Here is a 72089-nt window from a genome sequence, read left to right as displayed (position 1 = left end):
GTTCATTTTATTAGAACTTGATCGGCACTAAAGAGTCCTTCGGGGATGCAGTAAATTCTTGGTCACGCTAGGTACTATCGCAAATTCATCAAGGAATTTTTGAGGATTTCGCATCTTTAATCTCTTTAGCACAGCAACGTGCGGTGTATTCGTGGGAGACAAATCAGGAGGACGTCTATTTCAGCCTTTTTAAATCCTAACTCTACAATGCACCGAGCATCGTTTTTATCCGAGGGTACGGGTGACCTAGTGGTATACCATGATGGTTCGAATCAGAGTTCCAGTTACACACCGATGCAACACGAGAAAGCGATGGTTTACGTAGTGGATTTACAGGAAGAATTGCACGAGTCATAACCTGCGGTGGGAGCCATGGTCCTTGGAATTAAGATGGAGGCATTACTTGGACGGTACCAATTGCACCATTTAGACCGATCACAAGGGCCTCCCGTGTACCTTTGTTTTGAGAGAGCTAATTATGTGATGGCATCGCTGGATGAAACTCCCGAGCGAATAAGACTATGGAACCTAAACGCGTATGAGCTTATAACTCACCATCGACTCTAGCCTACACGATCAGATTTGCCATGTCCAAATCGAAGCACTAAAGGAAGAGAATTCCCAAGTTGGGTTCATGCGGGGCATGGAGGGGCAACTTTTGGCAAGGCGGGCGATATTCGCTACTTCATGAAACGAATGTGGATCCCACTATACGGCAACTGTATGGAAGTTATACTGAGCAAAGCACACCAGCCTCGTTATTCTAGTCGTCTGGATTTTGATAGGAGATGTTAGGATCTATAAATCTGGTACTGGCAACCGGGCATGAAGGTCCATATAGCGGAGTATGTGAACGATGTTTGACTTGTGCGAAAGTCAAAGTGGAATTTCAGAAACCTTCTGGTTTGTGTCAGCAATCAGAAACACCCTCTTGGAAATGAGAACAGGCTGCCACGGGTTTTGTCACTGGTCTACCTAAAACTCAGAACGGAAACAATATCACCTAGGTGATCGTTGATTGTCTCATGTAACCAGTACACTCTCTTGCAATCAAGGAAACTGACGATTCTTCACAAGCTTGTGAATATTCCTCTGAGAGAGGCGGCTTTTTAGGCACGAGGTGCCAACTCCTGTTATCTCTGATTTTGATCTATACCTGATTTATGACAGGCATTACACAACACCCTTGGCCCACGTCTAGACACGAGCATTACATATCATCGTAGGACAAACGGTCAAAGTAAACGAACCATCCTGACACTCGAATACATGCTGCGAGCATGTGTGTGATGGACTTAGTAAAAATTGGAAGGACACCTGCCTTTGGTAGAGTTTTACTGCAACGGTTACCATTCTAGTATTCAGGCAGCTCCGTTCGAGGCATGTATGGACGACAATGCCGACCTCTTTGCTGGGCTGAGGTGGGTGACAACCTAATCACAGGTCCAGGACTTGTACTCGAAGCTCCATAGAATATTGTTTCGATCAGAACTCGTATGGCGGCAACGCGTGACCGCCAGAGAAGCTGTTAAGCGTAGGAGACCCTTAGAACTTGCAATAAGCAATCGTGTTGTGTGGAAAGTTTCACCCTGGGAGGGTGTGGTGCGCTTGGGAAGTACGATAAACTTAATCCAAGATATGTTGGATCATTCGGGACTCTAGAAAGGATCGGCCAAGTAGCCTACAAACTCGAGTTATCTGACAAGCTGGGCAATGTTCATGTTGTTGTTCGCGTCTCAGATCCGAAGAAGTGCCTATCCGACAAAACACTTGCGGTCTCCTTGCAAGAACAATAGATCGATGATAAGTTACATCTAGTTGAGGAACCAAAGCTTAGTCGAATCCTAATTATGAGAGTTCGTTGGAACTCAAGACGTAAATTGGAGTTCACATGAGAACCCCAGGACCAGATGAAGCTCAAGTACCCTAACCAATTTGAAATGAACCTAATCCTGAAGCAACTGGTGAATTTCGGGACGAAATTCCCTTTCAAGTTGGGGATGATGTGGCACTCGAGGAAAATCCACTGTCATCCTGATCCATCACTTTACTTGTCTTATGAGACTGCTTATCAAATTACGAGACAAAATTTCTTTCAAGTTGGGGATGATGTGACAACCCGAACTTTCAAATACGTTTCAATGTATATTCTTGCTAACAAATAAGTTGTTTGAATAATTGGACGAACTCAAATGTTGGTAATTTCTCAAGCAAGCTTTGGTTTGGCTCTTTTATTATCTATTAATTAGTATATTAATTAAAAATAAAATAAATAATAAAATCTTTTACATTCGCAAGCTCGTTAAGTGAAGCTCGGGCGCGGGCTTGTCTACTAAACAAGTTTATTTTTAGGAACCCTTCTCTTAATTGGGCTGTCCATCGGCCCAAGTTCACACAAGTTTGAATTAAAGCCAAGTTGGGCTTGGCCCCACTCGCTCCTAGTGTTTTCATGCACACGGGGTTAACATGGCTTTCATATCTTTGCAAACACAAGAGCAACAAACCCTAGCGTCTTTTCTTTCCTTTGGAGATCGACAGCAGCCTTCCTCATCTTCGAAGCCCTTTCTCTTTCGGGCTAGCACATCCTCTACATCCTTTCGGTTAGTGAGAACATTCTCGTTTAGTTTACTTTTCCACAATATGTGTTACGTGAGATTAATGTTAGTGTGTACAAAGAAGAACATGATCTAGCATAGCGTTATAGATTGTTCATCAGAATGAGTTGAATGATTGCTACGAAAGATTTAGTTATGTTTCGAATGAAATCGGAAGTTGTCATGATTAACTGTTTGGCCGAAGTTACGTATTCAGAAGATGATTAGGGATCCGTGGATATGTTAAGCATAATGATAATAATTGTTAATGAATTAGTGATGATTTTTAGAGATCTTAAGGATGAAAACTATTGAGAATGTTGTTTGAATTGATTTGAATGTAGGGTTAGTATAATGATAGTTACTTGGTAATAAGTAGGAGTCATGAACTTCAAATCTTGTAACTGTTCGATCAATTTTAGATGGGTGCTTGTTGATAATTGTTGTTAACTGTTATTAATAAGAAATAAAATAAATAAACTAATAATTAAGAGTTATGGGGAATTATGTAAATGGCTGGTAAATGGCATAAAATCATGGATGATCAGTTTTGGATCCTTGATTCACGGAAAAGGGGTAACCGACCCCGAAGGCTCCCAATCGCACACTCTTACCATGTCGCACACTTTGATCACAGTCGCACACCATCACGGGGTCGCACACTGCTTGTGGGCCTTGCATTTGTGTTGGGTCGGCAATCCTAGAAACCGCTCACTGATTTCTGGCCCGCGGATAGGATATGGGTCGCACAAAGGAACCGAGTCGCACACTTTAGTTAGGCCGAAATCAGCTGGGCCGCGCATTGATATGAAAACCATATTGGACAATTAAGTGATATTGGTGATGTACATTGTGTGTGTGATCCCAAACAGTTAACGTAATCATAATTGGAGTTCCTATAAATCTTGATCAAACTACACATCATTTACATTAACCACAACAGTATGTTGCATGTTCAATTGTTTATATAACATCAGAGTTTTTGTAAATTGTTTCTGAGTTGCGAGATAATCAATGGGGTCCGAGTTTTCGCTTGATAAGTCGGGATTTGTAAAACATCACTGTTCCAAGTTTAACACATGACTACCTAGGTCCGAGTTTGGGAATACTTGTTTTGTTTCACAGTTTTCCAAATAAATAAACAAAGTCCGAGTTTGATATAAGTTTAAAATAAGTTTCAGGCTTTACATATATATATTCTCGCTGGTCCGAGTATATAAGTTTCAAGCCTTATTAATATTCTTGTGAACTTGACTATTATGCAATGCATGGGCCGAGAAACTTAGATAGATGGGCCGATATGTTACTATTAAATGGGTTGGTCAAACTAAGGAATATGGTTAGGTTATTTATCTGTATATAGATTGAATTGTTTGTGCACTATAAGCTATTAATTTACATGTATAGTCCAATATGGGAAGTGGGTATTGTCAGAACATGTGTTAACACGGGCATCCGAATTTAGTAGGTAATATACTAGTCATACATCTCTGATTACAAGTGGACAGCATGATCCCATCATGGGTAAATAAAAAGTCAGTGGATTGTAAATTGGTGGTTCAAATTTTGTATAGGAATTATAAGTCCCTGTCGATTATATATGTTAATTGTTATGACTTAGAACTATATGGGTGTTACTTATACATTAAATTGTGTGGTATGTGATTAAGGAATACGTGAATTAATCGTACGTGAAATATGTAGTATATGTGCACATGAAACTAATTGTTATCGGTAACCATGTTAGGACGTGCGTGATCAACTGTTAAACAAAGAAACCTAATTAACCGAGCAAATCTAAGGTGAGTTCATTCCTCTTGAGCATACGTCCCGGTGGTTGGGACAGTCATTGGGTATCCCTGAGAGGGATAGGTTTTTGGGTAAATCAATTGGGTATTCCTTAGAGGGATGCGTCTCGTGGGTAAAATCTGGTATGTTGGATAATACACTCGTCCTATCACCTTTAAGTCCCATCTTTTTGTTACCGGAGAGGTAACGTGGTATTAGTTGCTAGCGCTACTTAGGTTTGGCACCCTCACCTCGTACCGAAGAGGACGGGTGTGAACTAATGACCCAGTCATGCCCAGTGCTTTGATAGGAGCACTGGGGAATGGGCAAAACATACATCAGGAGCCGTCTTGTATCCGAGGTATTATCAACGTTATTATCAATGAACTGATCTAAACACTTGGTAACTAACGTTTTCGTAAAACTATGAACTCACCCGCGTTGTCTGATACACGTGTGTGCATGCTTGCAGGTTATTGATACGTGTGGATGTGCAACTTGCTGTCTGGGATGCTGGAGTGGTCATGGGTCGAGGAACATGGAAACTTCAAACGAGACTCACTGATTTCATACACTTGGGTTTTAGTTAAACTTGTATTATGCTTCCGCTAAACACAACGAGTTATAAATATGTTTTATGACACTTTATCTTAATGAATGAAAGTTTTTATTAGAAATCTTGTTATGAGTTCAATGTGATTAGTGGCTAGATCCTGGTACGTCACACGTCCCACGGTATTCCCGCATGTGGAATTTTGAGGGTGTGACACCCTATCTTCGAACCTGAAGAATAGTGACCGTAAAAAATGAAGAATCTTTTTTTACCTGAAACCTAGAAGTTGAATGCTTGATGAATGAGTGGTTGTAGCTTCGTTTCCCAATCAACAAAAGTATGACTCATAACCCTACGACAACAACCAATAAAGTATAACAAATTACTTGAATAAATTCAGAACTTAACATATCTCCATGCTTTCAAATAAGCCAAACACTACCATTTCTACATTATTTTAGCATAAAATTTGAATACTTAGTAACTATGACCACTACATACATTAGATGTATAAAATATCATATGAAAACCTTGAATTCATGAAAGTGTATCTCTAATTTTGGCATTAGATGCGTTAAAAATATTTGTACCAGATATATCTAGAAACCTTCCGATGATGCAAGAGCGACTTCGATGAAGTGTGGCTGTTCAAGCTATCGATTTTTACAGAGACAACAAACAACCGACACCTTTCAGCTCGCTCTTCTGCCACCGCTCCGGCTCCACCTCCTGCACCGGCTCTGGCTGCAATTAAACCTAATCGGATGAGAAAAATAGATGAAAATTTGTTATTCCTGATCGATACATCTAATCACGATGATGAACCCATTAAATCCGGAATCGTGATTTCAAAACATTTAATCGCGATTTTTGAAAAAAACCATAATCGATGAAGAAAGGAATCATAGAATTTGAAACACAAATCACTAAAGATCTTACGTTGATTAGATTTAAGATGGAAGAAAGTTGTGCCGGAGAATCTTGCGCGGCCGTGATTGGCGAATCGGCGAGGAACTTAATTGGAGAAACCAGATTCATCCACAGATTCATCGCAATAAGATTTAGGGTAGGAGAGAGTTGGAAATTTAGGGCAGCACATATCAAAGAAGCAGTAGGCGGAATGATAGAAATTAGGGTTATGAAGTTTATATATGATCCGAAATCATGGGTCGGTTATATCATCAATCAAGATCCGCGTCCCATATCTTGGCCCGAGAAGTTTCCCGCCAAAACCAATTCTGAGAAGCTCTAAAAACACGCCACATCAGTCCAAATCATTTCATTTATTATATATAATAATAGAAGATTAATAAGATGTTTATTTATCAATAAATAAATATCCAATAGTTTAGACGATACTTTTCGATGGGAGAAATGAAACCACCAAAATTACTACATACATCACCGTTGTTACTGTAGAAATAATAAAAAGTTTTTTGGAAACGCTATACCTCTATGTACTAATGTCATTTATAATTTTAATATCAAATAAAAAGTTCATTACTTTATGTTTTTACTGGTCTCTTAACAATTCATTCCTCTTATTACTTAATGCAATTAACGAGATTATTACCCTGCTTGCCCAAGTGAGGAAACTTATTTATTTTAAGTTTTACATATAAAATATTAATCTTAAAAAATCTTATCCATTTACAATTTTAAATGAGTCTTAACATATTAAACGTAAGAGGTGAAGTAAGATTTAAAAAAAAATTATTTATCCCATATTAAACGTAAGCATGATTTTTAGTTTTAAAATATAAAAAAAAATAAATAACTTTTTTTTCGTATAATTTGCCTAATAGAGTAATTATATGCAAGTACTCTAAAGTGATTATATTATTACTCTACTAGTGTAATTATATATATTTTTTTATACATCTCTATAGATTTTAGGTCTAAAATGCATACTTGATTAGTTAGGAAAAAAAATAAAAAAATTTCATCACTTCTCACGTTTAGTAACTCATTTTGTACAATAACCTTACCATATATATATATATAGGTAAAGGGTACCGTACAAATTCCCTTATCGTACATTACGTACGCTACAATCTCAGCCGTCAGATCATCTTTCCCCAATGAAAATCGCATGTTGTTTTTTTTTGTAATAATTTCGCATGTGATAAATTTGATGAAATAGCAGGTGTTTTTTTTGTAACAATTTCGCATGTGCTAATTCAATTTCGCATGTGATAATTTTGATGAAATAGAAGGTTGTTTTTTTGTAACAATTTCGCATGTGGTAATTCAATTTCGCATGTGATAATTTTGATGAAATAGCAGGTTGTTTTTTTTTTGTAACAATTTCGTATGTGGTAATTCAATTTCGCATGTGATAATTTTGATGAAATAGCATGTTGGTTTTTGTAACAATTTCGCATGTGGTAATTTTGAAGAAATCGCATGTTAAAAAACCAACATGCGAAATTGTTCCAAAAAAACAACATGCGATTTTCAATGCGGGAAGATGATCTGACGGCTGGGATTGTAGCGTACGTAATGTACGATAAGCGCATTTGTACATTAACCAACCCCTATATATATATATATATATATATATATATATACACACACACATATATAAACTATTAAAATCCCCCCTCCCCCAAATGGATCTTAGGCAGTCACCCACTTCACTCCTTCCTAGGGTCGACCCTAAAGTAGCTTTTCAATAATTCTAATAATAATTTTAAGATTGAAAATAATTATTATATTATACAATTTCGTAACTTCTATGCATACTAGTTTTCCTTTAATTATTAGTAACTTTTTTATTCTATATACTCTTAAAACAAAAGGTTGGTGACATAGCCATCCAAAGAAAGAAGATATTGCCCCCACAAACTGATTCATGATTCAGGGTTATTCTTTTCTTGGTTTTCATTTATCTCTGTCTAGCCTCGTCTACATGTTCTGCGTCTCTCACTCTCAAACATTAAGCCCATAAAGTTTCTTTGCTTCTTCAAAGTCTCCCTTGACGGCAAAGGTACGATCTCTTAATCCTTTATCTTAGATCCTTTATCTAAATTAGGGTTCTATTCCACTAGAGCAAAAAAAGGTAATGAAAGGGAATTGAATAGGGGATTCCGAGCAACATGTCTTCAAGAACCCTAATCTGACAAGTTAGACTCTGAACGCTTTAATATTATTGAGTTTTGATTGATAATTTGGGGTTTTAAAGAGAAAAATGTCCGGATAGTCCCTGTGGTTTGCTTAGATTTTACCAATAGTCTCTAATTGCTCTCTCGATTCTCGTATAGTCCATAGCGTAGATTGGGTTAATTTCTTAGTTAAGTGCTTGTAAATACACGAAATTGCCCTTACTATCAATAATAATAATTAAAACAATAAACCAATTATAATATTTAACAAAAGTGGGCCCCACATTTTTCCTACCTCACCCCCTCTCTCTTCCTCTTACTCTTTCTTTGTCTACAATAACTTCACACCACCATAATCAAACCACCACCAAAACCATAACACTTCATCAAGTTCAAACATAAATTTGACTGCACCAACTCTGTAACACCCCAAATTCTAATAAAGATTAATTGAATGTTTATATGTTTTAAATGATTAGTTAGTTATAAATAAATAATGAAAGTTAAAGGTTAGGAAATATGTAAGAATGATAACTTAAATAACCTTGAGGGGTTAAACTTGTAAATATGATTAGTAACATTATAAAAATTTAAAAACCCAGTTAGTGGGTATGTATGGGTCGCGACGAAGAAGCAGGAAGGAGAAGAAACCCTTCTCCTTCATAATACCTCAAGAAATTCAGGGATTTAAGGTGTTGTTGATCCAGAAAACGAATGCATGAAGTTAATTCCTTGCTAATCTAAGCATATCTAACATAAGGTAAGTTGAATGTTGTGTTTTGATGCATAGTCATGAAACTAGGGTTTAATCAACTCGTGAAATTGAAGAATTGATGTATGGATTAGAATAATCATTAGATGATATTTTATGCCTAAATTCGTTTGTATTAAAGGGTTGAAGTAAAACCCACTTAATCTAGTAGTTTGGTGATCTTGTGGTTCCATAAATTTAATATTGTGATGGATGAATGTATGATTACTAGTAAAACTGATGAACTACTATGATTTTAGAATGAGTGAGTTATGTGATTTTGATTGATAAAGAGTTGTGAAGACTACTAGAGAAATTATGCATAAAACACTTGTACTTAGTGCTAAGATTGTTATACGCACACCAAGTGTTCGATTAAATTCTTGAATAAGTTGATTCATGTAACTTTGAGTGAATTAGGATGCGTTACTCTATGTGTGAAAATAGGGATATGATAATTGTGAAAAAGTATATGTGGAATGCGAATTTCATATGAATGTGAAAGCTAAGTAAATAAATGAGATGATCTAAGTAAAGAATGGAATTATGTGTAGGAATCAAGGAAGAAGGAGGAAGCTCCGGTTCGCAACAACAATCACAAGAACGAGGTAAGTTTGCTACTTACAAGTTTATTCAACAAGACTAGTAGTTTGTTCCTTTAAATATTAGTTTCTTAATGGTAGTCATTGTATTAAAATGAGAACGCGAAAGTAGAGATCCGTAACGGTCCGTGATGAACGGGTCGGTTCAGGTTAGAATGAAAATGAATAAGTGAAGTTTTCTTAATGTTCCGTGTAAACGGGTTATGATAGAATGAGTTGGAGAGAAAGATGTAACGAAGTTGGTTACATAAACAAGAAAGTCGAATATAAGAATGACTTAGTCATGTATGGTTCAAAATTTGAATGGTGATTATTGTTTCACCAAGTTCATTAATGCGTTAGTTGAAATATGAGTATTACGCTAATGTTGTTTGTTGTAATGGTTGTAGGTAAATCTCAAGTTTAAATGCTATTACATCGCTCGGAACCGAACACACCTTGAACGCAATCATTGATGTATCATCAATGGGTCAATATTTTGGTTTAATTAGGCTATGTTGGTAGTTATAAACTCTAAACTTGAAGTTGTAAATCTTTTGTCAAACACTAGTTGTAATGGTCATTTTGAAAGTTTCTAAAGTGTTATGAAATTTACTACGTGTTTTTTAAAATGCGTTGTAGGTCAATTGTTGAATGTTATTAAACAGGGAATTGCTTATTTTATGAACGGGTCATGCCCGAATTTTATTAGACAATAGTATGAATTATTGTATTTTCGGATTTAGAATTTTGGGCGTTTCAAGTTGGTATCAGAGCCTAGGTTTGAGGGATTCAAGTACCAAGTGCTTGAACTCAAACCGAAAGCTCGTGCAAGTGTGTGTTCGTTCCGAAGCGCAATGCAAGTAAGTAAATTGTAAACTTTGATTATACTTATAGTTATGATGTTTTAAAGTTTGTATTTAAGAAAAAAGTTAGAGCTGGAATGTTCATTATGTTAATAGAATGTTCATTATGTTACTAAATGTTCATCATTTTACTGGAATGTTCATTATGTTACTAGAATGTTCATCATGTTACAGGAATGTTCATTATGTTAATAGAATGTTCATTATGTTACTGAATGTTCATTATGTTACTAAATGTTCATCATTTTACTAGAATTTTCATTATGTTACTAGAATGTTCATCATGTTACAGGAATGTTCAATATGTTAATAGAATGTTCATTATGTTACTGAATGTTCATTATGAAACTAAATGTTCATCATTTTACTGGAATGTCATTTTGTTACTAAAATGTTCATTATTTTACTGAAATGTTCATCATGATCTAAATGATACAACATGATCGTCGGTGACGATAATGCACGAAGTATGAATTGTAAATGGAATGTAGTATGATAATACAAGTTTATATGTGATGAAGAGGTGTATGAAAGGAAACTCTAATGAATAGAATGAATGTTTTCTGTAGATGACGGACACAGGGAATGTAGATGATGCTGAAGTAGCACGACAAGAAGCATTCGATAATAACATTATGGAAGCGGCAGAAAAGGTTATACATACTAACCTTCCCCAGTTAGCTCAAGAAGTCGAAAGCCGTGCTTTAGGGGTAATAGATGCTATGATGACTAGTAAGATTGAGGAGTTAAAGGAAATGTTTGAAGGGTCAAGAAGCAAAAGTAAGGAACGAAGGTATACATACAAGGATTTTATGGCGTGCAATCCCTCCTCATTCAATGGGGATGTTGATCCGATAAAATGTCAAAGGTGGATAGCAAATATTGAAGCTGTGTTCATACGTAGCCGATGCGAGAAGGAATATCAAGTAATTTTTGCTACGGGTCAGCTTCAACAACAAGCTAAGGATTGGTGGGATACACAATGTAAGGAGTTAGAGGAAGAGAAACTTCAAACGTTAACTTGGAAAGAATTCAAGGAGTCGTTCCTGAAGTATCATTTCCCGCAGTCGGCAATTGATAGAATACAAGAGGAATTCTTGCGTCTTCGCCAACAAGATGAATCTATTGATGAAATCACCAACACCTTCTTTGATAAGCTAAAGTTTTGTGACGACTTTGTCAAGTCTAAAAGAATGAATATAAATCGGTATCACGACATGTTGAAGGCTGAATATAGGGAATTCATCACTCCCTCGAAGTGTGAAACTTTGAATGAACTTATCAACTGGGCTCAGGATAGAGAGATAGAGCTGAAGCGACAAGTAGAAAGGGGGGAGAAAAGAGCGGCTGAAAAGCCCACAACTATGAGTCCGTCCAAGAAACATAAGCAGCATGACAATAGAAACAAAGGAGGATCTAAAAGCAGTATTCCTCTGTCACGGCCCCCGTTCCGGTTTGACCCGGTCCAGGAGTCGCGGGACAGAAACCCGTGGTATTTAAGTTTACAGCGGAAGTTTAGCAGGATCGTTTAAACTTGAAAATGCCCGATTATTTTATTTCACAATTTGGGATGAACCCCGTTATTTACAATAGAGGAATTTCACAAGGAAATTCCCTGATTTACAAAACATGTTTATTTATTTAATTGAGCCACCACTTCAAGCTTGATTAGTGCTCCGTAGCACTTTTCCTTGATTCACAGGAGGTCACCTGAAACATGTTTTAAAAATATTTTTTTTCTGCGGGGAAATACTAGTGGGTCACTCAATTTTGATAAAACGACACATATCTATCAATTACGGCATAAGAGCAATTACAATGTCTTTTATCTTATTTTTATCTGGAGTCGTGTCACCTCCTGGTGACGATGGTCATACCACTATTGGGTCCTTTCACCCAAGTAGTGATGATTATCACTGTTAGGATTTATTAGTCTAACCGTGAGAAATTAGTAATGTGCACAATACCCCACTTGCCAGTGATTCAAGAAAACCACGACTTAATCCCTGTAATTATAACTTTGAAAATAATTGGAGTATTGTAAAACACTATCAATAAAAAGAGAATGATTCACATTGCAGATTTAAACGGGCAGCGTTTAGCCTACTGATTATAGCCTGATTAACCTAATTCAAATAACAATGCACACGAAAACTAGGTCAGTAACTAATACAGCATTTACGATAACTCACGAGATTAAAACCCTCACTAAGAATGACAAAGTGCAATACTTAAACATCCATCGAATTTACGACGAATGAAAAAGTATAGCCCTAATGTGGGCAGCACTTAAACATCCATTGGATTGGTTTCAATCGATCGGACACTGAATCATAGCAGCGATCGAGTTATTACCCTGTTGTCGTGGCAGCGTTTCGTGCTGTGTGTGTGTTTTGTAGTAAACAGAGGATATCTCGTTGCACGAATTGAATTTTAACTTCGAACCAAGGCCAAACTTCAAGTGCCACACCCCTATACTTATACTGGAAAAACAACTCCCTCGCATGGCGCTAGGGGCTGTCGCGTGGCGCGAGGGGTACCCCCCTAGCATAGGGTAGCCCCGTGTCTGCTTAGCTTGGGTGAGTCGACGGTTTCTTAAAATTCGATTCCTATCAAAAACTGTTTAGATAATATTAACTAGGAAACACCCCCCCCCCCCTGAGTTTTAGGGGCCCTGATCCTAGTTCCGATTGTTCTGAAAATTTTTGGGGTCATGCAGGATTACTTGGGGATCTTAATTAGGGTTTCCTATTGGACAAAATAAGATAAGAATTAAAACTTTTGGTGAGAGTTGTTACATCCTCCATGCAAAACTTATGGGAAGCTTCATACTGGAGAATGTCTATTGGGGAAGAAGGGATGCTACAATTGTGGTCAGGAAGGGCATCCTTACTATAAGTGCCCTAGTCCTGTGAGGACGTGTTTCAATTGCTTTATTCCTGGTCACGTCAAAGCCGAATGTCTGAAGCTTAAACAAAAGGGGCAAAAAGATGGAAAGAAGGATGAAAATCAGAAGGCTCGGGGAAGGATGTTTCAGATTACCACGGAGGAAGCTAAGGTTCTACCAAATGTTGTATCAGGTATTTTCTTAGTCAATCTAATACCCGTGAATGTGTTATTTGATTATGGTGCTAGTAGATCTTTTGTGTCGAGTGAACTTATGTGCCATCCCTCTTTTAGAAAGGAACGAATGTCTATACCCTTAGAAGTAGAATTAGAGGATAACAAAAGTTATTTGCTAAGTGAAGTTTGCAGAAATTGTAAGATTACCATAGAAAATGAAGACTTTGAAATAGATCTTATTCCTATGGTTTTGGGGGAATTTAAAGTAGTAGTAGGAATGGATTGGTTATCCCGTTATCATGCGGAAATACGATGCGAGGCGAAAGTCATTCATGTATTGTCGCCTAATGGGGCTCGAGTAAGTATTCGTGGGGAAAGAAAAGTAGAGACAAAATTGTGCACAATTGTTGAGGCAGTTAAGCATGCAAGAAATGAGGGTAAGGCGTTTGTGGCTTACGTAGTAGACACAAGACAAAAGACGCCTGAAATTGGAAAAGTAGAAGTTGTGAACGAGTATCCGGACGTGTTTCCGGATGAATTATCGGGATTACCACCCGAGCAAGAGGTGGAATTCCGAATTGAATTAAACCCGAGTGCCAAGCCAGTGTCCAAAGCTCCCTATAGATTTGCTCCCGCTGAAATGCGAGAGCTAATGACACAGATACAAGAATTGCTCGATAAGGGCTTCATACGCCCGAGTGTGTCACCTTGGGGAGCCCCGATACTTTTTGTGAAAAAGAAAGATGGTTCGATGCGCATGTGCATCGACTATCGAGAGTTGAACAAGTTGACAGTGAAAAATAGATATCCTCTACCTCGAATAGATGATCTTTTTGATCGATTGCAAGGAGCGAGCTGGTTTTCGAAAATTGATTTGCCCTCGGGATATCATCAACTACGGGTACGAGAGGAAGATGTTGCGAAAACCGTGTTTAGAACCCGATATGGACATTACGAGTTTTTAGTAATGTCATTTGGGCTAACTAATGCGCCGGCCGCTTTCATGGATCTTATGAATAGGGTATGCCGGCCCATGTTGGATAAGTCTGTAATAGTATTGATAGACGATATGCTGGTTTACTCTCGTAATAGAGCCGAACATGCAAATCATTTGCGTGAAGTATTAGAAACTCTTCGAAAGGAAAAGCTTTACGCAAAGTTTCAAAGTGTGCCTTCTGGCTTAGAGAAGTGCAATTTCTCGGTCATGTCATTAATAATGATGGTGTCTTGGTGGACCCAACTAAAGTGGAGGCCGTTATGAACTGGGTTCCTCCAAAGAACCCGAGTGAAGTAAGAAGTTTTCTGGTTTGGCTGGGTATTATCGAAGGTTTATACAGGATTTTTCCAGAATAGCATTACCCTTGACCAAACTGACTAAGAAAAATGAGAATTTTGTATGGGGGCCTGAGCAAGAGAAAGCATTCCAAACTTTAAAGAGTAGACTGTCTAACGCACCATTTTTAACCTTACCTGAGGGATCAGAAGACTTGGTGGTTTATACCGATGCTTCACTTCAGGGGTTCGGAGCTGTTTTAATGCAACAGGGTAAGGTGATAGCCTATGCCTCAAGGCAGCTTAAACCACACGAAAGCAACTACCCAACCCACGATCTAGAATTGGCTGCAATAGTATTCGCGTTGAAACTGTGGCGGCATTATCTATGCGGAACGAAATGCACAATATATTCAGACCACAAAAGTCTCAAGTATTTCTTCGAACAAAAAGACTTGAATATGAGACAACAAAGGTGGTTGGAATTAATTAAGGATTATGATTGCGAAATCCTTTATCACCCGGGGAAGGCTAATATTGTAGCAGATGCATTAAGCCGGAAGGAATACCCACCACCCATACAAGTTAAATCAATAAGAATGACAGTCACTCCTAAACTTTTGGAGTTGATCATAGAGGCCCAAACAAAGTCCCTAAATGCTAATGATCTAATGAAGGAAAGAACGAAAGGCTTAGTTGATGAATTAAAAATGAATGCTGACGGCATCATGATCAGGTATGGTCGAATCTGGGTACCTTGGTTGTGTGAAGTCAAATCGCTGTTACTTGAGGAGGCCCACAAATCTCGTTATGCGGTACACCCCGGAGCGACAAAAATGTATCAAGATTTGAAGAAAGGATATTTGTGGCCCGGAATGAAACTCGACATTGTGAAATACGTGGCTAAGTGGTTGACGTGTTCCCAAGTGAAGGCGGAGCACCAAAAACCATATGGTAAATTACAACCTTTAGAAGTACCAGTTTGGAAATGGGAAGACATAACCATGGATCTCGTTACAAAGCTTCCTAAGACAAAACGAGGTCACGATGCTATTTGGGTTATAGTCGACCGACTTACTAAAAGTGCTCATTTTTTGCCCATACGAGAAATTATTTCATCTGAAAAGTTGGCGGAGATTTATACGAATGAAATAATAGCTCGTCACGGAGTACCCGTGTCTATTTTGTCAGATCGTGACACAAGATTCACGTCTCGGTTTTGGCGTAGATTTCATGAAGATGTGGGAACAAACTTGCGATTGAGTACCGCGTACCATCCACAAACGGATAGACAGTCAAAAAGAACTATACAAACGTTAGTAGATATGTTGAGGGCTTGCGTCATAGATTTTGGGGGTAACTGGGACGACCATTTGCCGTTGGGTAGAGTTCGCGTATAATAACAGTTATCAGAGTAGTATTCAAATAGCGCCATATGAAATGTTGTATGGTAGAAAGTGTAGAACCCCTGTGTGCTGGGGAGAAATCGGGCAGCGAGAACTCGCTCCTAAAGATGTTGTGGCAATAACAAATGAAAAGATCGATCTAGTGGGCTCGTTTGAAGGCAGCGCAAGACCGACAAAAATCTTACACAGACAAAAGAAGGCGTCCCATTGAATTTCAGCAAGGTGATCGGGTATTTTTAAAGGTCTCGCCGTGGAAGGGCATCATACGGTTCCGTAAACGAGGGAAGTTAGGCCCTCGGTACATTGGGCCATTTGAAATTATAGCCCGGGTTGGTAAGGTGGCATATCAGTTGGAATTACCTCCGGCTCTAGATGGAATCCATAACACTTTTCACGTGTCACAACTAAGGAAATGCCTCGCAGATGAAACGGCATATGTGCCACTTGATGATATTGAACTGGATGAGAAAATGAATTATGTTGAAAGGCCGGTGGCTATCAAGGATTCCAAAGTAACGCATCTTCGAAATAAAGCCATTCGATAAGTTCTAGTTCAATGGCAGCATCAGAAAGGATCGGATCTGACTTGGGAATCAGAAGATGAAATGCGAAAGCACTACCCGTCATTATTTGGTACGTATTAAGGTTTCGGGGACGAAACCTCTTTTAAGGGGGGTAGATTTGTAACACCGCAAATTCTAATAAAGATTAATTGAATGTTTATATGTTTTAAATGATTAGTTAGTTATGAATAAATAATGAAAGTTAAAGGTTAGGAAATATATAAGAATGATAACTTAAATAACCTTGAGGGGTTAAACTTGTAAATATGATTAGTAACATTATAAAAATTTAAAAACCCAGTTACACCCCAACCAATGGCGGAAACATCGGGATGAGACGAAGTGTGAAGATTGCTCGAGACATCATAACGCTAATAATTGTGACAAGTATTTAAATAATCATTTCATTCCATTTCTAAAGGATCAATTACAAGGCTTTTGAAACAAATACAACAACATGAATAATAAAATAATACAAATGAATACAATTCTTTTTAAGTGTGTATCTAAGCATCCTACTAAATTCCATGCATCGTCGACATCCACCTGTAACATGTTAAAATAAAGTCAATGCAAAAGCAAAGGCGAGTATACAAGTTTAATACGTACATAGTAAAAGATAAGTGTTAAACCATTCCTCATAGCAAGCATGTGATTCAAGATAAGCATTTAAACATGGTATGTGTCTAACATATCAAACCAAGGAAACGCAATATTCTCATGACATAACCGAAGATAAAGAGGCGGGTCATTAATCCTATAGCGCTACATATGTCACGGTTTGGCTTGTACGAAGTTAATGATAAATTCAACACATAAGATTAATCCAAGTTTAAAGCATCAAGCCATCACGTATACAAGCATGTTATAGGAATGTTCATGTGTTTAAGCAAAATGTTCATGTGTAAGTTTGTTGATAGATAAACATGTTACACCCCAAAAGTGGTAAAACTAAAAGGGGAAAATACGAGTATACTCACGAATTGCTAAGTCTTCCGATTATCCAAGCGTCGACGAGTGTGAGGTTAGGATGGTGGAACACCGATGTCACCCTATATGGGCAAACAGTGGTGCATGAGTAAACGGGGAATGACGAAGGATTTGAAGTGGAATATAAAGTATATCTCGTCGATATAAATGTATATTCATATATAAATATATATATTTATAAGGTCTAAGTAATAATTCTAAATTATTACTATCAAAAGTATAAATATGAAATGTTGTCGAAAATAAAAATAATTATACATTTATATCTATTTTATAAAAATTTAATCGAATCTGATACGTTTCATTTTATGACTTTAACACGTTCCGTGTTATCGATTTTTACAAAGAAAAACGGGCAGAGTTTCCTCTGTTTCTGGACGATCCTGACAACCAAAGTGTCGTCTAAAATTTCAAGATTCAACAAACAACAATAATATATATAAGATTCACGTCAAGTGTTAAAATATCATTAAAAGTCTAGTGTATTGGTTCGACGTTTAAAGTAACATATATACATATATAAACGCTAACAAAGAAAAATACCATTGTTAAAATTGTACCAATTCTCAGACGAGTCGCTGACCCGAACCGAAATCTGAATTGAAAATGGCCGAAGCGAAGGCTGAACCAAATCTGACCCGGACCGAAAGCTGAACCAAATCTGACCCGGACCGAACCGTTGACTCGCTGACTAAACCGAACCAAAGGAATAAAGTCCAAATCTTGAACCGAGACCCGAATCCAAACCGTAATAAACCCGAACAGATTCTGACTGAACTGACCTGGACCTGAAGTCGATTGAAACAAGACCCGAACCATATTTGAAACAAAGCTCGAATCCACTGACCCGAACCCGCTGGCTCAAACCTGCTGACCCGAGTAGGCCCTGCACCGAACCGAGTTGAACCGCGACCTGAACCCCGAATCGAACCCGAAAGCAAACTGAACTAACCGAACCACATAACCACTTCACTGACGTGAAACTTGTCGGAACGATACACCGCCACTACCGCCGCGTCTCACCGTCACCGGCGTTCACTACCGCCGCCGGAGAAGGAACAAGGGACGGGTGTGGTGCGGGTCTGTCAGAGAAGCTCGTCAGAGCTCCGATCAGGCGAGAGGGAGATGGAGTACAGGTGTGCGAGGGAGATAGAGGAGGCGAGGTGTAGCTGCTCGTCACCGGCGGAGGGAGTCGCCGACACCGACGCAGGTGCAGCTCCGGTCATCTTGACCAGCGGATCGAGAGGGAGAGGGGTAAGTCTGAGTTGTGTGAGAGTGTCTGTGCTTGTGTGTGTGGATCGAAGGATAAGGATTCAATTTCAAATCTTTATATTTCACTGTGTTATAATGGTGTGAAGATATGGTTTTCTCAAAGAGATGAAGGTAGAGGAACATTTTAGGAGGGAAATGTTGGATGTGTAGAAAACGGCTGATGAAGAAAAATGGAGTTAGGGTTAGAGATTTTTTTATACATTAAGTTATATACACAATAGTCCCTCAACTCTTAAGGAGTTAATTAATTAGCTAACATGTTTTAAGTTCGATTTCTTGTAATTAACTAGATTATCTAAATAACCTTTAAATCAATTAAATTAATTATTTTATTTTTATTTTTTTTATTTTTATTTTTATTTTTTTTACTAAACAAAATAATTAATTAATTAAGCCATAAGTAAATAACCATTTTTTTTACGGGCTAGATTAAATATGAAGATTTTTCGACGATTATAATAAAACGATTAATACAAGGATACAAAGTTGCCAAAAATAGGAATATGAACAATGGTTTCTAAAAACGGAAAGTTATGAAAACGCGGGGCGTTACAGTCTCCCCTCCTTTAGGAAATTTCGTCCCGAAATTTATTCAGAAGGAAGACCTGAAAGGGTTTTGACAAACATAAGAGTATTGTTTAAAATTGAGGCTTTGGAGTTTGAGACAACAGAGAATAATTGAGGTATAACTGTGGACGATTTACTCTTACTAACGAATGCAAGTATAAGAATGGCGTAAGTATTGGATAGATGGAAGTAGCGTGTTATGAATGAAGTCTCGTCGTGGATAATCGGATATAATGTGTTTGTGAGTTGTTTAATATTTGTATTAGGTCTAAATAGGTCTGTAAAACACTGAATTTCTCATGGCACGTTTTATGAAAGTTTGGTAACGTGGTGAAAACACTTATATATAGGAAGTACCAGCGGCGTATCCACCATGTTTTGACCACATTACGTCTGTTCCGTATTCGGTGCCATGTTACGTTCCGTGTCTTACCATACACAATAGTACACTCTATGATTCTCATGTGCCTATCACTATAATCCCGTGTGCACCCGTGATTATATTGATCGTCGCATGATCCGCATAGCTCGTACTAGTTGTGTATGAATCAGGGTATACATAATTTAAAAATTAAGAATGTGTACGTGTAAGAATGTAGTATGTAAGCAAGTCCATGCTTAAGTATGTATGGGACCCACGCAAGCGAATCCCTCGGATTACGCTCGCGTATAGATACGAATGTATGAATCCTGAGTATGAATTTTAGTATGAGCATAAGTTTAAGTATGAATATGCATGTAGGTATGAGCATAAACATAAAACGTGTAAGTAGTATGTGTATAAGTATAAGCATAAAACGTATGAATATAAGTGTAACGAAGTTGTACAAGTGTAAATGAAAACAGAAAATGCCTAAATCATGAATAGGAATGTAAGTACAACGTAAATGTATAATTGTGAGCGTATGTGTAAACGTGAAACGTATGAATTTTGAATCATGAGTATAACATAAAGGTGTAAGTGTGAACATAAGTAAGGGCATAAAATGTATAATTATGGATGTAGAAAATAATGATTTTGTTTATAGTATAAATCGAAATACACGAGTTCATGTGTGTAAAAGATCAAAAGTTTTGAGTATGAAAGAAGAAGTGAACGAGTGACACGCGTGAGATTGTTGTGAGATATTGACTAAAACGTGTAAAATGGTATGCATATGTAGTTGTTTGCGCAAAACGTGAAGTTAAATAGATTGAGTTGTTATGAAATGCAGAATCTAGTTTGTGAATGTAAGGGAATATAAAACAGCTATTGGTTACGTGAAACGTGCTTTGTAAAAAGAATGGAAATGCTACTACGGTTTTAAAAGAGATTATATAACTTGAAAATTTGTCGGTCCTTATGAAGTTTCCTTGCCCACATGTTTTGAAGTTAATTGACGTATCGAGTGAGGTTTTGAAAAGTTCTATAGATTAATAAGTTTGCGCCGTTTTAAGTAACTTTGTATTAGAAAGTTTCGAAGTTTACGGATTTTCGTGAAAAGTTGATCCTTTAGAAAAAGGAATTTGGTATGACTTAGTGTTTGCTGAAAAAGCGTCTATTAATAAAATGTTTTATTGCTTTTGAGAGAAGTTTTAGTAAATGTTTAATAATGGTTGTAATATTTATAGGTGTGTGCAAAAGTTGGTTTGATTCCCAATTAAAATAGAAAATCTCTAGTTTAATGACATGTGATGAGCTTGTTTCAATAGTTACATTGAATACAAAATTTCGTGGGCAACGGATTCGTTAGACCGACTAAGCTGACGAATAGCATTTAGTGAAATTTTGAATGTTGAAGAACAAGAGTCTACGGAAAAGTTAAAAATTCCATGTGTGTGAGCTATATGAAAATAGTTGGTAGGATAAGAAGTTCGTTCATATAAACAATGCATTTTGAAATAACTAGGGATTGGACTAATAATAAACGATTTAGATATAAACATGATCGTGTTTACGTAATATAGTCTATTAAAGAAAGTATGGGTAACGATCACATAGGTAAGGGAATCACCCCTAATCCGTTAGTGAGGTCGTTGTCAGATGGGAAAAGAAGCGGAGTTAATCGTCAAGGTAAGAAAATCACTCCTATCTTGATGATATGTCTCCACTTGTTACAAAAGTGTAAATAAAATTACGTGAAATCATGCATGCTGATAATGTATAATCGTATGAAAAGTAAGAGAATGATGTGTGCGCAAAATTAAATCTCGAAAAAATGTTCAAAATTGACAAAAGATCGAAAATGATAAAGCGTAAGCTCGAATAAAACTTGGATGGTTCCAAAAGGAACATTGACTAACCAAAGTGGTCGAAAGATCTTTTGAAATTGTGAAACATGCTTTGGCCTAATAGGTGGAATACTCTCGCCGATATCTCGGTTAACGGTATTCACCCTTCCAGTTACTACATGTTCCCAATCCATTGAAAATTCGTGACTTGGCGGGATTTTTGAAAATTAAGGAGCGGAATTAGTCGACAAGGTGCGGGTTTCACCCCTAACTTGACGATTTCATACCCTAAGTGTGGTTGGCACTCGTGGAGTCAATATTTAATTTCGATACTATGACGAGGGTCAACTAGAATTTGAAATGGAAATTCTCCATCAAGGTGAGGATCTCACTCCTAACTTGATGGTGAATTTCGTGTAAGAGAAAAGGAAGGTGGATGGATTGAGAGTTGTTCACCAAATTATGGGTTTCACGCCTATTTTGGTGAACTCGTCTCGTTTGTGTGATATGTGTGTTGTCGAGTTTAGAATAGTCGAGTAAAACGCGTGAGGAAAAGTGTATATTAAAGATTAAACAAACAAGTATAACATGTCAAGAATATCACAATAAAAGTGACATGATGAAACGAATATTAACGCATAAAAAGTATGTCAAGAACACACATAAAGGATAAAACAATGAAACAAGTATTAACACATAATAAAAATAAGTATAGCGTGTTAAGTGTTAACACATAAGTGACACATATGCTTACAAGATCAAAAGAGAATAAATAAAAGCAAATAAGATAGCATGCAAGTAGTTTCAAGCAAAACGTACGAATAAGGCTCTAGAACTATAGACTAGGTTAAAGCATTCCTACTTTTCCTAATTCCCTATAGTTATGGCTCTGATACCAATCTGTCACACCCCAACCAATGGCGGAAACATCGGGATGAGACGAAGTGTGAAGATTGCTCGAGACATCATAACGCTAATAATTGTGACAAGTATTTAAATAATCATTTCATTCCATTTCTAAAGGATCAATTACAAGGCTTTTGAAACAAATACAACAACATGAATAATAAAATAATACAATATGAATACAATTCTTTTTAAGTGTGTATCTAAGCATCCTACTAAATTCCATGCATCGTCGACATCCACCTGTAACATGTTAAAATAAAGTCAATGCAAAAGCAAAGGCGAGTATACAAGTTTGATACGTACATAGTAAAATGTAAGTGTTAAACCATTCCTCATAGCAAGCATGTGATTCAAGATAAACATTTAAACATGGTATGTGTCTAACATATCAAACCAAGGAAACGCAATATGCTCATGACATAACCGAAGATAAAGAGGTGGGTCGTTAATCCTATAGCGCTACATATGTCACGGTTTGGCTCGTACGAAGTTAATGATAAATTCAACACATAAGATTAATCCAAGTTTAAAGCATCAAGCCATCACGTATACAAGCATGTTATAGGAATGTTCTGTGTTTAAGCAAAATGTTCATGTGTAAGTTTGTTAATAGATAAACATGTTACACCCCAAAAGTGGTAAAAGTAAAAGGGGAAAATACGAGTATACTCACGAATTGCTAAGTCTTCCGATTATCCAAGCGTCGACGAGTGTGAGGTTAGGATGGTGGAACACCGATGTCACCCTATATGGGCAAACAGTGGTGCATGAGTAAACGGGGAATGACGGAGGATTTGAAGTCGAATATAAAGTATATCTCGTCGATATAAATGTATATTCATATATAAATATATATATTTATAAGGTCTAAGTAATAATTCTAAATTATTACTATCAAAAGTATAAATATGAAATGTTATCGAAAATAAAAATAATTATACATTTATATCTATTTTATAAAAATTTAATCGAATCTGATACGTTTCATTTTATGACTTTAACACGTTCCGTGTTATCGATTTTTACAAAGAAAAACGGGCAGAGTTTCCTCTGTTTCTGGACGATCCCGACAACCAAAGTGTCGTCTAAAATTTCAAGATTCAACAAACAACAATAATATATATAAGATTCACGTCAAGTGTTAAAATATCATTAAAAGTCTAGTGTATTGGTTCGACGTTTAAAGTAACATATATACATATATAAACGCTAACAAAGAAAAATACCATTGTTAAAATTGTACCAATTCTCAGACGAGTCGCTGACCCGAACCGAAATCTGAATTGAAAATGGCCGAAGCGAAGGCTGAACCAAATCTGACCCGGACCGAAAGCTAAACCAAATCTGACCCGGACCGAACCGTTGACTCGCTGACTGAACCGAACCAAAGGAATAAAGTCCAAATCTTGAACCGAGACCCGAATACGAACCGTAATAAACCCGAACAGATTCTGACTGAACTGACCTGGACCTGAAGTCGATTGAAACAAGACCCGAACCATATTTGTAACAAAGCTCGAATCCACTGACCCGAACCCGCTGGCTCAAACCTGCTGACCCGAGTAGGCCCTGCACCGAACCGAGTTGAACTGCGACCTGAACCCCGAATCGAACCCGAAAGCAAACTGAACTAACCAAACCACATAACCACTTCACTGACGTGAAACTTGTCGGAACGATACACCGCCACTACCGCCGCATCTCACCGTCACCGGCGTTCACTACCGCCACCGGAGAAGGAACAAGGGACGGGTGTGGTGCGGGTCTGTCGGAGAAGCTCGTCGGAGCTCCGATCAGGCGAGAGGGAGATGGAGTACAGGTGTGCGAGGGAGATAGAGGAGGCGAGGTGTAGGTGCTCGTCACCGGCGGAGGAAGTCGCCGACACCGACGCAGGTGCAGCTCCGGTCATCTTGACCAGCAGATCGAGAGGGAGAGGGGTAAGTCTGAGTTGTGTGAGAGTGTCTGTGCTTGTGTGTGTGGATCGAAGGATAAGGATTCAATTTCAAATCTTTATATTTCACTGTCTTATAATGGTGTGAAGATAGGGTTTTCTCAAAGAGATGAAGGTAGAGGAACATTTTAGGAGGGAAATGTTGGATGTGTAGAAAACGGCTGATGAAGAAAAATGGAGTTAGGGTTAGAGATTTTTTTATACATTAAGTTATATACACAATAGTCCCTCAACTCTTAAGGAGTTAATTAATTAGCTAACATGTTTTAAGTTCGATTTCTTGTAATTAACTAGATTATCTAAATAACCTTTAAATCAATTAAATTAATTATTTTATTTTTATTTTTTTTTATTTTTTTTTACTAAACAAAATAATTAATTAATTAAGCCATAAGTAAATAACCATTTTTTTTACGGGCTAGATTAAATATGAAGATTTTTCGACGATTATAATAAAACGATTAATACAAGGATACAAAGTTGCCAAAAATAGGAATATGAACAATGGTTTCTAAAAACGGAAAGTTATGAAAACGCGGGGCGTTACAATCGCGACCAAGAAGCAGGAAGGAGAAGAAACCCTTCTCCTTCATAATACCTCAAGAAATTCAGGTATTTAAGGTGTTGTTGATCCAGAAAACGAATGCATGAAGTTAATTCCTTGCTAATCTAAGCATATCGAACATTAGGTAAGCTGAATGTTGTGTTTTGATGCATATTCATGAAACTAGGGTTTAATCAACTCATGAAATTGAAGAAACTGAATTGATGTATGGATTAGAATCATCGTTAGAATGTTTTGTGCCTAAATTCGTTTGTATTGAAGGGTTGAAGTAAAACCCACTTAATCTAGTAGTTTGGTGATCTTGTAGTTCCGTAAATTTAATATTGTGATGGATGAATGTATGAGTACTAGTAAAATTGATGAACTACTATGATTTTAGAATGAGTGTGTTATGTGATTTTGATTGATAAAGAGTTGTGAAGACTACTAGAGAAATTATGCATAAAACACTTGTACTTAGTGCTAAGATTGTTATACGCACACCAAGTGTTCGATTAAATGCTTGAATAAGTTGATTCATGTAACTTTGAGTGAATTAGGATGCGTTACTCTATGTGTGAAAATATGGATATGATAATTGTGAAAAAGTGTATGTGGAATGCGAATTTCATATGAATGTGAAAGCTAAGTAAATAAATGAGATGATCTAAGTAAAGAATGGTATTATGTGTAGGAATCAAGAAAGAAGGAGGAAGCTCCGGTTCGCAACAACAATCACAAGAACGAGGTAAGTTTGCTACTTACAAGTTTATTCAACAACATTAGTAGTTTGTTCCTTTAAATATTAGTTTCTTAATGGTAGTCATTGTAGTAGTTTGTTCCCTTAGATATTAGTTTCTTAATGGTAGTCATTATATTAAAATGAGAACGCGAAAGTAGAGCTCCGTAACGGTCCGTGATGAACGGGTCGGTTCGGGTTAGAATGAGAATGAATAAGTGAAGTTTTCTTCATGTTCCGTGTAAACGGGTTATGATAGAATGAGTTGGAGAGAAACATGTAACGAAGTTGGTTACATAAACAAGAAAGTCGAATATAAGAATGACTTAGTCATGTATGGTTCAAAATTTAAATGGTGAATATTGTTTCACCAAGTTCATTAATGCGTTAGTTGAAATATGAGTATTACGCTACTGTTGTTTGTTGTAATGGTTGTAGGTAAATCTCAAGTTTAAATGCTATTGCGTCGCTCAGAACCGAACACACCTTGAACGCCTTTATGCGCTTCCGCAATCATTGATGTATCATCAATGGGTCAATATTTTGGTTTAATTAGGCTATGTTGGTAGTTATAAACTCTAAACTTGAAGTTGTAAATCTTTTGTCAAACACTAGTTGTAATGGTCGTTTTGAAAGTTTCTAAAGTGTTATGAAATTTACTATGTGTTTTTTAAAATGCGTTGTAGGTCAATTGTTGAATGTTATTAAACAGGGAATTGCTTATTTTACGAACAGGTCATGCCCGAATTTTATTAGACAATAGTATGAATTATTGTATTTTCGGATTTAGAATTTTGGGCGTTTCAAACTCCACATCATCACTAGGCACCGCCTTGTTTCCCACCAAACCCTTTTTTTAACGTCCCCTATTACTGAGCCAAACCAACACCGTTGTTCTCTTACACCGTCGGAAGACACTCGTCGCCGCTGTGGTGCTAATCTGTCACACTGGTCCCCATTAGCGTGTGTCTTCATGGTGGTACTATGCTGGTACGATTGGAAATACTTACCGATGCCCGAAGCACAACCTAAACATCGAGGTTAGTTGCCACCATCAGAAGCTAAACACCTCAAACTTAGAGATACAGAGAAGATAAATAGTCGGGAAGCCCTAAGATGTGACGACGGCGGTTTAGTGGTGGTGACAGTTAGGTGGTTTTGTTGTAGTTAGTGGTGGCGGTGGTCGTTTTGTAGTGGTATGGTGGTGAAAGGTGGTGGTGGTGGTGAAAGGTGGAGATGGTGGTGGTGGTGAAGGGTGGAGGCGGTGGTTATAGGCAGTGGAGTTTTTAATTAGGTGGTTGGAGTCAACGATGATGGTGAACGGAGAAGAAGGGTAGGGTGGTGGTTGCAGTTAAGGTGCATTTGGGGTGGTCCGACGTATCTGCGGTGGTACGTGGTGCCGCGGTGAGGGTGGGTCGGGGCCAGTGATGAAGTGGCGGTGCTTTGGTGGTACATAAAAAATGAGGCCCAAATTTAAACAAAATACACTTGTTTCTCTTTATACTTTGTTTTTTTTTAACCTCTTACATCAAATTCTCTATCTCTATTTTTATCTTACTCAGAAACACTTATTTTATTGTTTTTCTCGGTTATATACACACACCAAATTATATTTAGAGATGAATAGATAGTCTCAATACTTAGAGAACTACTTTAAGTTCTCTAAACCTTATCTCTATTTTAGAGATGGAGTGTATAAATGAAAGAAAACATTATATTTTTCCTATAATTTTGAGAAATTTACTATACAATGATCCTTGGTAAATGCTCTAAGGATATTAGGTGTGGTTACAAAAACATATTCTTTTAACTAGAAACTAAAAACCAAATAAAAGTTGAAGCCTTAAAAACCCTAAACTCAAATCATTTCGTTCATGATCAAGTGTGTAGAGTCGTCCAAACCGATCGTTTGGAAATTACTTAGAAAATGCCTGTTTGGTTTGAGGCTTGGTTATAAACGAGCCGCTCGCTCGGTTTGGTTTGTAAGCAAGCCAAACATGAGCAAAGGTCTGCTTTGCTCGAATTACTATTTTTAATTCGTATATGTATATACATATACATATACATACACACATACACATACACATATAAACACGTATATACACATATAAACAAAAATATAAATTATACATTATGCATACAAAGACACCTGTATATACACATACATATATACATATATATAAATTAAATTTATAGTTTTATATATACCACTCTATTAGATTTGGTCCACTATATACAAATTTACAACTATATCTATACGTACTAGTTCAATCACGTCAATAAAAAATTAACACCAAATCTAAAAGTTAAACCCTAAACCGCTAAACGACAATCTGTTCATCGCCTCAATGTCTCATACTGTTACCCAAAGTCGAACGTCTCCTACTCTTAACGTTATTGTTTGTGCAATATGATCATCGCCTCATCGGCCACAACATTGTTATTCATAAGAAAAATATTTTTCCATGAAATGTGTCTGTTTCTAAAGACATAAAACTTGAGACCTAATATTGTCACTATCTCTCTCCGCAAATTTAAATCGTGCGACACAGTTGTCAAAATCGCTTGAAGTTCCCTCAGAATTTTCTTTGCTCGGAAAAATGTTCATTTGAATTAAGGCTCGGTTTTAAATGAGCCGCTCTACCCGATTCGGTTTATAAGTTAATGAGCCAAACGCGAGTAACGGTCGGCTCGATTTGTGAACAACCATAAGTGTGTGTTGTCTCATGTAGAAGACTCTATGGGACATTTTCGGTCTGAGCTCATTGCATATAGATGTTCCTCATGCTATATAAATATGGACTCATCACATTGGAAATGTTCCAAGACTATGGGATATGGAGGAGGGTAGTACTTGGAGGATGTCCTTCCACGTCACCCGTCACGTCAGCATCCAAGGAGGATGTCCCTCCAAAGGTGGACCAAGGGGGTGGAGGACGGGCCTCCTTTTTTTTTTAAAAATGTCCATGTTGATTTATTATTATATATATACACATATATGTGTTTGTGAAATAATATATAGTAATAAACCTTTTAATGTAACGTAAATTAAATAGTACATTGTCCGTGAACAAGAAACTAACTTATTTCATTATCGACTAATAAAATAATTAATATTCAGTATTAAATAAACAACTAAAGTAAATCAGAGCTCTTGCTTTCTCTCTTAGGAGCGTCTTCACCTCTTTTCGACACTCATGGGCAGTAATACAAAAACCCTATTTTCAAAACCCCTATTTTAAATCAATAAACAAAACCCTATTTCTTTTTCAAATCAAGACTAAACTAAACCATTCAAAAAGTCCCTCTGCCATCACATGCTTCATCTTCTTCCTCGTCTTTTTCTTCACAAAAACCAAAGCTCGCCGGAAAAATGTTAACATTATGCGTCTTTATTTTTCTCTTTCGTTTACCCACACTACATAGACAACTAGAAGGGCAAAAATGGAAAGATGAAATGGCAAAAGAAAAACAAAAACAAAAGAACAAATAAAAAAGCAAGTGGCCCGGCTTGGGCGTCAAGAAGAAGACGGGGACGGGCCTAGGGGGGAGGTGTGCAGGCCCGGCGCTGCACCGATCCGGCCCTAGGCCGTCCACCACACCGGACAGCCTAAGATACAGGTGGTTTAGAAAATGTAAAAGTGTTTATAGCTTTTTTTATTCTATTGATTTCTAGGGAGTCCCTATCTTGGTTAGTGGAACAAAACATATTTGACGCATGGCAAGCGAACACCAGTAACTTGTTTAGACCGTGGGGTATGGGTATGGTGGGGTTTGGGTTGGGGCATTAGTTGGCACGTGGATCTTGAATATTACAAACCCAAAGCCAAGTTTTGAAGGGGTATGGTGGGGCTTGGGTTGGGCGTGGCTGGGCTGGCGTGGCCTAGCCACATCAACATTTTTTTTAATATATATATATATATATATATATATATATATATATATATATATATATATATATATATATATATATTTATAACTACATAAATAATAAACATACATATTTTTTTAAAGTACATAAACATACATAATAATTATCAAAATAAAAAACAATCATTCTTCGTCGTCTTCGTCGTCTTCGTCGGTTTCGAACCCAGGAATCGTTGAAACATGTTCCACCAAATCAGATCGAAGGTTGTGATGTATATCCCTTGACTTGATCAAAAATTCATTTGCCACTTTATCTTGGTCTGTTACGTTACCTGGTTGGGGGTCATCGTCATCATAGTAGGTAACGACCGCTCTACCTTCATCCTCCAAAATCATGTTGTGAAGAATGATACATGTGTACATCACGTTTCCAATCTGATCCTTGTCCCATAGTCGACAAGGCATTGCCAATATTCGCCACATTTTCTTCAAAACACCGAATGCTCGCTCGACGTCTTTACATGCAGCCATCTGGACCCTGTTAAACTTTAATCTCTTTGGATCTGTGGTACCGTGTTTTGTGAATGATTTTACAAAAACCCCTCACTCTGGGTAAATCCCATCAACTAGGTAGTACCCATACACGTACTCAACCCCGTTTACAAAGAAAGTTCCTTTGGGTCTTATACCATTTACCCGATCATTGAAAAGGGGCGAGTGGTTTATGATGGTAATATCAGTATGTGAACCTGGCATACCGAATAACGCATGCCATATCCAAAGATCTTGGGATGCAACCGCTTCAAGCATGATGGCTGGACTCCCGTGAAATCCACTCGTGTGAGCGCCTTGCCATTGGGTAGGACAAAGTTCCCAAGCCCATTTCATACAATCTAAACTACCTAGCATCCTGGGTAGCCCATGATAATCTGCGTGATGTTACAATAATTGTTGCATGTCACTGAACGAGGGCTTTCTCAAATATCTTTTCCTATAAAGTTCTAGAATACACGAACAAAAGTTGTGAAGACTTTCTCTAGCTACACGTGCAGACATTTTTAGATAGTCATCCATAATGTCCAAACTATTGCCGTACGCTAGCTGCCTAAGTGCGGTCGTGACCTTTTGCCACGTACTAAATCCTAATTGCCCGACTACATCGGGTTTTTGTTGGAAATAAACATACTTCTCCTCAAGATCTCTAGATATCCTTAAAAATAAGTTTCTACACATACGAAAACGACGCCTAAACATTTTTTCACCATACTTAGGTTCCGCTGAGAAGTAACCGCTTACCAACAAATCGTTAGCGGTGAGCCGTTCACGAGCGATGTACCTTCTCCTGCGTTTAGGTTGTTGAGTCTCTTCTGCCTCCTCTTCGTTTTCCACGATAGCTTTCACCACCGTCGCGATCGTTTGTAGAAATATTTCCGCACCATCGTCAGATGATGATGACGATTCAGTATAACTTGAAGAACTCATGGCAAGATTTTGTTTTATGTCTTTTATATTGTGTGAGAAAAATGATAAATATAGTAAGGTATTTATAAAGGATTTTTTTTAAATAGCCCCCAACGGCTAGTTTGGTTTGGCCATTCACAGCCCGCCATGTCAGCTTTCTAGACCCGCCCCACGCCCGGCTTGAAACCCAAGCCCCAAGGGCCACGCGCCAACCCAAGCCCAAACCCCCGCCCCATACCCCATAGTCTTAGACTAAGGGGTATGGGGCGGGGGTTTGGGCGTGGGTTGGGGGAAAACGCCTAAGCCAGCATCCCGGGTGGGCTTGGGTTGGGGCGTGGCCCTTGGGGCTTGGGTTTCAAGCCGGGCGTGGGCGTGTCTAGAAAGCTGACATGGCGGGCTGTGAATGGCCAAACCAAACTAGCCGTTGGGGGCTATTTTAAAAAAAAAAAAATCCTTTATAAATACCTTACCATATTTATCATTTTTCTCACACAATATCAAACATATAAAACACAATCTTGCCATGAGTTCTTCAAGTTATACTGAATCGTCATCATTATCTGACGATGGTGCGGAAATATTCCTACAAACGATCATTCTTCACAACATGATTTTGGAGGATGAAGGTAGAGCGGTCGTTACCTACTATGATGACGATGACCCCCAACCAGGTAACGTAACAGACCAAGATAAAGCGGCAAATGAATTTTTGATCAAGTCAAGGGATATACATCACAACCTTCGATCTGATTTGGTGGAACATGTTTCAATGATTTCTGGGTTCGAAACCGACGAAGACGACGAAGAATGATTGTTTTTTATTTTGATAATTATTATGTATGTTTATGTACTTTAAAAAAAATGTGTATGTTTATTATTTATGTAGTTATAAATATAAATATATATATATATATATATATAGGGTAAGGATAGTGTAAAAAGGGCCTAAAGTGTGAGAAGTGTGAGAAGTGTATTATAACACTATATATAATACAACACCCTATAAACACCGTATAACAATATGTAACACCATATAATATCATATAACACTATGTAACACTATATATCATTATATAACAAATATAACACTATACATCTATCATAGGCATTCTATCAGACAACCTATAGTGTTATATTTGTTATATAATGATATATAGTGTTACAAAGTGTTATATGGTATTATATGGTGTTACATATTGTTATACTGTGTTTATAGGGTGTTATATAGTATTATATATAGTGTTATAATACACTTCTCACACTTCTCACACTTTGAGCACTTTTTACAGGATCCTCTACCTATATATATATATATACTAGTCACTTACCCGCGCGATGCGGCGGGAGTGGTATCACTTAAGTTGGTGAGTTTAGGGCTATCTACGGGGATGTAGTTTCCAATGTGGCTTGTGACGACGATGGTGGTAGTGTAGCAGAATGTGATGGTCGGTTGAGGCCTTCTTCAGCGGCGAGAATCAGCGATTTGCGGCGATTGGTGGTTTCGTGATGGCGTTTGGTGGTTATTGTGCGACTCAGGAGAAAACAAAGAAAATTGTTTGATTCTAGTTATGTTACCTGAAATAGACGGACTACCTAGGCTTTTGTTGGTTCAAATTGTGATACAAATTCACAAATAACTAACATTAACTACTATATTGTAAGATGTACAAAACATAGTCAAAAATTTCCCAAACAGTCTTAGGTTTGTAAGAGTCCTTAATCTTGAATTCCTAAGGTTTGGAACTGAAATTTGTCACAAAATAAAGGATTTCCTTCAATTAGTTTCTTAAGTTCAACCAGCATCATACCTCGAGCAGATTTAGTATCTCCATATTTGGATAATTGTTCATTCTCCCTAAAGTAGTGATCTATAAAAGTCAGTCAGCAAAGGCGCGATAGATGATGCTTAATACAAAAATTAAAGTAAGATAAATAAGTTCGTTTACAGACAAATGGTTACAAACAAATCAATCGAGTCGTTAATCAAACGATTAAACGCATAAACAAAACAATAAATATGAATTTGTACATTCTGATACATATCTACTTAGAGGTGGCAGTTTTTTTATTTTTTTATTAGCCATGCCGCTGCGCTCGTTGCGGCTGCCCTCACCGCACCGCTGCGGCTGCACTTGTTGCGCTCGCATGCTCACTGCACCGATCAAATTTTAGTAAAGTACACGGATGGTAAGCCAGAGACAACTGAGGTGATGGCACCAAGCAAGAATGACACAGTGCTGAACACTGCTGTTCCCTATTACCCTGCATATACCAAACAAACTTGCGATTAGTTTATGCACAGCTATTCATAATCATTTTATCATGAAATAAGGATACCTGAACAAATGTCTCGCTCGACCAATAGTTTCCCTTGACGCATTATGCAAGGTTCGCTCGGTCCAACAACTCAAGCAAATGTTTTCTATGTTTTTTAGGGGGAAGATGGGTGCTTCTCTCCACAGGGCATACAAGACACAGGTTATTGGCGGAAGCCCGCCAAATTTAACATATAAAGTTTTTTTATATGTTAAATATGGCGGGTTGCCGCCAATAACCTGTGTTTTGTATGCCCTGGGAGAGAAGCACACATGTTCCCCCTAAAATGCAAAGAAAACATTTGCTTGAGTTGTTGGACCGAGCGAACCTTGCACAGGCTCAGTTTTTGCATCACAGCCTCAAACACTTTCAGTTCAGATAGATTACACAGGCTCAGTTTTTGCATCACAGCCTCAAAACACTTTTACTTCAGACAGATTGAGAACACAAGCTCAGCTTATGCATCATAGACTCAACACTTTTAGTTCAGACAGATTAAGAACACAAGCTCAGCTTTCGCATCACAGCCTCAAACACTTTCAGTTCAGACAGATTAAGAACACAAAATCCGGAGTACACAACAAGAGTAATTTGCCACTAAACTTAAACAACCTTTAAAGCATGATGTACACGTGTTTTAAGCACAAGAAACAAATATGTAACCTGACAGACTCAGCTTATGCATCATAGCCTCAAACACTTTCAGTTCAGACATATTAAGAACACAAGCTCCGTTAGTTCTCGCAAAGTCAACCATCATAAAAAGAAATCAAGTATTAGTAAAGATTTGATATTAGTTATAACCAGTACACTATTAACTTAAAATAAATTTAATATAAATCACATTTTGTCAAGTTGCAAATATAAAAACCTTTATTCTAATGAAGCAGCGTTCAGCGTCACTAAAGCCGATTCCGAGACTCTCCAAGCAGATACACTTTCTCCGGCTGCCAGAAGATCGGAGTGAGCTTGTTCTGTAATAATAGTGATCGTGACAGTCGTTAACCAAAGGTATAACTAATTAAATTCAGTTCAGGAAAAAGCAACACTTTAATTTTGTGTGAAAGACAGCTTGCTTGCTGCAGTCTCTATAATATATCAACACTCTTCCATACACTGTTTGAAAGACACCATGCTTGAAAGACAGCATGCTTGCTTCAGTCTCTATAAATAATTCAGAGATATCTACACTCTACTCACACTTTACAAACTCTCAACTACACTCAACTGAAAGACTCAGACATGTAATTGAGAGATGAACACAACTACGGGTAAAGCCATGGCTGCAACACACGGTTGCAAAGTGAGAACTATGCAACCTGGATATTGCCCCGCCAAGATGCTACTCGGATCTTCTATGTACCCTCAAAATACAATCATCATCACAGTCTATTGTGTTATGTAACCCCGCTTTAAAGCATGATGTACAAGAGTAATTTTCCACTAAACTTAAACAACCTTTAAAGCATGATGTACAAGTGTTTTAAGCACAAGAAACACATATGTAACCTCACAGGCTCAGCTTATGCATCATAGCCTTAACAGTTTCAGTTCAGACATATTAAGAACACAAGCTCAGCTTATGCATCATAGAGTCGACAGGCTCAGCTTATGCATCATAGCCTCATAGGCTCAGCTTATGCATCATACCCTCACAGGCTCAGCTTATCCAAGCCATCTAGGTCGTATAACTTAGGACCTTAGTCCGACAACCATCAAACTCTGCCATCTGTCCGGCCCTTAGAAACACCTTTGTCTTACTAATCTGCATGTGACATATAAACAAACAAGTAAACATAAAAAAAATTAAAAAGGTAAATCCTAACTAAAACATCGGATGTAGGAAATAACCGCATCTACTAACAAATCCACATCAAACGGATCCCTTGTTCAAATCTGTGGATCCCTTGCCAGATAAAGCTCGTGATACATCTCATGAAACCCTAGATCTGCTCATCGAGCATCCCACAGAACAAACTAAAATCAAAAATACATAACAATCTATCTTTTCACTATTCCATATCTAAAATTGACCTAACTATCATAATTATCACACAACCATGACACTTATCAGTCCCAAAAATGAAGGAAAAGATCAAAATATAACAGAATAAAGTAAAATCAAAACTACAAAAACAATTTATCCTTTCACTATGTCATATCTGAAATTAACCTAACTATCATCACCAAAAATACAAATTCAAATAACACAAAACTTTCAACATAATTTGAAATAACCGCATCTATCTACTAACAAATCCACATCAAGATTAAAGATAAATCAACATTTAGAACCTAACCTGAGTCGATTCATCACAAAACACATGCGAAAATCCTTCGTAAACCTCAGATTTTCACAAAACCATGACACATATCAGTCCCAAAAATGAAGGAAAAGATCAAAATATAACAGAACAAAGTAAAATCAAAACTACAAAAACAATTTATCCTTTCACTATGTCATATCTGAAATTAACCTAACTATCATCACCAAAAATACAAATTCAAATATCACAAAACTTTCAACCTAATTTGAAATAACCGCATCTACTAACAAATCCACATCAAGATTAAAGATAAACCTAACCTGAGTCGATTCATCACAAAACACATGCGAAAATCCTTCGTAAACCTCAGATTTCGTCGTTCGAACATCCGTCAACCGCTTCACCAGAAAAGTAAGAATCACAAAAGAACATGGTAAGATATATAACACTCATTGCAACAACATCAGAACATCAAACGGATCCCTTGCCAGATAAAGCTTGTGATAGATCTCATGAAACCCTAGATCTGCTCATGAAACGGATCTGGTGATAGATTCAAACGGATCTGGTGATAGATCTCATGAAACCCTAGATCGCCGAGAAGAGAGAGAGAAGAGAGAGAGAAGAAGATCTGATGTTGTTTTGTAAGATGTGTGAGCATTGAGAGAGAAAGCATATGGTGATCCGTGTGAAGTCAAATGGACGGTCCCGATGTTGATCCGTGTGAGAAAGTAAAACATTTGGACGGCAGATGTATACCCTTGTAAAGGGTAAAAGGGTTTGTGTTTTCTTGTGCCTTAACAGTTGTACATTGTGCATTAAGTGTTTTTTCAACACCTTGTTCAATTACCATCTTGTCCTTCACATATCCTTATTAAAGTAGTATAGATATTAAAAAAAATGTTGATGTGGCTAGGCCACGCCAGCCTAGCCACGCCCAACCCAAGCCCCATCATACCCCTTCAAATCTTGGCTTTGGGTTTGTAATATTCAAGATCCACGTGTCAACTAATGCCCCAACCAAGCCCAACCCAAGCCCCACCATACCCCACGGTCTTAGGAGGCGGATGAACTCAATTAATCCGCTTACTAGGCAAGCAGACTCAGTGAACCTACGTTTCCGACCATTGGACTAAAGCCCATTTGAGTATGTTATCTTGACTAGCAAACTCCATGGATTTGTAAACTCAAGCAAACTTTGCATGAAGGGAATCTCCAAGTGGAATATCTGTGCAAAATTTGCACCTTTAACAAGCGGACTCTAATGAGAGTTTATGAAGACTTGTGTAGTTTCCTTAGTCTCATCAAATAATTATGTCATTTGACGAGTGGGCTGTGCAATTCCTTATTAGACTTGACACTTGGAGTCCGCTAGTCAAGATAAAAGACTCAAAAGAGCTTAAGTCCACTGGCCGGAAACGAAGATTTAATGAGTCCGCTTGCCAAGTAAACGGTTTTAACAAGATCATTTGCCATATAAGCAGGTTACTAGTGTCTGATTGCCACATATTGTCACTCTATCAGATCTATTAAGAATCCGCTTATTAAAATATTCGAATTTCTATTAACCAATATAAAATAAAAACCGCCTATGAACGCTTTTACAATTCCTAAGAACCTTCCTTTTCCCGGCAGCACATCGCATGCTCTCACGGAACATGACCTCTATGGTTGTGTCTAATAGTCTTCTCTGTGAAGAAAATTTTCAAGAAATATGGAGGTTGGTTCTTGTTCCAAAGAAGCGTTACCAAATTTCTTGGTAGGTAGGATCTTACATTTTAGAGTGGGACCCAAGTTGTATTTCTTTTACCACTAAATGTCTGCAGTCTACACCAATAATATCTTAAGCCTGTTTTTGTGGGTTTGAATAACTGCCTATCTTTATAATTTATTAGTATATAAAAAAGCATGTGCTCTGATTTTGAACCCTCTGAATAATTATTAAGTTAATAACATGTTTTAACCACCTAACCCCACAAATAAATTGTTATTTTAAGGTCAACCACTGTCTCCTTCCTACAAGAAACACGCTGATCTAAGAAAATGTTCAACCAAACCCCTTCAAATACCCTCAACGATTCCAAAATCCTCACACCATCTCCACAATCTTCTTCAATTCACTCAACCAAACTTCAAGATTCAAGAATATTCCAAAAAGAAATATGAAAATATACGGAAAAAATGGAAGCTTTCTTATTTTCTTGGCGATTTTAATGGCGTTTTGTTGGGAAACAGAAGGTGCTGAAGTAACATGTGAACCTCAATATGGGTTCTTGCCATGCACAAGTGGTCTTTGGGGACAACTTTTCTTGATCGTGGTTTATCAATACTTGATGTCTATCGGTCAAAGTTATATTTCAGACGGATCAGATAAGTTTTTCAGCCTTGTTGGACCGGGTATCTTTGGGGCTAGTTTCTTCCATATTCTTGCAAACTTCCCTACACTTTACATCGTCCTTGGTAAGCTTCATCTTTTCCAGTTTCTGCTTTTGTTTTGGTAGAAAAACTAGTGGGATTCCTCCGCATGATAGCAGCGGGAATTCGGTTTCTGTTAGTATCGGTTCGGGTTGTTATGGTACCGGAGATACAACAACCGAAAGAAAGAACTAAAGAAATAAAGTCGTGATATGCTCAAAATGATATCAACATGTGTTTTACGCAAGGAAAACCATAAAGATTAATAAAGTCATGTGCCTAAAACCGCACGTGCTTAACATCGATCGAAGATCATAAAAATGAATGTCGGTAACGGTATCAATATCGTTTCGGTTCGATTCGTCACAAAATTTACACCGGAACCCAAGTAAAGGAACTGTAATTTGGAAAAATGATGGTCAAATTATTATAAAGAGATACTATTAGGTGGTATCTTTATTTTGCTAGTATGTGTTTAATAATATTAATTGTGTAGTTGAATAATAAATTATCATTTCTGCAAATGATCTTGTTTGTGTTGTTTCTTTTTCTGGGGCAGTTGGGGAGGAGGGTTGAAAGGTCTTATGAACATTATATAATGATCACGCGTCTTTTACCAAGTGAGAAGTGTAGACTTAATTCAAATATTTAATTCTTCACTTGATATCGCCTATACATTAAAATTATTCTATAGACTATAGACAAAAAAGCTATGTCTTACGTTATTCTAAATCTTATAAACATGCTTTGGATAATAAATATGAAAGCCCAAAAACATAATCCAAATCCTTAATTTAATTTCTTTTTCTGCTTTTGTAAACTATAACATCGTCAAGAATCAAAAAATAAATTTTTTCATCGTTAAAAATTTCAAAAGTTGCCTTAAAATATATATTGCACTTTGAGATCTTTGCCCACTCACGTGATGGATTTATAGTAGTCCAAAAGGCGGACACCACTATTACCAAAAGATCTATTTTAGATCAAATGTATATATAAACTCACAATTCACAACATGTGGTTCAGGGTACGTTTTCTTTACATTTGGCTAAAAGAAATAGTTAATAATTGTAAGGAAAAATTACTTGACCAGATTTTTTTTCTAAAATACATGTGTGATGTTGTGTTTGATAATAAATAATGCAGAATCACGATTATCAAGCGATGACACAGGTGCAGCTTCTAGTGCTGCAATGGGGATGAGTGTGCTAGCAGGTTCAGCAGTCATGAGCCTAACACTGATTTGGCCATCTGTAATCGTTTTTGGAAGCTATGATCTTGCTGATGATGATGAGACCATTGAACCTCAACTTCCGGATGAAGAGCCATCATTTCAAACCAAATTAACAGGTACTTAAAAATTACAACTTCTTTAAATAATCGAATATTTTTGGTTTTGTGTATATATATTTTTTTGTCTTTTGGTTTGTTTTTCAGCATATTAGTTTTGGTTTTGTATATGTATTATTTTTTCTGTCTTTTGATTTGTTTTTCAGCATATGGTGTTACAACCGATAGTGAGACAAGCTATACCGCGAGGCTCTTGCTCGTGGCAATGATCCCGTTTCTCTTTCTCCAATTCCCTAATATCATTAATTCGGCTTCAGTAACACGTGTGTTAATTTTAATTGCTCTCGTTATATCGTTGAGTTTCTTCGTTGCTAACATTGTGTATCAGGTTTGCCTTTTATATTGTAAACATCACCATTCTTATATAAATTTTATTCATTAAACATGAAACAAGATATGTTCTTACAAGAACTTTTTTTTATGTCTATATGGTTTCGAACTTTCAAAAGTGTTTATTGGTTGCTTTTGGAATTATCTTGGTTTCTAGGTAGTCCGCTACTTCAATAAGAATACTATGAAGGAGTTCGCTCCTTTGAAGAGCGGACTCTGATAGTCTGATTAAAGGTTCTCAATAAACGTGTTGTACGTTGATGGTGTGCAAGTCTGAGACCTAGAGTCTGCTTCCCCTTGTAGCAAGTTCATAGTCCACTTATTGCAGTCGCGGACTACCTATATGCCATCATAATTCCCAAACCACCAACAAACACTTTTTAAATTAAACAAAAAAAAAATCTAATCATCAAAAATAAAAGTCCATGCTTACAAAGTAATAAAAATATATATTTAAGTAATGATATATTGTTTTTATTTTATACATAGATCTTCCAACCATGGATTCAAAACAGATGGTTTGACTACTTGAGACAAAAGTTTGTGAAGAACAAATTGCTGAAACTACTCTCTACAAATGGAAAAGCAAACGTGAAGCTTATTAAAGAGTCAGTTCTCACCTCAAATTCTCACTTTTTCAGAATTAGTAACTCTTATGATTAAGAAAACAAACTCTAATATAAGAGGGATCTTTGTTTCTAATCACTGAGAAAAGTATCACCCTGTGTGCAGTCTTTACAAGGAACTTGACAATAATCATGATGGTAAAGTGACCAATGCTGAGTTGAAGACTTTACTGGTAGGAATCCAGGTGCAAGCAGACGGTGAATTGAGCCAAGGCCTTGTAGATAGAATCGTGGATCAACTTGATGTTACCGGAGATGAATTTATTCAGGAGGATGAGTTTGTTAGAGTACTAACGAAGTGGCTACAGGATGCAAGGAAATCACTCTCTAAGAATGATTACAACCCTCTTAGTTTCTTCACCAAACCTCAAGCGGTAACTTTCTATTTTAGAAAGCAAGAAAATAATCAGATAAAATACTGATATAAAACTGAATGATCACAATATTACATGAGATGCCTTTTTAGGGAATTCTAAATTAAGCGTTTTATAAAATCGGAGAAAAATCTTGGTTAACGAAATTGGTAAAGATGGAATTTGGGTTTGATAGATGAGCCAAACCGCTTATGATCTGGCTCGTCAAGACCTTTTCATCTGCTGCTTATGGGCCGTGTAACTCCACTCATAACCCAATTTATGCTTTTGAAGTGTGGGTCATTTCTTCTTTATTTCCCTTTGCCTAATGGGCCCAAGTAAGATGTTGTCATTCTTGTATCAGCTCCTTATCATATATACTCTCTTATTAGTCAAAAGAGGCCTTAAATTATTCAGATCTCGTAAGTAATAAAGTGAGCATGGTGTGTATTTATCATATAGAATGCGGATGAAGAACAACAAGAGGCTTTGATACCTAAGGAGACAACTAATGATGCTCAAGGTTCAGTTTGGGATTACTTGGAGGCTTTGGCTTTGGTACTCATTGGTATTGTTGTGGCAGTTCTCATTGCACGACCACTCATAATCACTGTTGCGACTTTTGCTACTGAGGCACACATCCCCCAATTCTTCATTCCATACTTTGTAATACCGTGTATGATAAGCTTACCGCGTCTATTATCAATAATTGCCTCAGCAAACCAAAAGACTCAACGTGCAGCGTCTTTAACTCTTTCTCAGGTATTTGTTTTTTTCTCCATCCATATGCTCATTGGCGGATCCAGCCTTATAAGTTGGGGTGCTAGGCATCCATCCTTACAACCAAATAAATCTAGAATATTTTAGTATAATCTTGCCCATTGCATATGCATATTCTATTCTATTCTTTTTAAACCATCTTTTGGTCTAACTGATTTTGTGATTGTAGATTTATTCAGGAGTGTTTATGAGTAACATGAGTAGCTTGTCAACATTTCTAGTAACGGTGTACATAAAGGATGTGCCATGGGATGTATCTGCGCAAGTTCTGGTTGTGTTTGTAATCTGTGTAGTAATGGGGATTTTCACAAGTACAAGGACAGTCTTCCCGCTATGGACTGGTTTCGTCGGTTACCTGTTCTACCCTATCTCGATACTCATGTTGTATCTTCTTACTGTTGTGTGGGGATGGTAATAGGTTAGATCAATGATGTATCATGCATTCTACTTCTGATTATGTTCATTTTTATTTATAATGTACTTTCTGTCATCCACAACAACTTTCTTTATGTATGTTTTCAAACAACGATCTCGATCATTTATGCTTTATACACTTATATTTATTTGCCATCTCGCCTTTTATTCCATTTTGTAATTGTCGGTTTCAGTTTCACCGTTGTAATCGTATGTTATATACCGCAAACTACATGGTTGAAACTATATACATATTCTTACATTTCACTCTTATAGCCCGTTTTTAAAAGCTACTACATATAAGTCAAAAAACCATTCTGGCTATATTCCGGGGAGATGAATAAATGACATCGTATAACCTTGTTTTAGAATTTGGGTCTGATATGGTAATAGAACCCGGTTTCAAATAGATAAGCTGACAATAATTTGAATAAAACTTTTATCCAAATGATCAAAGGCAACTGGAATTTTCAATCGATCCGCAACACTAGTTAAAGGATCCGCGATCAAAAAAACATGGTCGCAAATTTAGCACCTAAAACAAAATTGGTCGTAAGCGAAAACAGATGGGTCTCGATAACAGTTGCTAGTTTTTTGGACGTGATAAAAAGTAAATTAAAATCAAAACTTCTTATTTATATAAGGGTGCACGGGGCACCAGCGGTGACCCCATGCGGGTACTTCAAATGCTGTGCGGGTACACCACCACCATCCAAATTTTACCGCGCGGGGACTTCAAAGCTCGGTGTGTACTCACCGATTGAGAGAGAGGGGGTGATTGGTTGTTAATGTGGGTCCACTCTTTTTCCACCAATCATATTTTTTTTCTTCTTTTTTTATAAAAATAATTGTGTGAGTGGAGTGATGCCAACGTTTGAGTGAAAAATGGGGACTTAAGAGGGGAGTTGACGTGGCGCGTGCTAATTGGGTGTGTGTAAGAGAGGTCCCTCCCCCTTAAAGGAGTGCCCCCACACCCTAAACGACCTGGTAAGCTTATTTGTTTCAATATGAGACAACAAACTCACGTCAAATCTTTATTCTTACGTTTATAAGTCTCAGTGAAAATTTAATTAGGTTTTAACTCATTTTGAAGATTTTGTGAAGATTCCTAGCCACCTAGCTTATTCTCGAGTTAAAGTTAAGCAAGGTATTGGAGAATTCCCATATTAATTCCATGAAATAGTTTTCCATTTACAAGCAACTTTTAAATGGGGTTCACACATTAAACATATACTTTACGTTAGGATGAGCAATCGGTACTGGGTATTGAAAAATACCGATACCGAACCGTACATACCGATCAAATATTGGTACCTATTTTTGACGTTTTTCTTGATCGGTACTTTCGGTTCGGTACGGTATTTTACCCACTTTTTACCTTTGAATACCATACTGTACCGTTACGGTACCAGTACCCATTTTAGTGATTTTCAGGATCGGTATTTTTGATAACAAGCTCATCCCTACGTTACGTCATTCAATAAACTAAACTTACATAAACTTGCCATATTATTAAGTCTACCTTGAATCAAAAAGTTTAAAATTGAGTAGTATGTCTGAAGCGTCAAATCAATAATTTTTACAGAACAAATTAAGCCAGAAGCCTTTCTTGGTTTACAAACGGATAATTTGCCTTGAATTGTGGTTTCTTGCGTTGAATATTTTACTTATTAAATTACTTGGCTTTTATTATAAGCATTTGTCTGTTGGAATATTTTAACTTTTCATTTACGGTGAATAATGATATATATACACAATTTAATTGTTATACGACAAGTAAAGAATACTTTATCTATTATTACCTTTTTGGGAGCTTGAAGACATATAATTGTTTGTTTTACCTAGTGATCAATATTCAATAGTTTGGCCTTTCTATGATTCTAAAAGTTTTGTTTGGTTCTAATTTATATATCTTAATAGAATAAACCATTTTTATTCATGATATATGAATCAAAACACGCTGAACTAACAACTTGACATGAATTGAAAAATAGTAGCTATAAGTTATATTAAAAGATTAAGGGTTGGTTCGAGTTGAGATTTAAGGGGTGTTGTCGCTAATAGCTGGTGCACAGTAGGTGCGGTATTGAACTTGAGTTGAATGAAAATTTGTTGGTTTCATGTCACGCGACTAGAAGAATATGGTGGAATGTGTTTGTGTGGTTCAATTCAAACTGTCCATCCCAAATGCTTTCGTTTCTTGCCATGAGCTGTTGGAATCAGCAAGCAACCAACCAGGTTCTAAAGATTGGAAAAAGGTGATCGATGTGGTTCTTTGTACTACATTTTGATGGATCTGAAAGGCTTGTAATCTTGGTTAGAACCCCTTTTAACCAATTACTATAATCAAAAAGGAGTTGATAATGTCTTTATTCCAACCTCTAAGACGATGGACAACATTAAAGAAGATTCGTTCTCGTGAATTGAAAATAGATTTTCTTATATAATGTAACTAGGTTAGAACCCCGTGTATTACACGGGTTGAATAAATGTATTTTTATATATTAAATAATAAAAAATTATATCTTTATGAAACTTGCATACTATACGGGTTAAATAAATGTAATTTTATATACCAAATAATAAAAAAATTATATCTTTAAAAACCATGTGTATTACACATATTAAATAAATGTAATTTTGTATACTAAATGCTAAAAACGTCGTATCTTTAAAAACCCGTGTATAATCAGGTTGAATAAATCTACCAAATGATAAAAAAAAAATTACATCCTTAAAAACCCCGTATATTACACGTGTTTAATAGATCTAAAAAAAGAGTTATATCTTTAAAAACCATGTGTATTACACAGATTAAATAAATGTAATATATTAAATACTAAAAACGTCGTATCTTTAAAACACTCGTGTATAGTCAGGTTGAAAAATCTACCAAATAAAAAAAATATATCCTTAAAAACCTCGTGTATTACACGTGTTGAATAAATCTAATTTTACATAGCAAATGATAAAAAAGTTATATCTTTTAAAACTTCGTATATTACACGGGTTATATAAATGTAACTTTGTATAGTAAATAATAAAAGTTAAAGTTTTAGAACCCCGCGTTTTACATGAATTGAATAAATATAATTTTGTATACCAAATAATAAAAAAGTTATATTTTTAATAAATTAGGATAACGTTTAATATTAATTTATTATTTATATATTTAATATAAGATAAGTAGGAAATAGAGGTATTTGTTTTAAAAATATATTAAATTAACAATTTAGATTTAAGGATAATATTTTATTAAAGTATGATAAGATTTAATATTAATTTATTATTTATTTATTTATTTAATATAAAATAAATATATATTTGAGGATGCCTTCAATGAATGACACGTATCCAAAAGTTGGTTTCTTTTATTATAATAGATAGATAGATTAATTGGGAGAGATGGTAATTTTAATGTTCGTTATGTTATCTTGTAATTACTTTGTTTGTTTTTCTTTTAGATTTTCAGTTTTTTGCTAGCACGTTGATTCTATATATAATTAACTAGATTTAAAGCCCCACCGCGTTGCGGTCGGGGGCCTTACAAATTAAATCGCAATGTATACAAACAAAATATAAACGCTATTTAATAATACCGATTGTGTAAAAGACCATTAGAAAATCTAATCGTTATGCATTAGTGCAACATTATTTACAAACAACTAACCATAAATTCATGTTTCATTGCAGTTCCTTAGAGCAAGCCATCAGGGTCTCTTGTACTTCATTTAAGCGAGTCTTCCGCTCACCTCTTTAACATCTTTAGTGCAGCCTGGGCTGACGCATAGGAACCATATGACCCACATCATGAACCTTGAGGAAGCTAACATGATTTGCCTTGTTTTTAGGATTTCTCTTTTTTTAATCACTTTTTCCGACCATTGTAGTATGTAGAAGTAGCTCCTTGTACTTATAATAGTGTTTTTCTTGTTCGGGCAGTAAAGGTAAGTAAAACTTGTTGCAAAGGAAACCAAAAATCTATGTTAGCAACCCTTATATACATAACACATTTATATAAAATTTCATTTATATCCAGATGCTCCTGTCCCACTAACAAAGCTGACAATTAAGAAGACCAAAATTTGACGCATATCACCAACAAACACCAGATTTGATATCAAATTGTCTCAATCCAGACATACAAACAAATTACAAATTTCGTAAATCCATTAGGGTGAGGGGTATAGTAGCGGTAAACTCTTCGGTGAATGGTAGTCACCGATTCGGTGACTATACCGTGTGTAAGTGGGTGTTCGGTGAGGAGGAGAGAGGGTGGGTATTTCGGTGAGTGTTTACCGAAAATGGGTGAGAGAAAGTGAGTGAGAAAATGGTGGGTCCAACCCCTTTTAACCAATTACAATTTTTTATTTTTTAACCTACTCAAACACCCTAGGGTGATTGACTATACCCCCTGATTGAGTGCAAAATGGGGAGTGGAATGGGGAGTTGACATGGCATAATATTATTGGGTAGGATTTCACTCAAACACCCTAGGGTGATTGACTATACCCTCCACCTTATACCACAGTTAATCCTTAAAGGTAATATGTACTTATGCAGTAAGAAAAGACAACATACCGTTTATCTTGGTTGGTTCTTTTTCTCAAACTGCTTTAACCACTCATGTTCTGTGGCTCTCAGTTTGCTCAGCCTGCGGCAGCCACCACTGCTGATGAGCGATCACAATAGTATTCGACATTATGTTATAAATTTAATACCACAATGATTCTTGCAAATAAGAAATCAAAGATCCTTGGTAGGAATGAGCACGGTACCCGTTCGGTATCGAACCGGTACCTAATAACCTCTGCCAAACACCACATACTGAAAATGTTCATAAGAAGCAGCCTAAGTGATCAGACTTTAAAGCTCTAATACAGTGAAACATTTAACATATTAAAAGTATGTGATTTATACGGCGTTAATCAAGGTTACCTAACACCAAGGCTTAGAGTCGCTTCCTGTCTGCCATGCCAAACGAACGAATATATAACCTTTATTCAATGTTCAGCAGTTATACAGGTTGAAGAAGCCTCAGATGAACCAAAGGACAAACATCATTGGCCCAACATAACAATCACCAAGGCAACAACCAAAATTAGAAAAGAAACCCAAAACAAACCAAGGCTTGAATTCTACAGAATAAACCTATGTCCGAAATGGGATTTAAACATTTTTTTGTAAACAACTATTTTATATTTCTAAACAATTACTAAAAGAACCTCAAATCCGTAAAACTCAAGGTTGTGGTCGCTCTGTGGCTCAGAGTTTCCGACAAAACATGGCTGTAAGGCGGGTTGCAGGTCCAAATCCCACCATCCATCGTCCTTGCCACGCCATCTTCATTGTTTTTCCGAAAAGATTTTGAACTCATCACAGCCAGGCAAGAAAATCCGAGTAAATTTAGAACTAACCGTAACAACCTACAATTAAACGGAATGAACAAAGTAAAGGTGAAGCTAGTCAGAGGCCACGAACAACTAACGCCACCACCAATCAAGCAAACCCTAAAGGGTTAAGAAAACAAATCAAACCTGAAACAGATAGTGCACACCATCTCAAACGACCGTCGCCAACGGCGTTTGAACTGCCGAGAACAAACGGCAAACATCACACACCCAAAATACCTACAGAGCCAACGAAAAAATACCATCGTTTAATCAGAACACCAAAAACATCGTACAACATCAATATAGTTCAACACATTGACAACTGTGGTAAAAAGGCACAATCATAGCCGTTCGAAAGTCACGGGCAACAACGACTACACAAACCAACCACAAAACCCCCAAATTAGGGAAACACTACACATCCACAACCACCGTCCACCACCGCCATAGACGGTTCGTAAACCGCCAGCAACAGCGATATCCCAAATATCTCCTTCTCTGTATCTCTTTGTCGAAAACCGACGCGATTCACCATCACGGGGAAACCTCAGGTGACATGAATCACCATCATGGCCCAAAACAATATTCAACAAATCTCAAGGGATCGTCGAGGTAGAGAGAGAGACTGAAAGATATGAGAGAAATTGGTAAGGAGTAACAGAGAGAAACCATGTGTTCAGATGAAGATGATAAGGTTTTTAACAACCCACAATACAATGGCCCCTGGATTATAAGCAGACAACATAACATATGTTGAGGTTTTTTTTTTTGAAAGACTCTCCAAGCACAAGTTACAACACACCAATGCCCAACCAAGTTGCTTATTATATAGGTAGTAATATTGTGCTTGTTTTTCAAATATATATTGTTTTTCAAATATATATGTGTATTTATATACACACTAGTTAATATATAAAATGTCAGATTTAATACATGACAATTTACGTCACAAATTGATAAATATTAAATAGTTCATTTCTTATATTGTTTATAATTAGCTAATTGATTATAGAATATTGTTATATAAAAAATTAGGTTGTGAAAAGGTTTTACGTGTAATTATAAAACACTTGTAATTATAAAACACATCACTATATCAATTAATCAACATACTCGATAAAACATATTAGTATGATTAAACAATTCTCATCGAGTCGGGTTCCATAAAAAGCCTTGAATTCCAATTGTGTGTATATATATGCATTCCTTCGGCACAAGATAAGAGTGTTTGAATTATTTATTCAAAACAAAAATGAAAGACCACAGACTTTTCGAGATTAAATTATCTTATAAACATAAAGTGAACGTGGTCCCGTAGCTCAGTTGGTTAGAGCGTTGGTCTTATGAGCCGAAGGTCGCGGGTTCGAGCCCCGCCGGGACCATTTTATATAAGTATTTTTTTATTTTTAAACATTGCTTCGTTTCTCTCCTTTTCTTCTTCTTTCTTATTTGCTTGTAACCACACCCCTTGGCCCTTGCTATAGCATTATTATCCACAACGGCCCCAAGGTTTAAAGAAAACAAGTTATTTAAGTTTATAAGTATTTTTTTATTTTTAAACATTGCTTCGTTTATCTCCTTTTCTTCTTCTTTCTTATTTGCTTGTAACCACACCCCTTGGCCCTTGCTATAGCATTATTATCCACAACGGCCCCTAGGTTTAAAGAAAACAAGTTATTTAAGTTTCTTTAACTTAGGAGCATTCAGGGGGCGCAGCTTTCGAGGGGCTGGGAAACCCCGGATTTTTCGTTCGATAGTGTTATGTATGTACGTTTCGTATAGAATTTTTTAGATATATACGTTTTCGACCCCTCACAAGAAATATACATGCGCTTTGACTAATTCATGTACTGTATAATGTGGAGCAATAGTTCTCATTGACAATTTTGCTTATACTTAAAAGTTAAAACTATTTGCAATTGACACAAAATGTATTTCTTAACTAGGGATGAACATTTGGTATCGATGCTAAAGCGGTACCTTATTGGTATCGTACCATATTGATCATTTTCGGTATCAGTATCTATTTATTTTCATTTTTCGGAACCGATACCGGTACCGGTTCGTTACAAAACCAGTCTTTTAGTTGACTTGCCTTCAAATACCTCTACCATATCGTACAGATTATTTTTGGTACCGGTACCCAGTATTATCATTTACTGGATTGATACTTTCGGTGCTAAACTACCGGTGCCAGTCCGGCACTGATTCCTATTCTTAACTATATAATGTACGAATGCACATACACGGTGTATGATACACGTATACATTCATAACATAATGTGAGAATCATATATTCATATAATGATAAAAATCATAGTTCTCACTTCTCAATAACAGACTCGGTTTTAAAAACTTTCAAGTATCTTATGAATATATGATTATTATTTAACCAATTATGAAGTCTTTGATTTCAATACATAGAACTATTTGCCAATTTTTGTTATTATTATTATTTTTGAACGGCTACCCTCTTCTTGCCAATTGAACACCTCATGAAATTTATCTTTTCAATTTAGTGAATGTCATAAGAGTTTATATACTTATGTGATGTTCATTGAACCTATTTTAATTGTCACAACTAGGGGTGAGCAAGGTCTAATTCGGTTATGGGCTAAAACCGAGCCTGTGACCAATGTTTCAGTCTAATTTTTAGATTGTCATAACCAATCAGTTTTAGTTAATTATTAATAGTTCTGTAAATATTTATAGTTTTTTAAGATATCATATCCCCAATTTTTAACCAAAAGAAGTAACATTCATGTAATTTACTTAATGATATGTTAATATTAAAATTAAACTTGTGGTAATCTTCATGGAAATAAAGGTTTGTGTGAATATTAGCAGTTGTCTTTATGGAACAAAGTACGATGGAAAGGTGTTCCTCTGTATCTAAAAAATATAGATTAATCAAATTCTATAAAATGTAGATACAAGAGTATTTAATAATAGTTTAATTTTACAATGAAAAAAGTTGAGTATTAAAAGTTTAGTTTTACGCCAATGAGCTGGTGGTGGAGTAGTAAGGATGAGACTCATGTTCCAACTGACCCATGTTCGATTCTTGTCCCCACCATTTAGTTTCGGCGACATCTGGTGAAGATGATAGACTAGAGGAGTAGGCGGCGATTGTTTGTTCAATCCTTGAATTGAGCGAGTTTTACCTCGCCACATTGTCGTACTTTCGTGCGAGTGTTCATGGGCTTCGGCCCTAAGTGAGGATTTTCTTTAGTTCAGTGGCGAATGTATCCCGAAGTTATAAATTTCGCTATTGGTCCATTTTAAAAATTCATTGACCGTTAAAAAATTGTTTAATTTTACATTGAAGTATTTTTAGTATTATATTATATATATATATATATATATATATATTGTTGACGAGTGAACATAAATAGTAACTTTATTTTTATAATAATATATAGTTTTTTGATATTTAATTATTTAATATTTATATAGTTTTTAATTATTTTATTCTAATAAATATATTGTTGACGAGTGAACATAAATAGTAACTTTATTTTTATAATTATATATATCTTTTTGATATTTTATTATTTAATATTTATATAGTTTTTAATTATTTTATTTTACTGTTTTTAAAATCATAATCTGTTTCTCATTTATTTTTTACTTTTATTAATTTTTTTTCTTTTTGTTTCTATCATATTTCCTTTATCAGTTAATTTGATATTTCTTTAATAACTTACTTTCATTAATTTATTTCTAAAAACTTAAATACTTAGTTGTGTTTAATTTTATTTCCTCGACACTCCGGTATAAATTTTATTAAAATGAAGTTATGTTAAAAATAGAGTATTTATTTGTATATATTTGTATATATTAATTTAGACTAACGATGAATAGCAACTAAATATTTATTTATTATTATAACTTTTTTTCTTTTAAGTTTTATTCTAGGATACAATATTTTATAATTTTTTTATTTTCTATTATAACTTTTATTTAATTATATTTGTATATTTTAAACATATATTAAAATAAACATGTCTATTTTTATTCATTGGACACAAAAAAATGTTCAAAATATACTGTTATGACGTGTTTACTTTTAACTATACTTCAATAAAAGTTTTGTTCAAATCAGATAGGTCAAATATAATTGATTTTTTTGGTCATCTATTGTGACGAATCGAACCAATATTGTATGAACAACTTTGGTAATAATATAGAGAAAATTTTATATACATTAAGCTATAGAGAGTGCTGGTATGTGACAAACCAAACTAATATCATCTAGCAACATTGATGGCATGTTGGTTCCTAACAACATCGGTACCGGTACTATTAGAACCGTTATTGATATTCGTTTCTATGGTTTTTCAACCAATGTCAAACATGTGTCGATATCATTTGGGTTATAGTATAACTTTATTTTTTGGGTTTTATATTTCAGTGATATATCAAGTGACAATACCGTACTAATACCATAATGAATCAAACCGATACCGACCTAATACTCGTCGCAACACGCTAAAAAATATTAGTTAAACATTAACAGCTAAGCGTTCGAAAGCACGTATCTCCAACACGTTGATGATCTTCTCATGCAATTCCTCTACCATCTAAAAGTCATCTCAATAGAATACTAAAATTCCTAGCCATGTGGCCACTTAAAATATAGTTGATGATATGTAAAAGTCATCTCAATAGAATACTGAAATTCCTTGAAACAAGGGAATAATATTATAGGGTTTTTACATATTTTCCCTCCTTAGGGCTTATTACATATTTTCCTAATTAAAAAATTCAATTACATATTTCTCTTTTCTAACCCATATGAATTATATATTTTCTCTTTTCATTAAAATTACTCTTGTTAATTACTATTTTACCCTTAATAAACTTATTAAATGACTAGTTACATATTTCTCCTTTCTGCCACCAATTACATATTTCCATAAATGTTCTTTCTCTAATATTTCACCAATTGTTTATTGCTAATATTTCATCGATTCGGTTTTCGGGTTTGTCAAAAATTTTTTGGTCAAAAGTGAATTCAAATTCAGTGTGGTTTTCAGAGTGGTCGTCTTAAAAATGAGACATTTTGGTTAATGTCATAGCGGGTTCGAGTCAAAATAGGTTTTAATTCAAATTGATATGGTTCAAAACGTATTTTAACTCTAGTATTTCGCCAATTTTTATATGCATGTATAAATCACATTCTAAGGCTACGGGGTATGGGGACCGTCCCCATCCCCGTCTTGGTTCGTCGCCGGCTACAGCCCATCCCGCCCCACTCCCGTCGAGCTCCGTCCCCGTCTTCAACGTCGAGGAATGGACGTTCAGGACGATCCTCCAATGGTGCCCCCCCTACAATTGTTACCGTTAAACCCCCAAATCCAACATCAAACCCTTCTCCCAAATCCAAAATTAAACTGGTGGGGTTGGAGCTTAAATGGTTGTCTCGGTGGAACCGATTGACTGAGTTGATGATGGTGATGGAGAAGGGTGGTAGTGGTTGAGAAGATGGTGGTGGAGCCGACGGCAGCAGCGGCCGCCGGAGCTCCGGCTCATGACCCGTAGCAGCAGCGGCAAGCATTCAAAAGAAACCCTCGGTCAGTTAATCGAATTTCAATCAATCGGTACTGCCTTTCATTCAATATGTAACTCTTCTTAATTTTCTTTCTGCTATAAATTTTTTGGAGGTGTTTGTACTGTTGTATTTTTGAAAATTTTAATTGGAGATAGTAATTCAAATCCATTGGTAGCGTGTTAGATCTGGATTGTGGTTGATTCAAGCATAGTTATGAACTGATTTGTTGTATTTTGTTGATTTGGTAGTTGATGTTCATCAAATTTGTTACATGTGTGATTTATTGAGCCGTAATTGTTCTTAATTTGATTATACGATTAAAATTTTGGAGGCGTTCTGCTGTATTTGGGTAGCTGTTAGTGTTTTTCTGATATTTTGATTGGTGATAGTAATTCTATTCTATTATAGGCCTGTTAGATCTCAATTTTGGTTAATTCTACATCTGATCGATGACATGAAGAACGATTCTCTCGAGTATTGATTGCCATCGCTTTATTTGTATTCTTGTTATTTTGCCTGCCAATTACGTCGAACAGGTACTCGGTTCATATTTCATGTCTCAATTAAGTGTATTACTCTTCAGTTTTGAAGTTACTTTGGTTGTGTTTTCTTCGGTTTCGAAGTTACTGTGGTTGTGTTTTTTTAACTAGAATGTGGCAAACTGGATTACGACGCTATAATTTACCTTAAAATGATGATCTATTATGAAATTAACTGTAGTTTTGTTGTATTGATGATGATTTTAGGGCTGCGAAAGTCAATTGAAAAAAAAAACGCTAAGCTACAGATTGTAGGGTTCATCAAATTCACTAGTAGAGGCTAATAGAGTAAGCTTAGTGGTGTAGGAATTGGAACGCTGAATGATATATTAGAAGCATTATTATGTGTGTATGTGTTTATAAGTGTAAGTTTTGTTAACAATTATAAAGTTTAAACGTTCTTCACCTGATTATTAACAATTTGTTGATGCCCTATATGAGACTTTGTGAGAAAGCGTTATGGTTCTATGGACAAGAAGCAGGTGTAAGGACAGTCTGAGACTCTGAGTGATACTTTACATATTATTGCACTGAATTTAGATCTGTGATTATGATGGTAGGTACATCACAGAACTAATTGATCAATTTGAAGACGATTCAATATCCGATGCAATACAGTGATCCCTTTGAAGACGATCAGATTCAATGTTCGATTCACAGAATAAATTGATCTGGTACAGTGCGTTTCACTTTTTTCTATCTCAGTACCTAGATGTTCTTATTAAATTGATCTGATACAGTGCGTTTCACTTTTTCCTATGTCAGTAATATTTTTTAATATTAATGAAAATACTGTGTTAGTTTATTTGTTAAATGTTAAAAAAAAAGTAGAAGATTAAAAAAAATAAAAAAACATAAAAGTGGTGGGGAGGACTATGACAAGGACCATCCTCCATACCCTCTAGTTTTGTGGGATGAACCATCATTGGGAGGACTATGACGTGGCGCCTACGTGGCGGATCATCCTCCCTTGAAGGACCATCACCATACCCTCTAGCCTAATGGTCTTTAACTTCTTAATAAAATGTGTAAAGGGCCTTGAATTGAATATATGCACGTATAAAATCGTCTTTGTAAATTTGGAAATATTGTGCAAGCAGTAAAGCTTAGTGGAAGTTATGACATTTACATACACAACTCTAGTGGATGCGTATTGCAAGGCAGGAGACATGGTTAAGGCTCATGAGCTTCTTCCTCAGCTCACAGTTGTCATATTTAATGTTTTAATAAATGGTTTTTTTATTTTATAAACTTATAATGCTCTCATCAAGGATTTTTTAAGAAGAAAAAACATTTGAAGGCCAAAAATACGTTTTGAGGAAAAACGGTTTTGTTCGATGGTGAACTATTAATGATATGTTCGATCCGACAAACCTGAAAACCGAATCAATGAAATATTAACAATAAACAATTGGTGAAATATTACAGGAATGGAGAAAATAGAAAAATTAGGGGAATATGTAATTAATGGTAGAAATGAGAAATATGTAATTAGTCATTTAATAAGTTTATTAAGGGTAAAATAGTAATTAATAAGAGTATTTATTGAAAAGGGGGAATATGTAATTTATTTGGGTTAGGAAGCGAAATATGTAATTGAATTTTTTGTTTAGGGAAATATGTAATAAGCCCTCTTAAGAGGGAAAAATATGTAAAAAAAAACCTAATATTATACTAGCCATGTAGCCACTTAAAATATTAAAAAAAAAAGAGTAAGGGGCTGTTTGGCAACATCTGAATGGTTAAGTGCTGAACCAGTAAGATGTCTGAACCATTAAGTGCTGAACCAGTAAGATGTCTGAACCATTAAGAGCCTGTATAATGCTTAACCGTTCAGAGTTAAATGTCTGATCAATTCAGATTAGAGGTCTTAACCATTCAGTCTAAGTATAAATCTTAATCATTCAGAGGTAAATGCCTGAACTATTCAGACATCTGCTCGTGCAACAAACAGTCTGAACCATTAAGTGCTGTACCGGTAAATGGTCTCAACCATTAAGAGTCTCATTAAGAGATAAACAAACAGCCCCTAAATTACTTTTTTGATTCTTTTTGTTTATTCAGTTTGAAAATTTTAACCTAAAAAAGATCTTTTGACATATTAAAATTTAAGGTTGTATTTTATAATGATTTTGACCCTTAACAACATTTTTATTGTTTTTTCGGCTTAATGTAGGGGTATTTTAGTCGTTTTACACCATAGCATTGTTTATGTAAATTACTAAGTATTTTGAATATTCAATGGGACTATTTATGTAACTACTGAAGTTAACAAAAACCAAAGCCTAACCTCATACTTTCTTCCTTTTTAAAGGAGTCTTTTTATTTGTATATTTAGAAAAAATGTTTCCATTTTTTCTTTATTAAATTGTTATTTGTATGACAATAATTACTTCATAAAACACGTTTTAACTACACAAATATGTGTTTTTTTTTTCTGAAAGCATTTGCCTTTTTTTCAATTCTTTCATTTTTCAAACTTTTCTTTTAGAATTGTTCTTTTTTTTCATATCTTCCATTTCTTTGGAGCATTCAATTATTTAAATTAGTTCATTTTAAAACCTTTTATTTTTATAAACGCCTTCTTTTAGATCTTCGTTTTTAAACCGTTCGTTTGTTTAAAATCGTTCGTTTTTAAACACTTTCGATTTTCAAAGTCTTTCATTTTTTAAGATCTTTTTTCCTAACAACTATAAGTAATTTATAGAACATATAGTTAAAAAAAACCTAACGATTTTAAAAAGAACAGTTCGAAAAGGAACGATTTCAAAAGGAACGATTTAAAATAATAAAAAATGATTAAACGTTTAAAAAAACAAACAATTTTAAAAATAACAGGTAAAAATAAACTGTTTAAAAAAGTTTTCTTTTTAGACTGAAAACGTTAAACTGACTAATTCATAAGGGCAAAATAGTAATTTACTCTAGATGTATTTTGTTAATTAAATAATCATCATTATATAAATATAGAAGTACCGAATATAAAATAACTCATTTTAAGAACAAATATAAGAAAAATATCAATCTTTAAGGCATACATGTTATGCAACTGAATATAAATCATATACCTTTGAACACATGTTTTATAAACGCAAAATCAGGGTTCAAAATAAAAACTTAAATTAGTTGTATTTTTGTGGAACTAATTTATACACCTAATTAATATTTCATATTGTTCTTGTATTGTACGAGGCAACGATTTACTATTTTTTTTATGACATTCAACCCAAAATTACTCTTAGCTAGGTCATTTATCTTCACAAAGAAAACCAAAAGGACTCCTCCCATCGATGGATTATAAATATCATATTACTTAAAAGCAATACCGATCAATTTGATCTTGGATCATGGAATAGTTATCTTGAAAATACTAATCTTATCATATTCAAAACATGTAATAAATTAAAACCGATTATAATGAACGTGAGTTGACACCCTACATTTTGTTTTGGTAATCTTAAATAATAAATAAAAAATGTATAAATATTATAAAATAATATTCTTAAACTAAAATAAATCTATTATCCTTTCAATTGTTTACATTTTTGTACATTTTTGTACATTTATATTATCACATTTATAGAATGGCAACTTTTAAGCATATTTTATGTTACACTTTCTAATTAAAACGATTTCAAGAAAAAAAGAAGCGATGTTTGTTTAGTTTAATTGTCCTTAATAGTTTAGACCTTTTACTGGTTCAACATTTAATGGTTCAGACTGTTTGTTTAGCGAGCAGATATCTGAATGGTTCAAACATTTACTTTTGAATGGTTAAGCATTATACTGAGTCTGAATAGTTAAGACCTCTAATCTAAATTGGTCAGACATTTGTCTCTAAATAGTTAAGTATTATACTGGATTTTAATGATTCAGATCTCTTACTGGTTCAGACCTATTACTGGTTCAGCACTTAACCATTCCGAAATTCCCAAACAACCCCTTAATCTATTAAAATACTTACTTAGCTAAAGTCATCACATAGTGACATATATTTTCTATACTTATAAAAACTAACATGTCGACTTAAAACTAACATGAACCAGTTTAACTAAACACAACTCACAAGATTATTGTTTTGTTTGCGTTGTATTAGAATTTAGAAATCCAAACGAGCGACTTATATAAGCACACTCCACCGGTATTCGATAAAAAAAGCCCTCAAGATTTAGAATACAATTGGCAAGTAAAAAGCTATACGTATTTTGAACAAAAGTACAAAACCATATTAAGACCATAGGTAATGGTTAATGCCCACTAAGGGGCATTTTTCACCACATCATCATCATAATGCCTTTTTAAAAAAGGTGTAATGGTTAATGCCCATTTCATTTATTACTTTCCATTATTTTTCTTCTCTTTGGGCATTATTATAGAAATGCCCCTCACTCTTCATGCCCCTATAATGCCCATGAGTAATGGTGTAAGGGGACACTGGGTGGTTCACTAGTGATAGAAACTATCACTCCCATTGTCCAATCATATCATGCCATGTCATCAACCAAATTTCTATCACTAGTGATAGAAATGTAGGCGGGGTGGTATCACTAGTGATGAATTCTATCACCCAATATTATATATCCCATATTTCGTGTGTGATGTACAGGTGTCATTTGAATTCTATCACCCCATGCAGCCTTTATTCAAAAGTTCCACACGTGTCACTTGAAGAGATGCCCATGCAGCCTTTATTCAAAAGTTCAAAGAGTTATAAAATGCACGCCGTTGAATTTATAACGCGTGAAGGAATGGAGGCGGCGGTGTGCTAACGCGTGATAGACTTTATCACGATAAAATAACGTGCCACCCCGTGTCTCCTAAGAACATTATCAAAATCTTTTATGTCCTTATAAAACCCCATTACATATGGTCTAATAGGTATGCCTTTTTATTTTATCTAATACCCCACAGTTTAGCAATAAATATGATATATATTATCGTTTTGACTTTTTATAAGAAGCATACTGTTTTCAACAAACTGCCCCTGGGTTTATATGGTCAAATTCAAAACCAAGTTGACTTTCGTACTTGATTATTAATTTAAAAGTCGATTATAAGTAACCCAAAGAGTAAGAAAAATAATCATTATCCGAAAATGGGAAAGCTCATGTCATGGACAATGTTGTTTATTATCACAAGCTTTGGTTATGTTACTTGTATAGATGGTATTCATCCTACGAGTTCCGAGTGTTTACCAGCTCAAAACTCATCTATGGATACTATCTACAAATCAAACCGTAGAACGTTGTTGGATTCGCTAGCCAAAAACGTGCCTCTTCAAAATGGTTTCTTCAATACTAGTGTTGGGAATGGTTCGGATCGAGTTTATGGTCTAGCGTGGTGTCGTGCGGATGTTTCTCCTAAAACATGCGGCAAGTGTTTGAATGACACTATCACTGCGTCATTAACGAGTTGTCCCGAGAGCAAATCGTTGGTGACGTATTTGAGTTTGTGCAGCTTAGGGTTCTCAAACGATAGTTTCTTTGGTGAACTTTGGGATAGCTCATCGTCATCGAGTAATGGTGGCGATAACTTCGACGACCCTTTGGTGTTTTCGAAAGGGTTTTCGATGATGCAATCTTTAATAGGAAATGTTTCAAGTCAACCGTTGATGTTTGAGATGGGTGTTGTTGATGTTGGAAGTGATGGGAAGAGGTATGGGCTGGGTCAATGTCGTCGAGATATAAGTAAGTTGGATTGCGAAAAATGCTTGGAGGATCTTCTAACGACTTATAATAAGTTCGTGTTGAATCAAACTTGGTGGGATATGCGAGCAATGAGTTGCGGTTTGTGGTATGACCATGTTCGGTTTTACCAAGACGATTTCAGAGAAAACCGAGACGATTCAGAGGTTTCGAACCCGATCCCTTCAGGTACGAGATTTTTCAAGAATTATGAAATCTCTTTAACTATGATATGTGACTTTAATAGGATTAATATGACGCAGGTGGAGAAAAATGGTATAAAGGAGACATGACGTTGGTTTTTGTAGCATTTCTTGTGCTTCATTGGATTTGAGTGAGTCAAGTTTCAACATATAGGATGTTTGGTTTTTATTTGTAGTTTGTGGTTGTTCGGTTTCTTTTTTAAAATTTATGTATGGTTTGGCTTCACTTGTATCATTCTAACTTGTAACAAACTTGATGATGATAAATAAAATTTACTGTTTGCTTCACTGGTATCATTCTGCTTGTAACAAACTTTTTGATGATAAATAAAATTTAGTGTTTGCCGATAAAAAAAGATCAAGATCTAAACAATGTAAACTAAATGGGCTGTTTATGTTTCGGTTTGTTTATAAAGTAAATCAAGAAAACTTCTCAACTTCAGTTTGTTTATAAAGCAAATTAATACTTCTCAACAAAGATTAGTGATACGTGACATTTCCATTTTCCATTTTTCAAGGGGTCCATGACTCCATGAATTCATCGTTTAGTAAAGTATTGGGTCATTGTTAGTATAGTAGTGAGTCATTAGAGTGTGTCACTTGTTATGTAAGGCTATATAAACAACATATAACTTTGGGTAAATTACAGTTTTCATCCTTTATGTTTGTACTGGATTACAATGGATGACTTTTACATTCAATAATTACAGTCACAGTCCTTTATGTAAAATTTGTCACACCCTACGTCCTTTGACCCTAACTTGGTTAAAAAATTTCAGTTAAGTTAACTGAGGACATGTGCACCCCATATGAAGGCAAAACGGTCATTTCAAAACTAAAAAATTTATATAAAAATCTATAAACTCTTTTATCTCCATTTATCTCTCTCTCTCTCCCCTGTACTCTCTCTCTACATCTCTCTCAACGTCTATAAAAAAAAACACAATGTTCATCATCTACCTTCTCAAACATTAGCATCTATAATTGAGGACATGTGCACCCCATGTGAGGGCAAAATGGTCATTTCAAAACTAAAAAACTTATATAAAAACTATACACCTTTTTCTCTCCATTTATCTCTCTCTCCCCTGTACTCTCTCTACATCTCTCTCAACGTCTACACACAAAAAAAAACCCAATTCTCGGGGGGGGGGGGGGGGGGGATATTCCACGGTCCTCCCAACCGCCGGAGTGTGACACTCTGCAGGTTAGCTTAGTCCCATAGCCACCTGGGGGTTAATACCCTATACCGAGTTGATCCGTTTCCCCATGGAAGAGGTGGGAGGCTGGTGACCTTCCCTGGAGTCGAACCCAATTCTCAAACACAATGTTCATCATCTACCTTCTCAAACATTAGCATCTATAACTACTTCATCCGGGAAGTAAAGTCGTTCTCTTTGGTGTCCTTGTTCACTCTCTCGTTGCCGGCAAGTATCTATGCTTTGTGTTTTTAAATTTTAGGAACTAATTGTGTTGTTACAATTTTATATATAATTGTACGTCGATGTCATCAATTGTTGCTATGGTTTGGATATGTATCACATTGATTTTGAATATTAGGGTGATGGTGGTAGTTGGTGCTGCCGTCGTGGCTCTGTCACCAAGGGTGGTGGCTGGCATACTTCAAATCACCTCATCTTTTTCTCCGTACATGCACCCACCATCACTAACCCACCACCTGCAACCACCTCTGACCACCCTCAAACAACTAGCACTGACCACCTGTAACCACCATTAACCACCCTCACACAAATGACAATCTGGAAACCCTAAACCCACTACCATCTGGATCAGATGGTTGCGACTTCGCGCTACCATATGAAAGCCCTAAACCCAAAACAAATCTGAATGACGACAACCAAATCATGCCCTTTTTTTAACACAAATCGGAACCATAGCGTCGAAAATGGGTCGCCTGAAAGCCTAAAAAGTTCAGATATGGACTGAAGTCACCAGATCTTGTTCTCGGCGGAAAGCCAAACCGTATAAGTTTTTTTCTTGCCGGACTTTGTTTAAGCTAAATTGGAACCACCACAAGAATACTGTCTCTTAGATCTTTCATCAGATCTGAGTTTTGCCACCACCGAAAAAATGTGAGGGGATGGATCCTGATGGTGGCGGGACTATGGAGGTTAATAGTGATGGTCATGATGTTGGTGGTCAACGATGTTGGTGGGTGGTGGTGGCCTGATGACGATGATGGTTGTAGTCTTGTAGAAGAAGGATGTAGAGAGAGAGAGAGTGCATGGGGGAGAGAGAGATATATATATATAAATGGAGAGAAAAGGGTTTTATAGATTTTTATATAAGTTTTTTAGTTTTGAAATGACTGTTTTGCCCTCACATGGGGTGTACATGTCCTCAGTTTAACTGAAATTTTTAACTAAGTTAGGGTCAAAGGATTGTGACCGTAATTATTAAAGATAAAGGTCATCCATTGCAATTCAGTACAAACATAAAGGACGAAAACTGTAATTTACCCTATAACTTTTGTTCCATCGTTGCGAAAATAAAATTATAATTTTGCAGAGAGTGAGAAAACCAAAATTCTTTATTAGAGAGTTATTATAAGACTTTTTTTTATCTACATGCTACAAAAAGAGGGTCTAAATAATATTTTTTTTCTATAAAATTTTGGATTTTATATATAGAAGTTCAACAAATTTCCGTACATTGATGAGTTGAGAAAACCTTATGTTACAAACCTTTTTTTATAGAAATTATAGGGTAGCAATATACATGTTTTTAAGCGTTTTAAGCGAAAAGAATAAAAAATTCGTAACATGAATGTTAGATATGTGTTGGCTAGTAAAAGTTGTTGATACAACATGTTACATTAAAAATTTAATTATATGCCCTAAAATTTTCATTAAAAATGGTTTATTACATAGGGTTTTCATGGATTTCCTCAACTCAAACGAGATTTTATTTTATACTACTGTATACACACAAGGTTAGGGTCAATGAGGAATATCGAAAAAGTGAGAAATCGGGGAACCACTAATATTACATGTAGAAAATCATTAAAAAATATTTATAAGTAATTATCATCGGAGACTTTTCATATAAACATATGTAGAAACCTCCAAATAAAAAAAATTGTAAAATTTTTTTAACATTTTTTGAACTGCTTTTTAAACTTTTTTTTTTATTTTTTAGTTATATAAAACGGTTTCTCCATGTGTTAATATGCGAAAACTCCGAAAAAATTAGATAAAAATGAATATTTTACATGTAAAAATGAACTATTAATAGGTTTCTACAGAGTATTTTTATGAAAATTTTGTTGAACGTAAAAATGTTTTTGAGTGTTTTGAGCAAAAAAAAATGTCAAAGAAGTGCTGAGTGGATATTTAATAAAAAAATATTAATATGTACATAGGTAACAAAACGCGGCTGATATAAAGATGATGTTATTAAGTAAAAAAATTATTTATTTATCTTAAAAAAAATCCCTCTAGTGCTTTTTGTTTTTTTTGGGGCTAAACAACGTTTGGAAATATGTATATTACGTTCCATGATTTTTTTTTTATAAAAATACATTTGTTTAGATAGTGTAACACAAAGTTTCAGCAGTTTTCTCATATAAGGTGGGTTTCCAAAATAAATATAGATGAGAAAAGTGGACGGGAACAATGGGGTAAATAGAAATAACTCCCTATGCTCTAAGTGAAGCGTGCACAAAGGTCTTACAATTCGGTATGTGTATGTCATACATGTGAAATAGTTGATTTGGGCCTAACTCAGCAATTGTAGAGTACTCAAAACTCTATTTTAAAATGTGTTCCATTTAGAACAATAAATGATGATTATACGAAACACGTAACATTAATTAATGATTTAACTCCAAATAAAGAAAACATAAAAACTCGAAAAGCAAAGGTGGAATATATCTATTTAGGGAAAGGATCAAATAGAAAGTTTGTTTTGGGTAGAAAGTGTAGGAAGCAATAATAGAGTGACACATGACAAAGATAAAAAAAACATAGGGAGGGATATTTTAGTCAAACACAATTAGCCAAATATAACCCTAGATCAGAAAATAAATAAAAACCTAGATCATAATTCATCCCGCCTCCACACCACCACCACCACTCCACCACCGAAAATGACACAACCTCCATTTGCCGTCGTACTTCCGTACCATCGTCACAATTCAAAAACCACCTGCAACAACCCTAACCTTCACCCCTGTCACAACCCTTGTCCACCACCGGAGACTCATAGTCACCGCCGTACCATCCCCTACCATCCTCTACCGCCCTACAACCTGCAACCCGCCTCATCAAAACACACCCACCATTTCACTATCACCGGTTACCTGTAACTGTCACCACCGTCATCTCTATTACTTGACACCATTTCTGATTATCAGAACCATCACCACCATCTTCATCAGTGGCGGACCCAGAAATTATTTTCTGGGGGTGCGAACGAAGGGTTCTATCAAATTTTCAAGGGGTGCAATCGCGATTTTTACCTCGAAAATACACTAATTTTTTTTTTCAAGGGGGGCGCCCGCCCACCCAAGCTAAAGCTTGGGTCCGCCCATGATCTTCATCGCGTTCTCTTGTCTCCGCCGATTACTGTCGGAACCTAACACCACTGATTGAATAAAAAGATTTTGCGTTTTAATATAGGAAAACAATGGAAGTGTTGATTATTACGTTTTCTGGAGAAGTAAAATGGTTTGTATGTTTGAGATGATTTTGCGTTTTAGTTTCAACTTGAATGCAATACAGTTTTCCTTTTAATTTCATTTCACATGTTAGTACAATAATAATTAGATAAAATGCAATAAAGTAAAAGTCCATGTAAAATGGTTTTTTTTTTTTTTTTTTTGCCTTTTGAATTCTTGTGTTTTTTAGAATAAAAAGTGTTTTTTCAGTAATATGATAAAACGCAATAAAGTCAGATTCAAGAAAATAGGTTTGTTTGTTGCCTATAATTCTTGGATATTTTTTCAAAAGACAAAAGGTTTTTGCTTGTAGAAAACTGTGTTGCTTTTTTGGTATATTTCAAACTTTATTTATATATTGTTACAATAAGCTATTATAAATAAAATAAGTGTGGTTCCCCACCTCTTTCGTTATTTGTGGAACTAATTTATACACCTAACTATGTGAGAACCCTGTGTATTACACGGGCTGAATAAATATAAATTTATATACTAAATAATAAAACAATGTATATATAAAAACCTCGTTTATTAGACGGATTATATATTAAATAATAAAAAAGTTATGTCTTTAAGAACCATGTATGTTGTTGTACTGATTGAATAAATATAATTTTATACCTCAAATAATAAAAAAAATTGCTAAATAATTAAAAAAATATATCTTGAAAAACCCCGTGTATTGTACGGGTTGAATAAATCTAATTTTATATACCAAATAATAAAAAAAATTATATCTTTTAAAAACCACGTGTATCATACGGGTTGAATAAATGTAATTTGGTATAGTAAATAATCAAAAAGTTATATCTTCAATAAATGTAATTTTGTATAATAAATAATCAAAAAAACTATATCTTAAAAAAAACCCCGTGTATTACGCGGGTTAACTTCTGAGTAATTTTAGATTTTGATTAATATTTAATGGTATATTTTCTAAATAAATTATTTAATAGAATCTATATCTTAAATAATAATATAATCTAGTATGACTCTTTTTGTCATCAATAACGTATATGTATAGATTTTGACTCTTTTTATCATCAGTAACGTTTATGTTTCATAATCATATTTATCAACCATTTAAAACTAAAAGGATATATTTTTTTATCTCTCTCACTTATCTATAATTAGGCAAAAGAGATTAAAGTCTTAAACTCAATAATATTTCATAGGAGATTATCTATAATTAATTAGAATATATTTAAATTAAATGATAATTATCTATAGAATACATGACCTAATATAATGACAAGTGTCCCAAACATGGTTTCTTTTATTATATGTATAGATGAATATTTCATATTGTTCTTGTATTGTACGAGGCAACGATTTGCTATTTTTTTATCACATTCAACCTAATATTATTAAATACTCTTATATCTACATATAACCATGTGAAATATATATGCGCTTTAACTAATTCTTGTACTGTATAATGTGAGACACTACTACAAAAATAGGTTTCTGTTATGGCTGAATCCGTAGCAAACACCCATTTTGCTATGAATTTGCTACGAATTTGATTCGTAGCTACAAGTCTCGTCGCGAATTTATTTGCGACGACTTTTTTTACGGAATCATATTTTGCTATGGTATTAGCTACAACAATAGGTGTTGTTGTTTTAGCTATGAATTTTGCGACGGAAATGTTTGCTACAACTTTTAGCTACATAATCATATTTGCAACGGTTTATTTCGCTAAGGAAATGTTTGCTATGAAATTTGCTATGAACTTTTAGCTGCACGTTTTGACACAGATTTTTTAGCTACGGTTTTTACTACAAATTTTTGGCTGCGTTTATTGCTATGAATTGTTACCTACAATTTTTGCTACATATTGGACCACACAATATTTGCTACAAAATTTAGATTGCAACAATTAACTTTGCTATGGATTTTGCTAAGAATAAATTTTTGGTATTCTCATTATTTGCAATTCATTTTTTTTTGTTACATAGAAATATGTCCAAAATCACATAAAGGTTTACAATGACAAATGAAAACCAGAGGTTTTACAAATAGATAAGAAAAATTATAAAATTTTACAAAATATTCAACTACAAATGACTACAGTTTCCTAACTTTCTATATCCCGAATGAAAAAAACAACACTACTCCATCCCATTTAGAACATAGCTTCGTATGCAAGCAACACAAAATACAATATGTTTACAAACAACGTGATTTTCTCTTGATCTTCATCGCAAATAGAACTTTCATTGCCATATTTTCTGATCAAATGATTCAAACAAATTAGAAATCCAACCTTCATTGCAACTAATTTGCAAGAACATAAAGTAGAGAATGAAGATATGTGAAAGTATACCCTGTTTCCAGGCATGATTTATGAACATTTTTCGCAGATGTTTCCCAACTTTATTGTTTTTCTCAGAATGATCAATGTGTGTGTTTTGAGATTTTAGCATTGATTGATTCTTTAACCACACCTGATAAAGTTAGGAACACATAAACTATGAGATGTAAATGCTTGAGACATGAACCTGAAAAACAATATATTGGACAAACTATGCTTGAGTAGCTATGAGCCTCGAAAGCATTCAGAACCATCTAATCTTAAAATCATCTTGTACAAATCCTCGAGAGCAAATTCAAATACGAGAAAGATAACAAAAAATCATATTTAAATGGGATTTGTACCAAAGTGATACAAAGTCAAATTGGGCTTTAAATGAACCCATATTAGTGGCAGTGATTATCAACTATGAATAGAGATTAAAGAAACTAAAAGGATCACATACCCCGGAATAGCAGTACAATTTGGCTACGGATTTTGCTACGAATTTTACTATGTTTTTTTATTATATTTATTTTCACAATTTTGCTACCGATTTTGCTATGGATTTTATTTTACTTTTTTATTTAATTTTGAAATAGTTATTTTCATGGTTTTGCTACGGATTTTATTTCACAGTTTGAACGCAATACGGTTTTCCTTTTAATTTGATTTCACATATCAGTACAATAATAATTAGATAAAATGCAATAAAGTAAAACTTAGGGGTGTGCAAAAGGAAAACCCCGACATGACCCGACCATTACTCGACCCGACCCGAGAACCGATCAACCATAAAATACAGAACTGATTCACTACCCTAAATATAGGGTCGGTTCCCGTCCATAGGTCCAAGTCGGGTTTCACAATGAAAAGAACCGAGAACCGACCCGACCCAACCCAACCCGACCCTATTTTATATGAAAAATTGGAACCAATCTAAATACCTAGGTACTTGGGTTTGGATCGGGTTGAGTATCTTTTCGGTTCGGTTCGGTTCTCGGTTATTTTCGGTTCGGACCTAAACTTGCTCACCCCTAGTAAAACTCAATGTAAAGTGGTTTGTTTTGTTGCCTTTTTAATTCTTTTATTTTTTAGAATAAAACATGGTTTTTTTTTTTTTCAGTAGAGTAGTAATATGATAAAACGCAATAAAGTCAAATCCATGAAAAGAGGTTTGTTTGTTGCCTATAATTCTTGGGTATCTTTTTAAAAGACAAAAGGTTTTTGCTTGTACAAAAGTGTATTGCTTTTTGGGTATATTTCAAAATTTATTTATATATTGTTACAGTAAAATATTATAATTAAAATAAGTGTGGTTCCCCATCTCTTTCGTTATTTGTGGAACTAATGTATACACCTAATTAATTGACGAGGTATGACCCGAATCGGCTAACCTCATCCGGTCATTACCTATTATTTTATTATAAATAAATAATAGGAAAAAAATATTCTAGAACATTCCATCCTGCATGGATAAGTCACGTAACTAAATCCTTAACTTTTTGGGAAGATTATGCAAATTCCTAACTTATCGGAGTCTATCCTAAGTTAAGGAAAACCCTAATAGTAAACTATAAATAGAGGTAAACATCTAAGAGCATTCACATCCAATCCACTATATTTTCACCCTAAATTACACTAAAAAACACTACATTTTCTCTCTCCTTTTCAATTAAATAATATTTTTTTATACCTTTATCATTACCTTTTCTCTCTACTTCACTCATAACCACTTTCAAAATATATTAAAAAATTATAGGGGGTGAATAGTGTCCTCCCAAATATACAGATGAAAGTAACATTTTCTTTCTCCTCCACTCACAACCACTTTTTATACTTTTTATATTTTAAAAACACCACACACACAATTTGATTATTTGGATGTGAATGCTCTAAGGTATGAGGTATCTTATTCTCGTTCTATTCTCTTCTCTTCACATACTCTTTTACTCCCAAAACCGAGACTTATTCTCACGCCGGAGGGTGGTTACAGGAATAACCCCATTCCTGTAACGAGTCCTACCGGTGTTCTGTTTTGCAGCTAACAGTTCGGGTCGCCAAGAGTTGAAGTCTTAGTCGGATACTACCGCAAAGGTTGTTCTTCATTAATATTTCATATTTTTCTTGTATTGTATGAGGCAACGGTTTACTATTTTTCTTATCACATTCAACTCTAAATATTATTAAATACTCTTATATCTACATACAACCATGTGAAATATACATGTGCTTTACCTAATTCATGTATTGTATAATGTGAGAGCAATAGTTCCCATTGACAATTTAGCTTATACTTAAAAGTTAAAACTATTTGCAATTGAGACAAAATGTATTTTTTAACTAGGGATGAACATTTGGTATCGGTGCTAAAGTGGTATCTTACTGGTATCATATCATATCGATCATTTTCGGTATCGGTATCTATTTATTTTAATTTTTCGGAACCGATACCAGTACCGGTTCGGTACGAAACCAGTCTTTTAGTTGACTTACCTTCAAATACATCTACCGTACCGCACCGATTATTTTTGTTACTGGTACCCAGTATTATCGTTTTCTGGATTGATACTTTCGATGCAAGACTACCGGTGCCAGTGCTGCACTGATTCCTATTCTTAACTATAACATAATGTGGGAATCATGTATTCATATAATGATAAAAAGCTTAGTTCTCACTTCTCAATAACAGACTCGGTTTTGAATACTTTCAAGTATCTTATGTGAAGATTTCAAATTTCTTAACCAATCATGAAGTCTTTGATTTCAATACATAGAACTATTTGCCAATTTTTGTTATTATTATTATTTTTGAACGACTACTATCTATTTACCAATTAAACACCTTATGAAATTATCTTATCAATTTAATGAATGTCACAAGACTTTATATACTTATGTGATGTTCATTGAACCTATTTTAGTTGTCACAACTAGGGGTGAGCAAGATCTAATTCGGTTATGGGCTAAAACCGAGCCTGGGACCAATGTTTTTGTCTAATTTTTAGATTGTCATAACCAATCAGTTTTAATTAATTATTAATAGTTATGTAAATATTTATAGTTTTTTAAGAAATCATATTCACAATTTGTAACAAAATGAGTAACATTCATGTAATTTACTTAATGATATGTTAATATTAAAACTAAAGTTGTGGTAATCTTTATGGAAGAAGATATGATAGTATGATGGTAAGGTGTTCTACTGTATCTAAAGTTGTGGTAATCTTTGTGTGAATATTAACTAAAGTTGTGGTAATCTTTGCGTGATATGTTAATATTAAAACTAAAGTTGTGGTAATCTTCATTAATTAATTATTAATAGTTATGTAAATATTTATAGTTTCTTAAGAAATCATATCCACAATTTGTAACAAAATGAGTAACATTTATGTAATATTAAAAGTTTAAAACTAAACTTGTGGTAATCTTTATGGAACAAGGTATGATAGTATGATGGTAAGGTGTTCCAGTGTATCTAAAGTTGTGGTAATCTTTGTGTGAATATTAACTAAAGTTGTGGTAATCTTTATGCCAATGATCGCTGGTGGTAGAGTAGTAAGGAAGAGACCCGTGTTTCAACTGACCCATGTTCGATTCTTGTTCCCACCATTTAGTTTTGGCTGCACCTAGTGATGATGAGAGACTAGACGAGTAGGCGGTGATCTTATGTTCAGTCCTTGAACTGAGCGAGTTTTATCTTACCGCACTGTCGTGCCTTCATGCGAGTGTTTACGGGCTTCGACTCTAGATGAAGGTTTTCTTCGACTCAGAGGCGAATGTATCTCAAAGTTATGAATTTCGCTATTATTCCATTTTAAGAATACGTTGACCGTTAAAAAAATTGTTTAATTTTACATTGAAGTATTTTGAGTATTTACAACAATTACAAACATAACTTTGATATGTCGGCGGGAATAGTTGTTTTACTTGGTTGGCCAAAAGTGGCGGCAACCAATACAAGTTTTTTTTAGTTAAATTTACAATTTTGCCCTCAGTTTAAAATAAAATTACGGTTTTGCCCCTAGCTTAAAATTACGAGTTTTCGCTCAGTTAAAAATTATGATATTGCCCCCAGTTTAAAATAAAATTATACTTTTGCCCCCAGCTATGGTCCTGCCAAATTACGATTTTATCCCAGTTCAAAATAAAATTTTGTTTTTTCCGCAGCTTAAAATTACGATTTTGCCCTCAGTTAAAAATTACGATTTTGCCCCCAGCTCAAAATAAAATTATTGTTTTGCCCTCAGTTCAAAATATGATTTTGCCCCCATTTCAAAATTACGGTTTTACCCCAGTTCAAAATTGCAATCTTGCCATTATTTTTTTTGGACAAAACTATGGTACTGTTTTATTTTACTTCGTTGACTCAGTGTAGTTTTTATTCGTGCCAAACAGCTGCCTAGCAATTGGTCCTAACAAATTATTGTTTTGCCCCCAACTCTAAATTACAAGCTTGCCATCATTTTAGTAATTTTTTTGATAAAACTATAGTAGTGTTTTGGTTTAATTGGTTCACTCGATGTATATTTTTTTTAGATTGTGTTATAAATAGCATGTATAAGTGACTGAAATAAGATGTACATGTTATTAAACTAAGAAATATTTGGTTTAACGACCCGTAACGCGGGTGGACATAACACTAGTTATCTATATTAATTAGAACTTCTCATGAAGAGTAGATGTAGATGGGAACATTTTAGTATATTTTATTATTTAATATTAGGTTTTTATTATATTTATTATTAGTATATTAGGATAACTAATTAGGGGAGGTTCATTTGAGAAGAATCTTCTTAAAAGAAGAAAAAATGAATTAATCTAGACCCTATATTTTTTTGATCAATGGTTGTGAATCAATATATCATTTTTGTTTACTTTTAATTAATGTTTTAGTTACTAAGGGTAGTATAGACATTTTGATGTACAATATTAATAAATATTTTAAAGAGTTACACAAATCTTATTAATGCAACCATAAATTCCTCCTTCACCATCATTACTATATTGGCTCCTACACAAATTTTATTAGAAGTGACAAAATTATTTAAAAATTATGTGTCCTACACATATTTTATCATGAGTCGCAAAATTATTTAAAAGTGTTTGAGTCCTACACATTTTGTATCCTACACCAAAATATTGTTTTAATGGTGTAAGAAACATTGAAAATATAAGATCATGAGCATGATTGTTTTTATTGTATAAGATGCATAACTATTTTATAAGATAGGCACATTAAATGATTAGATTCATTAATTTGAATAACAAAAACACATAAAAGAATCATTAAATGATTTGTTCAAATTACCTTTGTATCCTTTATTCTTTTTATTCTTAATTTTTAATTCTTCTCATTTGAACTCTCCACTAACTAATTATTATGATAATTAATTTACTTTATCCTATTAATATATACTATACCCTTTTAACCCATTTAACTTTTAAATAATTTTATTTTTCTCTGATTACTTGCATTCTTTTGCTTAAGAAAAACTAAATAGGAAGTTGCATTTGATTTTTTTCTCGACGTTTCAGTATAAATTTTATTAAAAATGCGGTTGTATTTGAAATATCAGTTTTTTTTGGTATCATGTGCTATATCAAGTGCTGGTGTCACAACGGTTCCATGATGAACGGAACCAACACCGACCGAACCACGTCGATAACAGTATTAGTATTATTCGAACCAATATCGGTATATACATACAAAAATATACGCTTTAAACCCATTTGATTTTATTTAATTTGACTTTCATATGATATCTTGTTATACATATTAAAATAGAGTTTTCATGAATAGTGAATTTGATTTATTAAATAATTGTTTCATTTT

The 72089-nt window shown here is 35.2% G+C and overlaps 2 protein-coding genes and 1 non-coding gene across 3 annotated transcripts; all 3 read left to right on the top strand.

Moving 5' to 3' along the window:
* The first annotated feature begins 37685 nt into the window (after window positions 1-37685).
* LOC110924828 (sodium/calcium exchanger NCL2) lies at window positions 37686-42062 on the top strand. The gene is made up of 7 exons (XM_022168815.2): window positions 37686-38098; window positions 39200-39403; window positions 39550-39731; window positions 40223-40341; window positions 40466-40733; window positions 41175-41474; window positions 41662-42062. The coding sequence occupies exons 1-7, from the start codon at window positions 37801-37803 to the stop codon at window positions 41905-41907; spliced, it is 1617 nt and encodes a 538-aa protein (XP_022024507.1). The 5' UTR covers window positions 37686-37800; the 3' UTR covers window positions 41908-42062.
* Window positions 42063-48607: 6545 nt separating this feature from the next.
* On the top strand, window positions 48608-48681 carry TRNAI-UAU. Its single transcript has one exon. It is a non-coding gene; the product is annotated as a tRNA-Ile (tRNA).
* Window positions 48682-58495: 9814 nt separating this feature from the next.
* On the top strand, window positions 58496-59573 carry LOC110907016 (cysteine-rich repeat secretory protein 38). The gene is made up of 2 exons (XM_022152055.2): window positions 58496-59265; window positions 59340-59573. Exons 1-2 carry the CDS (start codon window positions 58500-58502, stop codon window positions 59408-59410), a joined length of 837 nt encoding a protein of 278 aa, XP_022007747.1. The 5' UTR covers window positions 58496-58499; the 3' UTR covers window positions 59411-59573.
* Window positions 59574-72089: the final 12516 nt, after the last annotated feature.

The sequence above is a fragment of the Helianthus annuus genome, chromosome 15, assembly GCF_002127325.2.
Source record: "Helianthus annuus cultivar XRQ/B chromosome 15, HanXRQr2.0-SUNRISE, whole genome shotgun sequence".
NCBI lineage: Eukaryota > Viridiplantae > Streptophyta > Magnoliopsida > Asterales > Asteraceae > Helianthus > Helianthus annuus.
This window is presented reverse-complemented; position numbering and strand designations above follow the sequence as displayed.

Excerpts from the sequence above, each read along its gene's own strand:
- LOC110907016 (XM_022152055.2), top strand. The coding sequence starts at position 58,500 with ATGTCATGGACAATGTTGTTTATTATCACAAGCTTTGGTTATGTTACT. Across the intron at positions 59,266-59,339 it reads TTCGAACCCGATCCCTTCAG|GTGGAGAAAAATGGTATAAA; the intron begins GTACGAGATTTT and ends AATATGACGCAG.
- LOC110924828 (XM_022168815.2), top strand. The coding sequence starts at position 37,801 with ATGAAAATATACGGAAAAAATGGAAGCTTTCTTATTTTCTTGGCGATT. Across the intron at positions 38,099-39,199 it reads TACACTTTACATCGTCCTTG|AATCACGATTATCAAGCGAT; the intron begins GTAAGCTTCATC and ends TAAATAATGCAG. Across the intron at positions 41,475-41,661 it reads CGTCTTTAACTCTTTCTCAG|ATTTATTCAGGAGTGTTTAT; the intron begins GTATTTGTTTTT and ends TTGTGATTGTAG.